Consider the following 72,089-nt stretch of genomic DNA (forward strand, 5'->3'; position numbering starts at 1 on the left):
CACATGTCTCATGTGGTATTTGACCTTTGAGTTCAGGAGTTACTATAGTAACCAGTCTAAGGGAATAGTGACCAATCATAGGGGATATCAAGGCACCAGGATCTGCAGCCTTTATAAGCCATAGGGAAAAAGAACTCAGTGGGACCCTTTCTCCCTCTTCACGTGGAAGTCCATTCTGTGGGACTCTTTCCCTGTCCCCATGTGGGAGTCTGTACTTATTCTTCAGTAAATTTCCACTTTTGCTATACCACTTTCTGTCCGTGGATTCATTCTTCGACTCTGGTGGACAAAGAATCTGGGTTCCAGTCCAAAAATTCTGTTTCAATAGGGCCTTTCATTGCAGTCGCTCACCTGAGGCTTTGGTACAGGGAGAGAGGCTCTGATTTGGGGTGCCTGAAGAGAGGCTGGGGAGGGAAGCAGGGCAGGGAGCCTGGCCAGGGCTCCTGCATTGGGACATTCTTAAGCTTCCAAACCTATGTGGCCATTTCTCACCTAAAGAGCTAGCCCCTCCCAGTAGCGTCAAGGTAGGTAATACAGCCTGCTACACCCTGCCTGCATTTTGAGCTATACCAGCAGTTCTCAACCGGTGGGTCGTGTTATGCCCAGATTTCAAGATCCCCCAAGACAGACCACTAGGGAGCCAAGTCCGATGCAAAAGCATAGAGTCTTTTATTCAAGCCCGGGACTTGGTTCCCCCCCCCCCCGCCTCCATTACTGGATGCAAGAGAGAGCCCCGAATCCCAAGGGAACAAAGAATTTATAGGGCTTGGGGTCGGGGGGGTGGGGGCAGACTCTGACCACTGATTTGGCCAATTCCGGTTGGTTGAGCGAGGGCCGGGGGCTAGTGACGCAAGGGCAGGGTGCAGCTAGGGTCTGGTTACACAAAGACAGGGGTGTGGCTAGCATACTCTTGGCCTTGGGCTAGTTTCCCCCGCTTTCCCATTGGCTGAGATAAGGGCAGGCTGAGTAACTGATACATTCTGCGGCTTTTTCTTGGAAGAAGGGATAAGGACACAGTTATCAGTCCTGTTCTATCCTTTCAGTCGCGACCATCGGAAACATATATAGCATATCAGATATTTACATTATGGTTCATAACAGTAGCAAAATTACAGTTATGAAGTAGCAACAAAAATAATTTCATGGTTGGGGGTCACCACAACATGAACTGTATTAAAGGGTCGCTGCATTAGGAAGGTTGGGAACCACTGTTTCCTTTTAAAGGAAACAAAGGCAGAAGACAAGTTTATGGATATAAGTAGGCCCAAAGAGCCTTGGTGATTGGTTTGGAAGAGGGGCAGGTCCAACCCGCTATTCTGAGAACCAGACTGATAAAAACTCCAGGTTGCAAGCCAATCCCATTGGTCTCCATACAAGGATCTCTGACCAACCAAGGCTAGAATAATATTTTGGGCCACTAGTGGAGGAATAGCTCTGGAAAAGGAAAAAAACACCCATCTTACTTCCTGAAAACAAAACAGCACCAAACCCACTTAAAACCCTGTCAGAAACAGATACTTGAGTGATTAAGACTGACAGCTGGCAGACAGGCAAAGAGGACATATGGGCCCTGCCTGCTTATAGTCAAGGCCTGTGGAGACAGACACAAGCAGAAGAATTGTGGATTGCTTGGAGCTTCAAGCAGGGTGCTAAAACCAAAAGACAACGCTTGACAGTGGCCAGCACCTAAGTACCTAACAGGAAGCACAGAATTAGCAGAAAAACCAGAAGAGTGGGTACTAAAACAGCATCCATGGGCATTAAAATTTGGCTGAAATGAACAACACTTTGCTTTTTTATTTTTATTATTTTAAATTTCTTTTATAATTTTTCATTTTATCTGATTTGTATTTTTACTTTTTTTGCACTTTTTTCTTCCTCACTTCTCTTTCTTTCATCCTGTTTTTCTTCTCCTTTCCCTATTTTAGTTTTTCTATATCTTTTGATTTTTCCCCTTTTTAAAAATGGATCAGTTTTACCTGCTATATTGATGTGTTATGATTCTGGTCTCTAGTGGTTTATTCATATATGTAATTCACTCTTCCCTGCTCCTACCCACTACTCCTTCTCTTTTTTTTCTATTCACTACTCAATATTTTCCTTTTTTCTTCTCCTAATTTTTTAACTTCTTTCACTTCCTAAATGTAGGCTTATCTGCTCTCTCCTCTACTCTCCTTTTCAAAAACAAAACAAAAAAATTATTTTTTTTAATTTTTAAATTATTTTTATTTTTTATTCTTGTCTTATCATTTCTTTTCACCTTACTATATTCTTCCACTATTCATCCAATTCCTCAACCTTATTTTCTCTATTTAATCTCTGCATCTACAGTTTCTGCCCCCCCCCCCACCTTTTTTCTGGGTATTTTTTGCTTGTGCCTTTTGGTTTATTCTTTTTTTTCTTTTCTTTTTTTTATTATTAGTTAAGGTATTACAAATGTGTCCTCATCCTCCCCATTAACCCCCAACCTCCCCGCCCCCCCCCGCCCCGCACACTCATGCTCCCATCTCCCTGTTGTCCATGTCCATTGGTTTGGCTTATATACATGTATACAAGTCCTTCGGTTGATCTCTTCCCCTTACCCCCGCCCTCCCCTACTTTCCTTCCGGGGATTGATAGCCTGATAGCTGTTTCTCAGTCTTTGGGTCTGTCCCTTTTCATCAGTCCGTGTTGTTCTCTATAATCCACAAATGAGTGAGATCATGTGGTATTTATCTTTCTCTGACTGGCTTATTTCACTTAGCATAATGCTCTCCAGTTCCATCCATGATGTTGCAAAAGGCAAGAGTTCTTTTTTTTTTTTTTTTTTTTTTTTACTGCAGCATAGTATTCCATTGTGTATATGTACCACAGTTTTCTAATCCATTCATCTGCTGATGGGCACTTAGGCTGTTTCCAAATCTTAGCTATGGTGAATTGTGCTGCTATGAACATAGGGGTGCATATATCCTTTCTGATTGGCGTTTCTGGTTTCTTGGGATATATTCCTAGTAGTGGGATCACTGGGACAAATGGAAGTTCCATTTTTAGTTTTTTGAGGTAGCTCCATACTGTTCTCCACAGTGGCTGCACCACTCTGCATTCCCACCAGCAGTGCAGAAGGGTTCCTTTTTCTCCACATCCTCTCCAACACTTGTTGTTTGTTGATTTGTTGATGATAGCCATTTTGACAGGTGTGAGATGATAACGCATTGTCGTTTTGATTTGCATCTCTCGTATAATTAGTAACTTTGAGCATGTTTTCATATGTCTTTCGGTCTTCTGTAAGTCCTCTTTCGAAAAGTGTCTATCTAGGTCTGTTGTCCATTTTTTTATTGGATTGTTTATCTTCCTTTTGTTAAGTTTCATGAGATCCCTGTAAATGTTGGAAATTAAACCCTTATCGGTGGTATCATTGGCAAATATGTTCTCCCATGTAGTGGGTCTTCTTGTTGTTTTGTTGATGGTTTCCTTTGCTGTGCAAAAGCTTTTTATTTTGATGTAGTCCCATTTGTTTATTTTCTTTTTAGTTTCCATTGCCCTAGGAGCATTATCAGAGAAGAAATTTCTTCGGCATATGTTTGCGATTTCGCTGCCTGTGGATTCCTCTAGTATTTTTATGGTTTCCCGTCTTACGATTAAGTCTTTTATCCATTTTGAGTTTATTTTTGTGTATGGTGTGAGTTGGTGGTCTAGTTTCATCCTTTTGCATGTATCTGTCCAATTTTCCCAACACCATTTATTGAAGAGACTGTCTTGACTCCATTGTATGCTCTTGCCTCCTTTGTCGAATATTAATTGGGCATAGTGGTTTGGGTCGATTTCTGGGGTCTCTATTCTATTCCATTGATCTATATGTCTGTTCTTGTGCCAGTACCAAGCTGTTTTAAGAACAGTGATTTTGTAATACAGTTTGATATCTGGTATTGAGATCCTACCTACTTTGTTCTTTCTCAGGATTGCTGCAGCTATTCGGGGTCTTTTTTTATTCCAGATGAATTTTTGGAACGTTCGTTCTAGATTTGTGAAATATGCCATTGGTAATTTAATGGGGATTGCATTGAATCTATAAATTGCTTTAGGTAGTATGAACATTTTGATGATGTTGATTCTACCAATCTATGAACACGGTATATTCTTCCATCTGTTTATGTCTTCCTCTATCTCTTTTATCAGCATCCTGTAGTTTTGGGCATATAAGTCTTTTACCTCCTTAGTTAAGTTTATTCCTAGGTATTTTAATTTTTTTGGTGCAATGGTAAATGGGATTGCTTCTGTAGTTTCACTTTCTGTAAGTTCACTATTGGTGTAAAGAAATGCCATGGATTTATTAGCATTAATTTTGTATCCTGCTACATTGCCGAATTCATTTATTAAGTCTAATAATTTTTTGATGGAGTCTTTAGGGTTCTGTATGTACAGTATCATTTCATCTGCAAATAAGGACAGTTTTACTTCTTCTTTTCCAATCTGGATGCCTTTAATTTCTTCTTCTTGTCTGATCGCAACGGCTAGTACTTCCAGTAATATGTTGAACAGGAGTGGTGAGAGGGGGCATCCCTGTCTTGTTCCTGTTTTTAGGGGGAATGGTTTTAGTTTTTTCCCATTGAGTATGATGTTGGCTGTTGGTTTGTCATATATGGTTTTTATTATGTTGAGGTATGATCCTTCAATTCCTATCTTGCTGAGAGTTTTTATCAAGAAAGGTTGTTGGATTTTGTCAAATGCTTTTTTTGCATCAATTGATATGACTATGTGGTTTTTATCTCTCAATTTGTTTATGTGATGTATCACATTTATTGATTTGCGGATATTGTACCATCCTTGCATCCCTGGAATAAATCCTACTTGGTCATGGTGTATGATCTTTTTGATGTACTGCTGGATCCGATTTGCTAGGATTTTGTTGAGTATTTTGGCATCTATGTTCATGAGGGATATTGGCCTATAATTCTCTTTCATTGTATTGTCTTTATCTGGTTTTGGGATTAGGGTGATGTTGGCTTCATAGAATGAGCTGGGAAGTGTTCCTTCCTCTTGGATCTTTTGACATAGTGTGAGGAGGATAGGTTTTAGGTCTTCCTTGAATGTTTGGTAAAACTCCCCTGTGAAGCCATCTGGCCCTGGGCTTTTGTTTGCTGGAAGCTTTTTGATTACTGCTTCAATTTCCTCCATAGTTATTGGCCTATTGAGATTTTTAGATTCTTCCTGGTTAAGTTTTGGAAGGTTGTATTTTTCTAGGAATATGTCCATTTCCTCCAGGTTGTCTAGTGTGTTGGAGTAGAGTTGTTCATAGTATTTTCTAACAATCCTTTGTATTTCTATGGGGTTTGTTGTTATTTCTCCTCTTTCATTTCTGATTTTGTTTATTTGGGTCCTCTCTCTTTGTTTCTTGGTGAGCCTGGCTAGAGGTGTATCAATCTTGTTTATCCTTTCAAAGAACCAGCTCTTGGTTTTGTTGATCTTTTGTATTGTTTTTTTGGTCTCTGTGTCATTTATCTCCGCTCTGATCTTTGTTATTTCCTTCCTTCTGCTTACAGTGGGCTTTTTTTGTTGCTCTCTTTCTAACTCTTCGAGTTGTAGAGTTAGGACATTTATTATCATTGTTTCTTGTTTCTTGCAGTAGGTTTGTAGAGCTATGAACTTCCCTCTCAAGACTGCTTTTGCTGTGTCCCATAGGTTTTGGATTGTTGTGTTTTCATTGTCATTTGTTGCCATGATGTTTTTTATTTCTTCTTTGATCTCACTGGTAACCCAGTCGTTGTTTAATAGCATGCTATTTAGTCTCCATGTGTTTGATTTTTCTGGATTGTTTTTGTTGTAGTTGATTTCCAGTTTTATGCCTTTGTGGTCTGAGAAGATGCTTGATATGTTTTCAATTTTCTTGAATTTGAAGAGACTTTGTGACTCAATATAAGGTCTATCTTTGAAGATGACAAATGTGCATTTGAGGAGAATGTATATTCTGTGGCTTTGGGGTGAAATGTTCTGAAGATGTCAATTAATTCCATCTGATCTTGTGAGTCATTTAGGATTGATGTTTCTTTGCTGAGTTTCTGTTTAGAGGATTTGTCCAGTGGTGATAATGGGGTGTTAAGGTCCCCTACTATGATTTTATTGCTGTCAATCTCTCCCTTGATCTCATTCAGAAGATTTCTTATGTATTTGGGTGCTCTTATATTGGGTGCATATATATTTACCAGAGTTATTTCTTCTTGTTGGACTGCTCCCTTTAATATTATGAAGTGGCCTCCTTTATCTCTTTTTATGTCCTTCACTTTGAGATCTAATTTGTCAGATGTAAGTATTGCTACCCCGGCTTTTTTTTCACTTCCATTGGCCTGAAAAACCTTTTTCCATCCCTTCACCATCAGTCTGTGTCCGTCTTTTTCTCTGAGGTGAGTTTCCTGTAGACACCAGATATATGGGTCATGTTTTCTTATCCACTCATTTACCCTATGCCTTTTGACTGGGGAATTTAATCCATTTACATTTAAAGTTATTATTGATAATAACTTGTTAGTCGCCATTTTTGTTCTTTACCGCTGCGATCCTTCTTTGTTTCCTATTTTTTCTATTTACAGCAGACCCTCTAGCATTTCTTGCATTGCTGGCTTGGTTGTAATAAACTCCCGTAGACCGTTTTTGTCTGTGAAGCTCCTGATTTGACTCTCAATTTTGATTGATAGCCTCGCTGGGTACAGTATTCTTGGATTCAGACCCTTCCTTTGCATGACTTTGTATATTTCATTCCATTCCCTTCTTGCCTGATGTGTTTCTGTTGAGAAATCGGTCGCTAGTCTGATGGGGAATCCTTTGTAGGTAACTTTTTGTCTCTCTCTGGCTGCTTTTAAGATTCTTGCTTTGTTGTTGGTGTTTGCCAATTTAATTATTATGTGCCTTGGCGTCAATCTTTTCGGTTTCATTTTGTTTGGGACTCTGTGAGCTTCTTGGATTTGTGTGAGTTTTTTCTTCCCTATATCAGGGAAATTTTCTGTTACTATTTTTTCAAACAGGTTTTCTATTCCTTGCTCAGTTTCCTCTCCTTCTGGCACCCCTATTATTCGGATGTTGTTTCGTTTAGCATTGTCCCAGAGTTCTCTTAGGCTCTCCTCCTGCTTTTTAATTTTTTTTTCTAGAAGCTGTTCTGTTTGGGTATTTTTTCCTACCTTGTCTTCTAGCTCGCTGATGCAGCCCTCTGCTTTTTCTAGTCTACTGTTGATGCTTTCTATTGAGTTCTTTATATCAGTGATGTCATTTTTCATTTCTTCTTGGTTTCTCTTCATTTCCTCTTGGTTCTTCTTCATTTCCTCTTGGTTCCTACATATATTGTTGAATTTGTCTTCCATTCTTTTCATCCACCTTATGGCCATTTCTCTGAATTCTTTCTCTGACAGGTTGCTTGCCTCCATTGCCTCCATTTTGATTACTTCCTTTTCTGATGATGCCTGTTTTTCTTTCATATGTGGGTTGGTTCTTTGTTTCACCATGATCTCTCTTCTCCAGGTGTTTGGTTATGTAGTTCTCTGCTGACGCACGCAGTCTCACCTTTTCAAAGCCACCAGGCCAGAAATCAGGTCTCAAGCGTGGGCGTTAACCACCCTGGGCGAACCCTCGTGGGCCTCGTGGGCCGTCTTTTGCTAACATTCTTATTCTCCTTTCTCTTTCATAGTTCTCTTATCTATGTTGGTTGCATTTATTGGGGTAGTAGGTGTTTTGTGTACACTTGTGTTCTGTTCCTTCTGTGTCATGTCTTGTCATGTTGTATTTTGTGCTGTTCAGTCAGCACCTCAACAATGGTTGGCACAATGTGGTAGGGAGCAAGCTATATAATCAGACACCGTGAGAAGAGACTCCATCCATAAAAGGGACACTAACACTCATGATCCAACTACATCAGGCAAACCCAAATATCTCAAGTAAGAGGCATCTTTAGAACTCCCATCTGAAGAGACCTGAAAGAATACACCACTATGACCCACAAAACATCTACTACATAAGGCCATCTTGCTGGCAGAGCAGTTTGATCTAATACATAGAAACAATTACAAAGGAACAGCAAAAATGGGGATTCAAAGAAACAACCTCTAAATGAAAGAAAAAAGAAATCACCAGAAAAGGAACTAAATGAAATGAAGACAAGTACTTTTTCAGAGAAAGAATTCAGAGTAATGGTTATAAGAATGCTCAAATATCTGGAGAAAAAATTCACTAACTTGTGTAAGAAACAAGAGGAAATAAAGAATGACAGCATAAAAAAAACACATTGGAAAGAATACACAGCAGATTAGGGGAGGCTTGCTGGAAGCCAATCCACCCTTGCTGCTTGACACAGTCCCTGCAGAGAAGAAACATCTGCACAGCTTATGTTTCAAGGGACCTGGCGTATATGGCATATGTTTGCTCCCCCTCTTAACACTATGTGTTTTAAACAGGACCACCTCCCCAACAAAGGTTGTTTCCCCAGGTGAGGATTTTTCCCTGAAGTTAAGGAGGGAATAAAACCCCTTAACTAAGTGCCAGGTGGGTAATTAATCATTTTAACTATGAACAATCACGCTTAAGCTACATAATCTTTACTCCCTGGAATGGAGATAAGAAATGCTCTAACCCAGCCGTGGGCAAACTATGGCCCGTGGGCCGGATCTGGCCCGTTTGAAATGAATAAAACTAAAAAAAAAAAAAAAAAAAAGACCGTGCCCTTTTATGTAATGATGTTTACTTTGAATTTATATTAGTTCACACAAACACTCCATCCATGCTTTTGTTCTGGCCCTCCAGTCCAGTTTAAGAATCCATTGTGGCCCTCGAGTCAAAAAGTTTGCCCACCCCTGCCTAACCTTTGGAATAGAAATTGATAGGATTAAAATCAACTGGTATAAATACAGATGTGACAAGACAATAAAAGAACCTGGCTGGAGATCCTGTCTAGAACCTGGCTAGAGAACCTGGCTAGGCTGCTGATCAACTGAACACTGTCTCCGTGTCATTCCTCCTTCACCGACTCCGTCCACACCTTTGGGAACCCCTGGACCTGTTGGGGTTGGACCCCAACAGAGGCTGAGGATTGAATCAGTGCATTAGAAGGCAGAGTTGAAAATATCACTCAATCAGAGAACCAAAAAGAAAAAACAATTAAAAAACAGGAGGACATCTTAAGGGAGCTGTGGCATGATGTGAAATGTAACAATATTAGAATAGCAGGTGTGCCAGAATAGGCAGAAGAGGAGAAAGGGATAGAGAAATAATGGCAGAAAACTTCCCTAACCTGATGAAAGGAAAAATCACACAAGATCAAGAGGCACAGAGACCACCAAGCAGAAAGAACCCAAACAAGCCCATGCCCAGAAACATCATAATTAAAATGCCAAAAATTAAAGACAAAGAGAGAATCTTAAAGGCAGCAAGAGGAAAGAAAACCATTACCTACAAAGAAGTTCCCATAAGGCTGACAACTTATTTCTCATCAGAAAATCTACAGGCCAAAAGAGAATGGCATGAAGTACTCAAGGTAATGAAGATCAAGGATCTGAAACGAAGATTATATATCCAGCATGTTATCATTCAAAATAGATGGTCAAATAAAGAGCTCCGCAGACAAAAAAAGAAAAAAAAAGAAAAAGGAGTACATCACCACCAAACCAGCATTACAAGAAGTGCTAAAGGGTCTATTGTAATGATAAGAAGAAACATAGAGAGAAAGCTGGGATACAGAATTAAAATGGCAATAAATAAGTATCCTATCTAATAAAAGAAAACATGGTAACTGGCTTACAACCGCTACCCTTCCCATTGGTTAATCAGGGCGATATGCAAATTAACTGCCAGCCAAGATGGCGGCCGGCAGCCAGGCAGCTTGAAACTAACAAGAGGCTTGCTTGCTTCATTGTCGGAGGACGCCAACGTTCCCCACCTGCTGCTGCAGGCCTCTGAGCTGGCAGCTTGAAACATAGTTACAAAAATAGAAGCTAAACAAAACCCCAGAAACCAGCTTTCAGCTAGCCGGGATCTCAGACCTGGAGTTGATACAGAGTTTCAATTGTAGAACCTGAACAAACCAGATACCTGCTTTCAGGAGCGGAGGCCTAAGAGCTGGAGCCTCAGAGCTAAAGCTGGCTCAGAAAAAAAAAAGAAAGAAAAGAAGGCGCTGTTGGGAGCTTCAGTCCCAGCCTGAAAACAGCCCTCAGCCCCTCACCCAGACTGGCCAGGCACCCCAGTGGGGACCCCCACCCTGAAGGGTGTGTGACCAGCTGCAAACAGCCTTCATCCCCTCATCCAGGCTGGCTAGGCACCCCAGTGGGGATGCCCACCCTGATCCGGGACACCCTTCAGGGAAAACCAGCCAGCCCCCACCCATGCACTAGGCCTCTATCCTATATAGTAAAAGGGTAATCCCAGCACCGGGATCAGTGGAGCTGCAAGGTCTCCCGGCACCGGGATCAGCATGACAGGGGGCAGCGCCCAAATAACCTGATCACCCTGTGGCTCTGTGTGTGACGGGGGGGGGGCACAACCTCCCTATGAGCCCTGCTCTGTTCCTGACAGGAGAAGGCACCCCAACCCCCTGATCGGCCCTGCTCTGTGCCTGATAGGAGGGAGCTCCCCAACCTCCTGATCGCCCTGCAGCTCTGTGTGTGACAGGGTGCGGCGCCCAAACACCCCCACCCCATGGGCCCTGCTTTGTGTGTGACGGGGGAGAGCCATAACCTCCCCATCGGCCCTGCACTGAGTGTGACAGTGGAGGCGCCCCAAACCCCTGATTGGCCCTGCTCTGTGGGTGATAGAGGGCGGCGCCCCAACCCCCCCACCCCACGGGCCCTGCTCTGTGTGTGATGGTATAGAGCCATAACCTCCACATCGGCCCTGCCCTGAGTGTGACAGTGGCGGCACCCCAACCGCCTGATTGGCCCTGCTCTGTGCATGACAGGGGGTGGTGCCACAACCTCCCCATGGACCCTGCCTTGAGTGTGACAAGGGGCGGTGCCCCAACCCCCCAATCGGCCCTACCCTGAGCATGACTGAGGGTGGCATCGCCACCTCCCAATCCGCCCTGCTCTGTGCATGACAGGGGGCAGCGCCCCAATTCCCCAATCGGCCCTGCTGTGTGCCTGAGCAGGGGCTGCCCCTAGGGATTAGGCCTGCTCTCTGCCACCCGGGAGCAGGCCTAAGCCAGCAGGGCGTTATCTCCCGAGGGGTCCCAGACTGCAAGAGGGCACAGGCCGGGCTGAGGGACCCCTCCTCCCCCCCCGAGTGCACAAATTTTTGTGCACCGGGCCTCTAGTCTATGTAATAAAGAGCCAGGGTCATAATGACCATTAAGACTGAAGGCTTACACAGAATTCAGAACACAGAATTGAGAACACAGGGCTTGGAAGACAGGACCAAGAGAGACAGAGCCTAGGCACAGAACCTACACAGAACGTTCTCTAGAGACAGAAGAACTTCGCTGGAGAGAGCATGCCAGAGGATCCTGGAGAGGGACTGGCCTCGGAGCCTAGAGACAGAGCCTAGCGGGAGAACATGGCAAGGGATCCTGGACTGAACCTGACTACAGAGATTGGCAGGAGAACCTGACTGGAACCTGGACACTGAACCTGACTGGAGTACCTGTACAGAACCTGGCTGGAGACCCTGACAAGCGAACCCGGCTATGATGATCAATTGAACGCTATCTCTGTATCGTTCCTTCTTCGCCGACTCCGTCCACACCTTTGGGGACCCCTGGACCCGCTGGGGTTGGACCCCGGCACTTGGGAATGTTACTTTACATCGTTCAGCCTCTGTTATCTCAGCTGTAAAATGGACATGAAGATAATAGCTTCGACCTATGAGTGTGTTATGGCATATTAATTATTTGGATCGTGTTCAATGCAGTCACTTCGTAAGTTTAAGAAATCACTTAAAACAAAAGGGATTCCTAGAAGTGGGATCACTGGGTCAAATGGGAGTTCCGTTTTTAGTTTTTTGAGGAAACTCCATACTGTTCTCCACAGTGGCTGCCCCAGTCTGCATTTCCACCAGCAGTGCATGAGGGTTCCTTTTTTCCCCCATCCTCCCCAGCATTTGTCCTTTGTTGATTTGTTGATGATAGCAATTCTGACAGGTATGAGATGGTACCACATTGTTGTTTTGATTTGCATCTCTCAGATGATTAGTGACTTTGAGCATGTTTTCATATGTCTCTTGGCCTTTCTTCTGTCTTCTTTCGAAAAGTATCTATTTAGGTCTGTTGCCCATTTTTTGATTGGGTTGTTTATCTTCCTTTTGTTAAATTGTATGAGTTCCCTGTAAATTTTGGAGATTAAACCTTTATCGATGATAATATTTGCAAATATGTTCTCCCATGCAGTGGGCTTTCTTGTTGTTTTGTTAATGGTTTCCTTTGCTGTGCAAAAGTTTTTATTTTGATGTAGTCCCATTTTTTTATTTTCTCTTTAGTTTCCATTGCCCTAACAGTGGTTGGCAAAATCATTAGTCAATAGAGCCAAATATCAACAGTACAACGATTGAAATTTCTTTTGAGAGCCAAATTTTTTGAACTTAAACTATATAGGTAGGTACATTGTTATTACCTTAATTAGGGTACTCCTAAGGCTTAGGAAGAGGGGGCCTAAGATCCGCATGTGGCTCGTGAGCCGCAGTTTGCCAGCCATGGCCTAGGAGCAGTATCAGTGAAGAAATTGCTTCGGCATATGTCTGAGATTTTGCTGCCTGTGGATTTCTCTAGTATTTTCATGGTTTCCTATCTTATGTTTAAGTCCTTTATCCATTTTGAGTTTATTTTTGTGTATGGTGTAGTTGGTGGTCTAGTTTCATTTTTTTGCATGTATCTGTCCAATTTCCCAACACCATTTATTGAAGAGACTGTTTTGACTCCATTGTATGTTCATGCCTCCTTTGTCTAATATTAATTGAGCATAGTGGTTTGGGTCAATTTCTGGGTTCTCTATTCTATTCCATTGGTCAATATGTCTGCTCTTGTACCAGTACCAGGCTGTTTTGAAAACAGTGGCTTTGTAATACAGCTTGATATCTGGTATTGAGATCCCACCTACTTTGTTCTTCTTTCTCAGGATAGCTGCAGCTATTCAGGGTCTTTTTTATATCCAGATAAATTTTTGGAGAGTTCGTTCTAGGTCTGTGAAATATGCCGTTGGTATATTAATGGGGAGTGCATTGAATCTATAGATTGCTTTGGGTAGTATGGACATTTTAATGATGTTGAGTCTACCAATCCATGAACATGGTATGTTCTTCCATCTGTTTACGTCTTCCTCTATCTGCTTTTTCAGTGTCCTGTAGTTTTCCGTGTATAGGTCTTTTCCTCCTTAGTCAAGTTTATTCCTAGGTATGTTAATTTTTTTGGTGCGATGGTAAGTGGAACTGCTTTTTTAGTCTCTCTTTCTGTAAATTCATTATTGGTGTATAGAAATGCCATAGATTTCTTGGCATTAATTTTGTATCCTGCTACACTGCCGAATTCATTTATTAAGTCTAATAATTTTTTGACGGAGTCTTTAGAGTTTTCTATGTACAGTATCATGTCAAATATATCCCAAGAAACTAGAAATACCAATTAGAAAGGATATATGCACCCCTATGTTCATAGCAGCACAATTCATCATAGCTAAGATTTGGAAACAGCCTAAGTGCCCATCAGTAGATGAGTGGATTAAAAAACTGTGGTACATCTACACAATGGAATACTATGCTGCAGTAAAAAAGGAGTTCTTACCATTTGCAACAGATATCTATATATATAGAGAGAGATATCTATATATATCTATAACAGATATCTATATCTATATCTATATCATCTATATCTATATCTATATCTATATCTATATCTATATCTATATCTATATCTGTATCTATATCTATATATGGAGAGAGAGAGAGAGAGAGAGAGAGAGAGAGAGAGAGAGAGAGAGAGAGTCAGAGAGAAGGAGGGAGAAAGTGGAATTTGTATAAACAAACAGAGGGAAATTTTGGAGAGATGGGGGAGAGACAAAATATTAATATGATTATCATTTATGCTGTTTATAAGGTACTGTATATTTGGATATAGATTGGGAGTTTGAAAACTACAACCTATGAGCCAAATTCTGCCTGTTATCTGTTTATATAAATAAAGTTTTATTGGAATACAAAAAAAAAAAAAAAAAAAAAAAAAAAAAGAAAAAAAAAAAAAAAAAAGACTGAAGGCTTGACCAGACCAGAAATCAGTGCTGGGGTGCCATGGCTGAAGGTGGGCCATGCTGGGTGGGAGTCAGTCCCGGTCCCAGCCACAGCAGGAAGGAGTCAATCCTGGGCAGGAGTCAGTCTCGGGCGGGAACTAGTCCCAGGTCCCAGCTGCGCCGGGTGGGAGCCAGTCCTGGGTCATGTAAGTGGAAACCATAAGAAATAGAAGAAGAACCAAGATGGCGGCATAGGTTAATGCCGGAGTTTGCTGCTTTGAACAACTACTTCAAAAGTGAAACTAAAAGACGGAAGGGACATCACCCAGAACCACAGGAACACTGGCTGAGTGGAAGTCCTACAACTAGGAGGAAAGAGAAACGCATACGGACACTCAGAGGAGGCGCAGTGCTGAAGTCAAATTCTGAGGTGTGGAGTGTGAGGAGCGGGCTGGCGGCGGAGGGCGCGGTTGTTGTTTTCAATCGGGAGGGAGTCGCAGACTCTGAGCTCCAGATACAGGTGAGTCTTCAGGGACCCAGACTCAAACGGGAGAAGCGGGACTGTCTGGCTTCGGTCAGAGCGAGTGCAGCTTTCTCTCTGAGCTTTGCAGCAGGTGCTGGGACTCAGAGAGGCAGAGCCCCTGGGGACAGGACTGAGAGCCGCCATAACTGCTCTCTCTGGCCCACCCTGTTGATCCTGTGCGACCCGCCCTACCCAAGCCCTGCACAGAGGCATTTGCCAGATAGCCTCAGGCAAAGGCTAGATTAGCACCTCCCTAGAGGACAGAAGTTCTCTCACTGCTGACACAGCTGATTCTCACAGCCACTTGGCCTGGAGGTCAAACCTTCCCTGGTATTAGCTACAACAATCAAGGTTTAACTATAAGACTGCGAACAAAGACCACTAGGGAGTGCACCAAGGAAGCATAACAAAATGCAGAGACAAAGAAACAGGACAAAATTGTCAATGGAAGATATAGAGTTCAGAACCACACTTTTAAGGTCTCTCAAGAACTGTTTAGAAGCCGCCGATAAACTTAATGAGATCTACAAGAAAACTAATGAGACCCTCGATGTTATGTTGGGGAACCAACTAGAAATTAAGCATACACGGACTGAAATAACGAATATTATACAGACGCCCGACAGCAGACCAGAGGAGCGCAAGAATCAAGTCAATGATTTGAAATGCGAGGAAGCAAAAAACATCCAACCGGAAAAGCAAAATGAAAAAAGAATCCAAAAATGCGAGGATAGTGTAAGGAGCCTCTGGGACAGCTTCAAGCGTACCAACATCAGAATTATAGGGGTGCCAGAAGAAGAGAGAGAGCAAGATATTGAAAACCTATTTGAAGAAATAATGACAGAAAACTTCCCCCACCTGGTGAAAGAAATGGACTTACAGGTCCAAGAAGCGCGGAGAACCCCAAACAAAAGGAATCCAAAGAGGACCACACCAAGACACATCATCATTAAAATGCCAAGAGCAAAAGATAAAGAGAGAATCTTAAAAACAGCAAGAGAAAGAAACTCAGTTACCTACAAGGGAATACCCATACAACTGTCAGCTGATTTCTCAACAGAAACTTTGCAGGCCAGAAGGGAATGGCAAGAAATATTCAAAGTGATGAATACCAAGAACCTACAACCAAGATTACTTTATCCAGCAAAGCTATCATTCAGAATTGAAGGTCAGATAAAGAGCTTCACAGATAAGGAAAAGCTAAAGGAGTTCATCACCACCAAACCAGGATTATATGAAATGCTGAAAGGTATCCTTTAAGAAGAGGAAGAGGAAGAAAAAGGTAAAGATACAAATTATGAACAACAAATATGCATCTATCAACAAGTGAATCTAAGAATCAAGTGAATAAATAATCTGATGAACAGAATGAACTGGTGATTATATTAGAATCAGGGACATAGAAAGGGAATGGACTGACTATCCTTGGGGGGGAAAGGGGTGTGGGAGATGTGGGAAGAGACTGGACAAAAATCGTGCACCTATGGATGAGGACAGTGGGTGGGGAGTGAGGGCGGAAGGTGGGGCGGGAACTGGGAGGAGGGGAGTTATGGGGGGGGGGGGAAAGAGGAACAAATGTAATATTCTGAACAATAAAGATTTAATAAAAAAAAATTATGAACAAAAAAAAAAAAGAAGAAATAGAAAGAAGGCGGACCTATCCCTCCACATGGGTAGATATTGGCAGAAGAATAGCAGGGAGCTAGAACTCCCACCATCTCATAACAATAATGAATACCCATCCCCCTCCCCCACCACACACACCTACAAACCTTGGGCCAAGTGAGGAACCTGGACTTCTACTCTCTTCTTGAAATAATCAGGTGGCATCTCACCCTTTCCTTATCAGAGCAATATCAAAGCAAAGCCAGGTAAAACAGGGTTGAAAAAGATCCAGAGTTTCATAATGTTCAAAATTTCTAGGTTTCAATTATCAAATTATTCATACAAAGAAGAAGAAAGATCTAAAACTGAATAAAAAAGATAATATATACTAACACTGAGATAGTAGAGATGACAGTTATTTGATAAGTTTAAAGCAGCCATCAAAAGAATGTTTACATGAGTGATTTTGAACATCCTTAAATTGGAAGAAAAGAAAGTTATGGCAAGTAAATAGAAAGTCTCAGCTAAGAAAATGAAGCTATAAAGAAGAACCAAATGAAAATTATAGTACAGAAGCATATAATAACTGAAATAAATAACTCAGTGAATAGGCTCAAAGCAGAATGGATGGAATAGAGGAAACACTCAGGGAAGTAGAAAATATAACAATAAAAATATCCAATGAGAATAGGAAGAACATGGGTTTGAAAACAACAACAGAAAATGATCAGACCACAGGAACCAGTGGAGTCATAACAAAAACAACAAAAATAAATAAATAAATAAAACTAACATTTGGAGTCCAGGACGAAATTAGAGGAGATGGAGCTGAGAGAGTAGTTGGAGAAATAATGGCGGAAAACTCTTCTAATTGGTCAAAAGACAGAAATCCTCAATTTTAAGAAGGTGAGCAAATACAAAATGAGATAACCCCAAAGATATCAACACCCACATCATAGTCAAACTTCTGAAAAATAAAAATAAAAACAAAGAAAAAAATCTTGAAAGTTCTGAATGACAAATAACACTGTATCTATAAGGAAAAAGTAATTCTCATGACAATAGGTTTTTTATTAGAAACCATAAAGTCTAAAAATAAAAGAACTGTCAACAGAGTCCTATTTCCAATGAAAATATCCTTCAGCAATATGGGGAAAATCAAGGCACCTCAGGAAAGAGAAAACACAAATGTAAACAAGAATTGATAAAGAATAATATCCAAATCTCAAAAAATATATGAAATATATTCAATAGCATCTATCCAGGTAAACTCAAATTTATTCCTCCATTACTTACCAGGATATCTAAAATTAAATAGTTTTATAATATTAATTATTGGCAAATATCTGCAGAATCTGGAACTCTCATTCACTGCAGGTGGCTGTATAACTTAAATAAAAGGATGAAAAAATAAAAGGATATAAAACTAAACACATGCCTACAACGTGAGTCATTAAATTTACTGCTTTTATATATCCAAAAGACATGAGCATATAGGTCCTCAAAATCATATGTGAAAGGATGTTTAGCGTATCTCTATTCATAATATTTTTAAATTAGAAACAACTTACAAATCTGCCTTCAGGAAAATGGAAGAATGGTAGTAAATTCAAATAATAGAAGACTACACACCTACAAAAAAAGAATAAAATCCTGATATGAAGAACAATATGGGTTAATTTCATAGATTTTATGTTGAGCAAAAGAAGTGAGACACGAGGCTTCTCAAGATGACGACTGGCAGGAAGGCAGGGAGGGAGAGAGTGTGAGAGAGTGAGGGAGCGATAGAGGAGTGTGTGGACATGTGTGGTGTGTGTGTGTAGGAGCTAGGGACAGTTAGATTCTGCAGGTCTTCCAAGGGGCTGCCAAACCAGGCAGTCTTAGTCTTCCCACTCCCAGCGCCGACACTTCTGGGCAGCCAGCGTGGGCACAGAGACCACGCCACCTTGTGAAACAGAGCTGCTTGAGACTAGGATCCTGGCCTCAGCACCACCCAGTCTGGTCTCAGACGCAAACCAGGACCCTGCAGCCACTGGGGACAGAGACCTGCGACTGCAGCTACAGTCCCACAGACACCAAGAATCCAGACATCCCCGCAGCAGATTTCTGTGAGTAACAGAGCCCATCCCCCACCCCGCAGGCTCACAAGCAGCGCCATAGTAACAGATAGACTCGCCCCTCCCACAGGCGAAGTGCTGCTACAGGAATTTGAGCCTGGGAGCCCTGAACACTGGGAATTTGTTCCCCACAGCACAATCAGTGACCAAACCCAAAGCCTGCGCAGGGGGGCAGTGCCACCAGAATTTGATTCTGGGCAAGTGCACACTGAAGTCTGCTTTCTGCAGCACAGGAGCAGACCTTCTGCCAACACAGTGCTACTGTGTAACCCAGTCCCTCAAGCTGATTGGGAACCCGATTCTCTGGGCGGGAGGCAGCACTAAGCACCAGTGACTTGACTCGGTTTCTTATCACGTTCGCCTAGGATCCCTAATTGCCAGTGCATTCACACTAAGAGCCAGTGATGCCAATTCTTGGTGCATGCTCACACAGGGACCCTGATTCTCAGCAAGAGGCTGCGCAAAGCAACAGAGACTCTGATACTGGATTCTTGGGGAACTCAGACTCCTGGCACTAAGCTAGGGGCTCTGATCTTCAACGCACGCCAGGGGGGTCTCTGTTTCAGCGGGGTGCAGGCGGGGTCCCTGATTCTAGGTGCGCACAGGAGGCCACACTGAGAGCTGGTAACTCTGACTCTGAGCAAGCCTGGTTCCCACCAACCAACGACAGTCACACATCTTAGTGTCGGAGCTCTTCAGTAACACTAGGGTGGTGCGCAGCTCCCACTGCACATGGCCCAGGCCCATGCAACTCGACGTTTGAACTTTATGGTGATAGTCAAAATGGGGAGACGACACAAGCCCCAGAGGAAAGACAATGAGGAGTGGCCAAGAAAGGAAATTAGTGAAATTGAAGCATGCAACATGACAGAAAAAGAATTCAGAGTAATGGTTGTACAATTCATTCACCGGATGGATGAGAAAATCAACAACCTATGCAAGAATCAGGAAGAAATGAAAAGTGATATAGCTACAATCAAAAACACCGTGGAAGGTTTCAACAGTAGACTAGAAGAAGCAGAGGACCAAATTAGTGAGTTAGAAGATAAGGTTGAGAAACAAGCTCAATCTGAAGAGCAACTGGAGAAAAGAAATTAAAAAACAGAAGGAGAGCCTAAGGGAGACTTGGGACAACATGAAACAAAGTAACATATGCATAATAGGGCTGCCAGAAGGACAAGAAGAGCAGCAAGGATTACAAAATCTATTTGAAGAAATAATGACAGAAAACTTCCCAGATATGGGGAAGAAAAAAGTTACACAAGTACAGAGAGTCCCAAGCAAGATGAATCCCAAAAGACCCACACCAAGACACGTCATAATTACAATGGCAAATCTTCAAGACAAAGAGAGAATCATAAAGGCTGCAAGAGAGAGACAGAGAGTTACCTACAAAGGATCCCCCATCAGATTAACAAATGATTTCTCAACAGAAAAACATCAAGCTAGAAGGGAATAAAAGGAAGTATACAAAGTGTTGCAAAGCAAAGGTCTGAATCCAAGAATTCTCTATCCAGCAAGACTATCAGTCAAAATTGAAGGAGAAATCAAGAGCTTCACAGATTAAAAAAAAAAAAAAAAAAAAAAAGGCTAAGGGAGTTTATCATTACCAAGCCAACAATGCAAGAAATGCTAAAGGGAATGCTGTAAAAAGAAATAAAAAGGTAAGAAAGAAAACAGGCACAAAAATAGAAATGACTACAAACAAGTACCTTTCAATAATAACTTTAAAAATAAATGGACTAAATGCTCCAATCAAAAGACATCGAGTGGTTGAATGGATAAAAAAAAAAAAAAAAAACAAGAGGGAGAACCAAGATGGCGGCATAGGTTAACGCCGGAGTTTGCTGCTTTGAACAACTACTTCAAAAGTGAAACCAAAAAACGGAACGGACATCACCCAGAACCACAGGAACGCTGGCTGAGTGGAAGTCCTACAACTAGGAGGAAAGAGAAACGCATACGGACACTCAGAGGAGGCGCAGTGCTGAAGTCAAATTCTGAGGTGTGGAGTGTGAGGAGCGGGCTGGCGGCGGAGGGCGCGGTTGTTGTTTTCAATCGGGAGGGAGTCGCAGACTCTGAGCACCAGATCCAGGCGAGTCTTTAGGGACCCAGACTCAAACGGGAGAAGCGGGACTGTCTGGCTTCGGTCAGAGTGAGTGCAGCTTTCTCTCCGAGCTTTGCAGCGGGTGCTGGGACTCAGAGAGGCAGAGCCCCTGGGGACAGGACTGAGAGCCGCCATAACTGCTCTCTCTGGCCCACCCTGTTGATCCTGTGCGACCCACCCCGCCCAAGCCCTGCACAGAGGCATTTGCTGGATAGCCTCAGGCAAAGGCTAGATTAGCACCTCCCTAGAGGACAGAAGTTCTCTCACTGCTGACACTCATAGCTGATTCTCATAGCCACTTGGCCTGGAGGTCAAATCCTCCCTGGAATTAGCTACAACAATCAAGATTTATCTATAAGACTGCGAACAAAGACCACTAGGGGGTGCACCAAGGAAGCATAACAAAATGCGGAGACAAAGAAACAGGACAAAATTGTCAATGGAAGAAATAGAGTTCAGAACCACACTTTTAAGGTCTCTCAAGAACTGTTTAGAAGCTGCCGATAAACTTAATGAGATCTACACGAAAACTAATAAGACCCTCGATCTTATATTGGGGAACCAACTAGAAATTAAGCATACACGGACTGAAATAACGAATATTATACAGACGCCCGACAGCAGACCAGAGGAGCGCAAGAATCAAGTCAATGATTTGAAATGCGAGGAAGCAAAAAACATCCAACCGGAAAAGCAAAATGAAAAAAGAATCCAAAAATGCGAGGATAGTGTAAGGAGCCTCTGGGACAGCTTCAAGCGTACCAACATCAGAATTATAGGGGTGCCAGAAGAAGAGAGAGAGCAAGACATTGAAAACCTATTTGAAGAAATAATGACAGAAAACTTCCCCCACCTGGTGAAAGAAATGGACTTACAGGTCCAAGAAGCGCAGAGAACCCCAAACAAAAGGAATCCAAAGAGGACCACACCAAGACACATCATCATTAAAATGCCAAGAGCAAAAGATAAAGAGAGAATCTTAAAAACAGCAAGAGAAAGAAACTCAGTTACCTACAAGGGAATACCCATACGACTGTCAGCTGATTTCTCAACAGAAACTTTGCAGGCCAGAAGGGAGTGGCAAGAAATATTCAAAGTGATGAATACCAAGAACCTACAACCAAGATTACTTTATCCAGCAAAGCTATCATTCAGAACGGAAGGTCAGATAAAGAGCTTCACAGATAAGGAAAAGCTAAAGGAGTTCATCACCACCAAACCAGGATTATATGAAATGCTGAAAGGTATCCTTTAAGAAGAGGAAGAGGAAGAAAAAGGTAAAGATACAAATTATGAACAACAAATATGCATCTATCAACAAGTGAATCTAAGAATCAAGTGAATAAATAATCTGATGAACAGAATGAACTGGTGATTATATTAGAATCAGGGACATAGAAAGGGAATGGACTGACTATCCTTGGGGGGGAAAGGGGTGTGGGAGATGTGGGAAGAGACTGGACAAAAATCGTGCACCTATGGATGAGGACAGTGGGTGGGGAGTGAGGGCGGAGGGTGGGGCGGGAACTGGGAGGAGGGGAGTTATGGGGGGGAAAAAAAAAAGGAACAAATGTAATAATCTGAACAATAAAGATTTAATTAAAAAAAAAAAAAAAAAAACAAGACCTATTCATTTGCTGTGTACAAGAGACCCACCTCAGAAGAAGGGATTCACACAGACTGAAAGTGAAGGAATGGAAAATTATCTCTCAGGCAAATGAAAATGATAAAAAGCTGGGGTAGCAATACTTATATCTGACAAAATAGACCTCAAAATGAAGGCCATAACAAGTGATAAGGAAGGCTACTTCATAGTACTAAAGGGATCTATACAACAAGAGGATATAACCCTGATAAACATATATGCACCCAGTGCAGGAGCACCCAAATACATAACTAAACTCCTGGAAGATATCAAGGGAGAGATCAACAACAATACAATCATAGTAGGGGACTGAAACACACCACTGACATCACTGGATCAAACCTCTAGACAAAAAATCTGCAAAGAAACAGCAATCCTAAATGACTCAATAGATCAGATAGACTTAATTGACATCTTCAGAACATTTCAAAACAAAGACAAGGCATATACGTTCTTCTCAAGTGCACATGGGACATTTTCAAAAATAGACCACATATTGGGTCCCAAACAAAGTCTCCCCAAATTCAAGAAGATTGAAATTATACCAAGCATCTTCTCAGACCACAATAGCATAATATTAGAAATAAACTACAATAAAAACAATCCAAAAAACTCAAACGCTTGGAAGCTGAATAGCATACTACTAAATAATGATTGGGTTACCAATGAGATCAGAGAAGAAATTAAAAACGTCCTGGAAACTAATGACAATAAAAACACAAAATCCAAAATTTATGGGACACAATGAAAGCAATCCTGAGAGGGAAGTTTATAGCTCTACAGGCCTACCTTAAAAAACAAGAAAAAATGATAGTAAATCCTCTAACTCTACAACTTAAAGAATAAGAAAGACAGCAACAAGAAAAGCACAGAGTGAGCAGAAGGAAGGAGATAATAAAGATCAGAGCAAAAATAAATGACATAGAGACCAAAAAAACAATACAAAAGATCAATGAAACCAAGAGCTGGTTCTTTGAAAGGATAAACAAGATTGGTGAACCTCTAACCAGACTCACCAAGAAGCAAAGAGAGAGGACCCAAATAAACAAAATCAGAAATGAAAGAGGTGAAATAACAACAGACCCCACAGAAATTCAAAGGAATGTTAAAAAATACTATGGACAACTCCACTCCTTCAAACTAGACAACCTGGAGGAAATGGACATATTTCTAGAAAAATACAACCTTCCAAAACACAATCAGCAAGATTCTAAAAATCTCAATAGGCCAATAACTATGGAAAAAATTGAAGCAGTCATCAAAAAGCTCCCAGCAAACAAAAGCCCGGGGCAAGATGGCTTCACAAGGGAGTTTTACCAAACATTCAAGGAAGAACTAAAACCTATCCTCCTCAGACTATTCCAAAAAATCCAAGAGGAAGGAACACTTCCAAGCTCATTCTATGAAGCCAGTATTACCCTAATACCAAAACCAGATAAAGACAACACAATGAAGGAGAATTATAGGCCAATATCCCTCATGAACATAGATGCCAAAATACTCAACAAAATTCTAGCAAATCGGATCCAGCAATACATCAGAAATATCATACACTATGACCAAGTAGGACTTATCCTGGGGATGCAAGGATGGCACAATATCCACAAATCATTCAATGTGGTACATCACATAAACAAACTGAGAGATAAAAATCACATAGTTATATCAATTGATGCAGAAAAAACATTTGACAAAATTCAACACTCTTTCTAGATAAAAACTCTCAGCAAAGTGAGAATAGAAGGATCATACCTCAACATAATAAAAGCCATATATGACACACCCACAGCCAACATCATACTCAATGGTCAAAAACTAAAACCATTTCTCCTAAGAACAGGAACAAGACAGGGATGCCCACTCTTACCACTCCTGTTCGACATAGTACTGGAAGTACTAGCCATTGCAATCATACAAGAGGAAGAAATAAAAAGCATCCAAATTGGAAAAGAAGAAGTAAAACTGTCCTTATTTGCAGATGATATGATACTGTACATAGAAAACCATAAAGACTCCATCAGTAAATTATTAGACTGAATAAATGAATTCGGCAATGTACCAGGATACAAAATTAATGCCATGAAATCTATGGCATTTCTTTACACCAATAGTGAACTTATAAAAAGAGAAACTAAAAAAGCCATTCCATTTACCATCGCACTAAAAAAATTAAGATACCTTGGAATAAACTTAACTAAGGAGGTAAAAGACCTATATGCGAAATAAACCCTGAAAAAAGAGATAGAGAAAGACATAAACATATGGATGAACATACCGTGTTCATTGATTGGTAGAATCAATATCATCAAAATGCCCATACTACCCAAAGCAATCTATAGATTCAATGCAATCTCCATTAAAATACCAACTGCATATTTCACAGATCTAGAACAAACGTTCCAAAAATTCATCTGGAATAAAAAAAGATCTCAAAAAACAGGAGAAGATGGCAGCTGGCAGGAAGGAGATGAGGGATAGGAAGTTAGTGAGTGAGGGGATGAATGGAGAGTGTGTGGATGTGTGTGGTGTTTAAGTGAGTGAGGGACAGTTAAATCCAGCAGGAGCAGCAGAGGCTGACAGACCAGGCTCTCTGGGACATGGAGAGACTACCACCACTACAGCACTCCCTGGACTGCAGGACTGGGGCACAGAGCCCATGCCATCTTAAAGGTGAGAGCGGCCTCTTCTAGGAACTCAGCAACACCACCACCCAGACAGGCCTTGGACACTGCCCGTGACCCGGCAGCCACCCTGGCAAAAATCCTGCAGCCACACCCGCAGACTCTGGGGCTCTGAGCCAAAACAGTAACGCGCTGCTGGCAGCAGTAAGTGCAATCTCCCCCTCCCCAGTGGCAGACCTCCGACATTGCCTTCGTGTGCCTTTGCACATCTCCAGGGAGCAGGTCTCCGAGGCACACCACTCCATAGACTCTCCTTAGGAGTCACTGGGAGACTAAGCTGGGTGTGATTTTGTGCAGACACAGGCTCACTGCCACCCAGTAGAAATTCTGAATTCCCTCTGCCTGAATAACTGCCCCCACACACCCAGCTGCGCAACTTAAGCGCCAGGGCCACTCAGTACCAGGGCCCCACAGAGTGCATCAGGGCTGAGTGCAGGGGAACTGCGCCTGCGAACTGCACCACCACAGTTGCTCACTCCCCCTCAGACCATCTACCCACAGGGCACTTGGGGGAAGCCATGGTGAGCCTCTGCTGGGTCCGATCTTGGACTAATAGGGACGCACTCCCCTGGGCAGTAGAAATTCGGAATTCACCCATCCTAGATACCTGCCCAAAGCATGCCAGGGCCCTTCAGAGTGCTTCAGTGCACTTGCGCTAGTAAACTCACTGCGGGTGCTCCTTGTGCCGCTACGGGGAACGCCAACCTATCCAACACAAGTGCATCAGCAAAATCTGAGTTTCCCCACCCCACAGCTGCAGAACTCTGGACACTACAGGTGCATGCTTTTCCAGCGTGCAGGTCTCCCAAGACCACTGCTCCATAGGCAGCCCTGGGGCCCTGCTGCAAGCCCTGCTGGTTGTGCACTTAAACAAACAGGGGTGCACTGCTGGACTGTAGAAACACTGAATTCCCTCTTCTGGGATACCTGCCCACAGACACTGCAATCCAATGGCTTCAGTGCCAGGGCCCTTCAGAGTGTGTTAGTACACCCTGCTGGCAAACACACAACAGGTGCCTCTGTGAGCTGCTGCTGGAATTGCGTATATCCAACCACGGAGGCAGCAGCAAAAGCTGAGTCTACTCACCCAACAATGACAGAACTCTGGACACCACAGTCACACTTTGCCAGAACACAGGCTTTCCGAGCCCCACCACCCCAATAGACGGTTCCTGGGTGCCACTGTGAGTCCCTGCAGGGCAAGCGTGATTTCAACCAAGGGCATAAGACAGCAAAAATTGGAACACCCCTTCCACAGCTGCTGACTTCCAGACACCTCAGTTGCGCCTTTACAGCTTACAGGCCTACATCAGAGGACTCAAATAGCCCAAGTAGGGAGCTACCCTAGACTACCAAAACCAGGAGACCTGAGAGGTCACACCAGTAGCACCACACCCTAAAGAAACTGGGAAGCAAAGCAATCAGAACTACAATTAAAACATTACAGCAAAACATGGGAAGACAAAAAAGCAACCCACAAAGGAAAGAAAAAGAGGAGTCACCAGAAAGGGAGTTAAATGAAATTGAGGCTACTAACTTATCAGAGAAAGAATTCAGAGTAATGGTTATAAGGATGCTCAAATGGCTGGATGACAAATGCACACAACTCAATGAGAATTATAAGGAGCTGAATGAGAATGTCACCAACATGAAAAGGAACCAGGAGGAAATGAAGAATGACATAGCTGCAATAAAGAACACAATGGAAGGCTTAAACAGTAGACTACAAGAGGCTGAGGACTGCATCAGCGAATTAGAAGACATGGTAGGAAAAAACACACAAACACAGAAGCAACTGGAAAAAAAACTTAAAAAACAAGAGGAGAGCCTAAGGGAGCTTTGGGACAATGCAAAACGAAACAACATTAGGGATACCAGAAGGAGAGGAGGAGAAGCACGGAATAGAAAACATGTTTGAAGAAATAATGACAGAAAACTTCCCTGATACTGGCAAGAAAAAAACTACAAAAGTCAAAGAAGCACATAGAGTGCCAAAAAAGATGAACCCCAAAAGACCAACACCAAGACACATCATAATTAAATTGGCAAACACCAACGACAAAGTAAGAATCTTAAAGGCTGCCAGAGAGAGACAGAAAGTTACCTACAAGGGATCTCCTATTAGAATATCAGCTGATTTCTCAACTGAAACACACCAGGCAAGAAGGGAATGGAATGAAATATACAAACTGATGCAAAGCAAGGGAATGAATCCAAGAATACTATACCCAGCAAGGCTATCATTCAAAATTGAAGGTGGAATCAGGAGCTTCACAGACAAAAAAGGCTAAGAGAGTTTATTACCACCAAACCAGCAATGCAAGAAATGCTAAAGGGACTGCTGTAAAAAGAAGAAACAGAAAGACAAGAAGAAACACAAACATTAAGAATAAAAAGGACCACAAACAAGTACTTTTCAATAATAACATTAAATGTAAATGGTATCACAAGACCCGGTATCAAGCTATACCACAATCAAAGGTATCAAGCCAGGTATCAAGCCACTATAATCAAAACAGCCTGGTACTGGCAAAGAAGAGGCATATAGATCAATGGAACAGAACAGAATACCCAGAAATTGAGCTAAGCCATTATGCTCAATTAATCCTTGATAAAGGTGTCAAGAGCATACAATGGAGTCAAGACAGTCTCTTCAATAAATGGTGTTGGGATAATTGAATTGAAACATGTCAAAGAACGAAACTAGAAAAACAAATTATATCATACAAAAGAATAAACTTAAAATGGATAAAAGGTTTAAACGTTAGTTGTGAAACCATAAAAATCCTTGAAGAAAACCTAGGCAACAAAATATCAGACATCTTATTTAGCAAAACTTTCACTGATACAACACCTAGCACAAGAGAAACTAAGGAAAAAATAAATAAATGGGACTACATCAAAATAAAAACACTTCTGCACAGCAAAAGAAATCAGCATCAAAATGAAAAGAGAACTCACTGTTTTGGAAAACTTATTTATCAATTATATATCTGATAAGGTGTTAATAAGGTGTTCAAAAGATATAAAGTACTCATATAAATCAACAAAAGGAAAACAAACAACCCAATAAAAAAATTGGCAGAAGACCTAAATAGACACTTTTCCAAAGTGGACATTCAAATTGCCCAGAGACATGAAAAAATGCTCAATGTCATTAATCATCAGAGAGATGTAAGTTAAAATGACAATGAAGTATCACCACACACTTGTCAGAATGGCTGACATCAAAAAATCAATAAACAGTAAGTGCCAGGAGGATGTGGAGAAAAAGGAACCCTTAAAGCCACTACGGAAATCAGTGTAGAGTTTCCTCAAAAAAATTAAATATGGAACTGCCATTTGACCCTGTAATCCCAATTCTAGGAATATAAGAGGCCTGATACACCAATTAGAAAGAATATATGCACCCCTATAAATAGCAGTGCTATTTATAATAGCTAAGATGTGGAAAGAGCCCAAGTACCCATTAGTAAATGAGTGGCTTAAGCAGCTGTGGTATATCTATACCATGGAATACAATGCAGCAGTAAAAAGAAGCATCTCTTATCCTTTGATAAAGTATGGAAGGACCTGGAGAGTATTAAGCTAAGTGAAATAAGCCAGTCAGAGAAAGATAAGCATCACATGATCTCACTCATATGTGGCATCTAATGAAGAAAATAAACTGATGAACAAAATAGATCCAGAGTCACGGAAGCTTGGAACAGACTGTTGAATCTCAGAGGGAAGGAAGGGGTGAAGGGTGGTTGGGTGGGCAGAGATCAACCAAATGTCTTATGGGCATATATATGCATAACCCATGGGCATAGACAATAGTGTAGTGGAAAGCCTGGGGCAGAGGATAGGGCAGGCTAGAAGGAATCAATGGTGGAAAAGGGGGACATATGTAATATTTTCAACAATAAAGATTAAAAAAATAATTACATACGTCAGCACTGTTTTAGCCATTATGCCGATAGATGTAATTAGAATGTTTTGCTTGAGACTCATGCTATTATGTGAGTTTGCAGCATGGCTCTGCTGTGAGCAATCATCACTGAATGTCTACAATAGGCTTATAATGAGACACTTATATAGTAGCATTTTTTTCTAATTAAAGTCACAGTCTGCTTTTTTCAGATCTAAGGGCTGAAAAATTTTAAACTTACTCAAGCCATTTTGGTTGATTTTATGACACATCCCTATATGTTGATAAAGGCAAATTTTGTAAGCTTTCATAGATAATCAGTGTATATCATGAGTCGATATGAATGGATACCCCTGAAAATTATTTATAAAAAGTAATAAAAGGTGACATGTAGACACACACATGTACATATTATAATTAGATGAGAAAGCAAAGGTGGTGTGTTTTATTGTTTGTTTGTTTTTTAAAATTCTTTATTGTTTAAGTATTACATATAGTATTACATATGTCCCCTTCTTCCCCCATTGACCTCTCCCTGGCCACCCCTACCCCCGAGCGCATGCTTTCACACTCTAGTGCCTGTGTTCATTGGTTAAGCTTATATGCATGCATACAAGTCCTTTGGTTCATCTCTTACAAAATAGATCCAACCCCCCACCCCACATTCCCTCTGAAGTTTGATGGTCTATTTTATGTTTCTCTGTCTCTGGATCTGTTTTTGTTCATCAGTTTATGTTGTTCATTATATTCCACAAATGAGTGAGATCATGTGATATTTATCTTTCTGACTGGCTTATTTAGCTTAGCATAATGCTATCCACGTCCATCCATGCTATTGTGAATGGTAAGAGTTTTTTGTGGGTTTTTTGTTTGTTTGTTTGTTTTGTTTTTTACAGCAGCATAATATTTCATTGTATAGATGTACCACAGTTTTTTAATCCACTCATCTTCTGATGGGCACTTAGGCTGTTTCCAAATCTTAGCTATTGTAAATTGTGCTGCTATGAACATAGGGGTCAATATGTGCTTTCTGATTGGTGTTTCTGATTTCTTTGGTTGTATTCCTAGAAGTGGGATCACTGGGTCAAATGGGAGTTCCATTTTATTTTTTTCAGGAAACTCCATACTGTTCTCCACAGAGGCTGCATCAGTCTGCATTCCCAACAGCAGTGCAAGAGGGTTCCTTTTTCTTCGCATCCTCTCCAGCACTTGTCTTTTGTTGATTTGTTGACGATAGCCATTCTGACAGGTGTGAGATGGTATCTCATTGATATTTTGATTTCTGTCTCTCAGATAATTAGTAACTTTGAGCATTTTTTTATATGTCTCTTGGCCTCCTGTATGTCTACTTTGGAAAAGTGTCTATTTAGGTCCTTTTCCCATTTTTTTATTGGATTGTTTATCTTCCTTTTTAAAAGATGTATAAGTTCCCTATAAATTTTGGAGATTAGGTCCTTATTGAAGATAACATTGGAAAATATGTTCTTCCATACAGTGGGCTTTCTTATTGTTTTGTTGATGGTTTCTTTTGCTGTGCAGAAGCTTTCTATTTTGAAGTTGTCCCCTTAGTTTCCATTGCCCTTGAAGCTGTATTAGTAAACACATTTTTACGACATATGTCTGATATTTTGCTGCCTATGGATTCTTCTAAGATTTTTATGGTTTCCATTCTTGTGTTTAAATTTTTTTATCCATTTTGAGTTTATTTTCGTGTATGGTGTAAGTTGGTGGTCTAGTTTCATTTTTTTGCATGTATTTTTTCCAATATTGCCAACACTATTTATTGAAAAGTTTATCTTGACTCAATTGTATGCTCTTGCCTCCTTTGTCAAATATTAATTGAGCATAGTGGCTTGGGTCTATTTCTGGGTTCTCTGTTCTGTTTCAATGGTCTATATGTCTGTTCTTGTGCCAGTGCCAGGCAGTTTTGAGAACAGTGGCTTTGTAGTATAGCTTGATATCTGGTATTGTGATCCCTCCAACTTTGGTCGTCTTTCTCAAGATTGCTGGGCTATTCGAGGTCTTTTTTTTATTCCAGATGAATTTTTGGAGACTTTGTTCTAGATCTTTGAAATATACCATTGGTATTTTAATAAGTATTGCATTGAATCTATAGATTGCTTTAGGTAGTATGGACATTTTAATGATGTTGATTCTACCAATCCATGAAAATGGTATGTTCTTCCATTTGTTAATGTCTTCCTCTAACTCTTTTTTCAATGTCCTGTAATTTTCCAAGTACAGGTCTTTTACATCCTTGGTAATTTTATTACTAGGTATCTTAATTGTTTTGGTGCAATGGTAAATGGGATTGTTTTTTTCATTTCTCTTTCTGTGAGTTCATTATTGGTGTATAAAAAGGCCATAGATTTCTGGGTGTTAATTTTGTATCCTGCTACATTGCCAAATTCATTTATTAGGTCTAAAAGGGTTTTCTCGGGGGGGTGTTTTCTTTGAATTCTTTATTATTTAAGGTATTAAAAATGTGTCCTCATCCCTCCCATTAAACGCCATCCTTGCCCCCCCTCCCCACTCATGCTCTCATCCTCCTGTTGTCCATGTCCATTGGATTGACTTATATGCATGCATACAAGTCCTTTGGTTGATCTCTTCCCCTTACCCTCTCCCTCCGCTACTTTCCTTCTGGGGATTGATAGTCTCATTGCTGTTTCTCTCTCTTTGGATCTGTCTCTGTTCATCAGTCTATGTTGTTCTCTATAATCCACAAATGAGTGAGATCACGTGGTATTTATTTTTCTCTGACTGGCTTCTTTCACTTAGCATAATGCTCTCCAGTTCCATCCATGCTGTTGAAAAAGGCAAGAGTTGCTTCTTTCTTACTGCAGCATAGTATTCCATTGTGTAGTTGTACCAAAGTTTTTTAATCCACTTATCTGCTCATGGGCACTTAGGCTGTTTCCAAATATTAGCTATGGTGAATTGTGCTGCTATGAACATAGGGATGCATATATCCTTTCTTATTGGTATTTCTAGCTTCTTGGGATATATCCCTAGAAGTGGGATCATTGGGTCAAATGGGAGTTCCATTTTTCAGTATTTTGAGGAAACTCCATACTGTTCTCCACAGAGGCTGCACCAGTCTGCATTCCCACCAGCAGTGCACAAGTGTTCCTTTTTCTCCACATCCTCTCCAGCACTTGTCGTTTGTGGATTTGTTGATGATAGCCAGTCTGACAGGTGTGAGATGGTACCTCATTGTTGTTTTGATTTGCATCTCTCGGATGATTAGTGACTTTGAGCATATTTTCATATGTCTCTTGGCTTTCTGAATGTCCTCTTTTGAAAGGTGTCTATTTAGGTCCTTTTCCCATTTTTTGATTGGATTGTTTATCTTCCTTTTGTTAAGTTGTATGAGTTCCCTATAAATTTTAGATTAGGCCCTTATCAGATGTAACATTGGCAAGTATGTTTTCCCACTTGTTTATTTTCTCCTTAGTTTCCAATGCCCTAGGAGCTGTATCGATGAAGAAATTGCTTCGGCATATGTCTGAGATTTTGTTGCCTTTGGATTCTTTTAGTATTTTTATGGTTTCCCGTCGTACATTTAAGTCCTTTATCCATTTTGAGTTTATGTTTGTGAATGCTGTAAGTTGGTGGTCTAGTTTCATTTTCTTGCATGTATCCTTCCAATTTTCCCAACACCATTTATTGAAGAGACTATCTTGACTTCATTGTACGCTTTTTCCTCCTTTGTCAAATATTACTTGAGCATATTGGTCTGGGCTGATTTCTGGGCTCTCTATTCTATTCAATTAATGTATATGTCTGCTCTTGTGCCAATACCAGGCAGTTTTGAGAACAGTGGCTTTGTAATATAGCTTGATATCTGGTATTGAAATCCCACCTACTTTGTTCTTTCTCAGGATGGCTGCAGCTATTCAGGGTTTTTTTTTATTCAAGATGAATTTTTGGAGACTTCATTCTGTTGGTATTTTAAAGGGAAGTGCATTGAATTTATAGATTGCTTTGGGTAATATGGACATTTTAATGATGTTGATTCTACCAATCATGAACACGGTATGTTCGTTCATCTGTTTATGTCTTCCTCTATCACTTTTTTCAGTGTCCTTTAGTTTTTTGCATATAAGTCTTTTACCTCCTTAGTTAAGTTTATTCCTAGGTATCTTAATTTTTTTGATGCAATGGTAAAAGGGATTGCTTTTTTAGTCTCACTTTCTGTAAGTTCACTATTGGTGTAGAGAAAATGCCATGGATTTCTTGGCATTAATTTTGTATCCTGCTACATTGCCGAATTCATTTATTAAGTCTAATAATTTTTTGATGGAGTCTTTAGGGTTCTCTATGTACAGTATCATGTCATCTGCAAATAAAGACAGTTTTACTTCTTCTTTACCAATTTGAATGCCTTTTATTTATTCTTCTTGTCTGATCGCAATGGCTAGTACTTCCAGTACTATGTAGAACAGGAGTGGTGAGAGGGGGCATCCCTGTCTTGTTCCTGTTCTTAGGGGAAATGGTTTTAGTTTTTTGACCATTGATTATGATGTTGGCAGTGGGTTTTTCATATATGGCTTTTATTATGTTGAGGTATGATCCCTCTATTCCTATCTTGCTGAGAGTTTTTATCAAGTAATGGTTTTGGATTTTGTCAAATGCTTTTTCCCCATCAATTGATATGACTATATGTTTTTTTCTCCCAATTTGTTTATGTGATGAATTACATTTATTGATTTGCGGATATTGTACCATCCTTGCATCCCTGGGATAAATCCTACTTGGTCATGTTGCATGATCTTTCTGATGTACTGCTGGATCGGATTTACTAGGATTTTGTTGAGTATTTTGGCATCTATGTTCATGAGGGATATTGGCCTGTAATTCTCTTTCATTGTGATGTCTTTATCTGGTTTTGGTATTAGGGTGATGCTGGCTTCATTGAATGAGCTGGGAAGAGCTCCTTCCTCTTGAATTTTTTGGAATAGTGTGGGAGGATAGGTTTTAGTTCTTCCTTGAATGTTTGGTAAAACTCCCCTGTGAATCCGTCTGGACCCTGGCTTTTGTTTGTTGGAAGCTTTTTGATGACTCCTTCAATTTCCTCCAAAGTTATTGGCCTATTGAGATTTTTAGATTCTTCCTGATTAAGTTTTGGGATGTTGTATTTTTCTAGGAATATGTCCATTTCCTCCAGGTGGTCTAGTTTGTTGGAGTAGAGTTGTTCATAGTATTTTTTAACAATCCTTTGAATTTCTGTGGGGTCTGTTGTTATTTCTCCTCTTTCATTTCAGATTTTGTTTATTTGGGCCCTCTTTTTTTGTTTCTTGGTGAGCCTGGCTAGAGAGTCATCAATCGTATTTATCCTTCTAAGAACCAGCTCTTGGTTTTGTTGATATTTTGTATTGTTTTTTTTTCTTTTTTTTTTATCTCTATGTCATTTATCTCTGCTCTGATCTTTATTATTTCCTCCCTTCTGCTTCCACTGGGCTTTTCTTGTTTCTCTCTTTCTAACTCTTTGAGTTGTAGGGTTAGATAATTTATTACCATTTTTCCTTGTTTTTTAAGGCAGGCCAGTAGAGCTATGAATTTCCCTCTCAAGACTCCTTTCACTGTGTCTTATAGATTTTGGATTGTTGTGTTCTCATTGTCATTTATTGCCATGATGCTTTTTATTTCTTCTTTGATCTCTCTGGTGATCCAGTCATTGCTAAATAGTGTTCTATTTAGCCTCCAGATGTTTGATTTTTTATTGTTTTTATTGTAGTTGATTTCTAGTTTTATGCCATTGTGATCTGAGATGGTGCTTGATATGATTTCTATCTTCTTCAATTTGAAGAGACTTTGCCTGTGATGAAATATATGGTCTAACTTTGAAAATGACCCATGTGTACTTGAGAAGAATGTATATTCTGTGGCTTTGGGGTGAAGTGTTCTGAAGATATCAATTAATTTCATCTGATCCAGTGAGTCATTTAGGATTGTTGATATTTTTTGTTTAGACGATTTGTCGAATGATAGTAGTGGGGTATTAAAGTCCCCTACTATGACTGTATTGCTATCAATCTTTTCCTTGGTATCCTCCAAAAATTTTTTATGGAGAGGAGCTGCTACCAACTGAGGAGCAGCTGCTACCACAACCGCCTGAGGAGCAACCACAGCCCGAGGAGCCACTGCCACCAAAGGAGCAGCCACTGAACTACTCAACATCTAGATATGGTGCTACAATCAAACATGGGTAGGCAAAGAAACCTCCAAAGAAATGACTAGGAGGACTCGCCAGAAAAGCAGCTAAATGATACAGGGGCATGTAACATGACAGAAAAAGAATTCAGATTAAGAGTCCTAGAGTGCATAAACTGGATGGAGGAAAAAATCAACAAGTTATGCAAGAAGCAAAAAGAAACAGATGAAAAAAATCAATAAATTATGTAAGAACCAAGAAGAAATGAAGAGTGATATAGCTGCAATAAAAAAAACACCATTGAAAGTTTCAACAATAGACTAGAAGAAGCGGAGGACAAAATTAGCAAATTAGAGGACAGGGAAACAAAACAAACCCAAACTGAACAGCAATTGGGGAAAAAAATTAAAAGGCAGGAGGAGAGCCTAAGGGAGCTATGGGACAACATTAAATGAAACAACATACGAATAATAGGGGTGCCAGAACAACAGAAAGAGGAACGAGGGTTAGAAAACCTATTTGAAGAAATAATATCAGACAACTTCGAAGAAGTGGGGGGGAAAAAAAATCACACAAGCACAGAGAGTCCCAAACAAGGTGAAACCGAAAAGACCCACACCAAGACACATCATAATTACCATGGCAAATGTTCAGGACAAAAAGAGAATCTTAAAGACTGAAAGAGAGAGACAGAAAGTTATATACAAGGGAACTCCCATTAGATTATCAAATGATTTCTCAACAGAAACACACCAGGCCAGAAAAGAATGGACAGAAATTTACAAAGTGACACAAAGCAAAGGACTGAATCCAAGAATACTCTATCCAGCAAGGCTATTATTCAAAATTGAAGGGGAAATAAGAAGCTTCACAGACAAAAAAAATGCTAAGGGAGTTTATTACCAACAAGCCAGCAATGCAAGAAATACTAAAGGAAGTTGTGTAAAAATAAGAAATAAAAAGCTCAGAAAGAAAACAGCCACACAAAAAAAGAAATGGCTACAAACAAGTAACTTTCAATAATAACTTTAAATGTAAATGGACTAAATGCTCCAACCAAAAGACATCGAGTGGCTGAATGGATAAAAAAAAACATGACCCATACATCTGCTGTCTACAAGAGACCCACCTCAGAAGAAGTGACTCACACAGACTGAAAGTGAAGGGATGGAAAAATATCTTTCAGGCAAATGGAAATGAAGAAAAAGCTGGGGTAGCATTACTTATATCTAACAAAATAGACCTCAAAGTGAAGGACATAACAAGAGATAAGGAAGGCCACTTCATAATACTAAAGGGATCAATACAACAAGAAAATATAACCCTGATAAACATACATGCACCCAATGCAGGAGCACACAAATACGTAAAAAAACTCCTGGAAGGTATCAAGGGAGAGATTGAGAACAATACAATCATAGTAGGGGACTTTAATACACCACTGACATCAATGGATAAATCCTCTAGACAAACAATCAGCAAAGAAACAGCAATCCTAAATGACTCACTAGATCAGATGGACTTAATTGACATCTTCAGAACACTTCACCCCAAAGCCACGGAATATACATTATTCTCAAGGGCTCATGGGACATATTCAAAAATAGACCACATATTGGGTCACAAAGTCTCCCCAAATTCAAGAAGATTAAAATCATACCAAGCATCATCTCAGACCACGATTGCATAATATTACAAATAAACTACAATAAAAACAACCCAAAATACTCAAACACCTGGAAACTATTAAATATTGATTGGGTTACCAATGAGATCAGAGAAGAAATTAAAAACATCCTGGAAACTAATGACAATGAAAACACAACAATCCAAAACCTATGGGACACAATGCAAGCAATCATGAGGGGGAAGTTTATAGCTCTACAGGCCTACCTCAAAAAACAAGAAAAAATGATAGTAAAACATCTAACTCTACAACTCAAAGAACTACAAAGAGAGCAATAAGAAAAGACCAGAGTGAGCAGAAAGAAGGAGACAATAAAGATCAGAGCAAAAATAATTGACATAGAGACCGAAAATACATTACAAAAGATCAACAAAACCAAGAGCTGGTTCTTTGAAAGGATAAAGAAGATTGATGAACCTCTAGCCAGGCTCACCAAGAAGTAAAGACAGGAGACCCAAATAAACAAAATCAGAAATGATAGAGGCAAAATAACAATGGATCCCACAGAAATTCAAAGGATTGTTAAAAAATACTATGAACAACTCTACTCCAACAAATTAGACAACTTGGAGAAAATGGACTTATTCCCAGAAAAATACAACCTTCCAAAATTCAATCAGGAAGAATCTAAAAATCTCAACAGGCCAATAACTATGGAAGAAATTGAAGCAGTCATCAAAAAGCTTCCAGCAAACAGAAGCCCAGGACCAGAGGGTTCACAGGGTAGTTTTATCAAACATTCAAGGAAGAACTAAAACCTATCCTCCTCAGACTACTACAAAAAATTCAAGAGGAAGGAACACTTCCAAGCTCATTCTATGAATCCAGCATCACCCTAATACCAAAACCAGATAAAGACAACACAATGAAAGAGAATTACAGGCCAATATCCCTCATGAACATAGATGCCAAAATCCTCAACAAAATCTTAGCAAATCGGATCCAGCAGTACATCAGAAAGATCATACACCATGACCAAGTGACAGAGGAAGCCAACGTTCCCGGCCTGCCACTGCCAGCCTCTGAGCTCCACTCTAAGCAACTATGTTGCAATTATAGAAGCTAAGCAAGCTCCTGTGACCTGCTTTCATCTGCTTCGGCCTTAGAGCTTAGAGCTGCTGTGATGGCAACAGAGTTTCAATTATAGAAGCCAAACAGAACCTGCTTTCAGCCCTCAGAGCTGGAGCCAGCTCTCAGCTCCAGTGACAGCTATAGAAGGTAAATAAATCCCAGAATAAAAAAAAAAAACTAAAGGAGAGGCTGGGAGCTTAAATTGCCCTCCAGCCTGAAAATGGCTCTCAGGCCCTCACCCAGACTGGCCAGGCACCCCAGTGGGGACCCCCACCCTGAAGGGGTTGTGGCCAGCTGCAAACAGCCATCAGCCCATCATCCAGGCTGGCCAGGCACCCAAGCGGGACCCCCACCCTGATCCGGGACACTTTCAGGGCAAACCAGCTGGCCCCCACCTGTGCACCAGGCCTCTATCCATTACTATAGGCAGGGCAGTACAGCATGAGCTGCCATCCTGGCCCCATGTGCAGCGCTGGGCAGTGGGGCATAAGCCCCGCCCCAAGCCGGGACCCCTGTGTGCCTCCTGAGCCCCCAACTGGGACCCCCATGCCGCCTAAGCCCCACAGTGTTAAGCCCTGCCCCCAGCTGGGACCCTATGACTATTGGAGAGCAGGAAAGTGCCACTGAACCCTGGGTCACTGTGGTGATCTGGCCATTGGTAAGTAGAAAAGTTTGGCTTTTAGGCAGCCCCCAGCTACTCCTGATCCGGGAGCAGGAAAGCAAGCCCAGCCTGACGGCAGTCCCCAGCTGTACCTTCTCCCTGGTCACCATGGTGATCTGGGAGCAGGAAAACAAGCCTGCCCTGCAGGCAGCCCCAAGCTGGGCCTGAAATGGGAGCAGGAAAGCCCAGCCTGCAGGCAGCTCCAAGCTGGGCCTGCTCCCCAGTTGCTATGGAGACCTGGGAGCAGGAAAACCAGGCTTGCAAGCAGCACCCCCATCCTGGCCATAGCTCAAGGGAGAGTACAACATGCAGTGGAGGCCAGGAGCCTGAGAGATCAACACAGAGGGGCTCCTGCTCCAAGCCTCCATGGTGTGGCTGGGGGCAGGCCCCCAGCAGACACACACACACACACACACACACACACACACACACACACAGTGCTTGCTCTGAGCCTCCAATGTGGCTGGGGGCAGATCCCCAGTGGGGACACACACACACACACACACACACAGACACACACACAGAGGAAGCCTACTCCGAGCCTCTGCTGCCAGACTGTGGCCATCAGTAGGACATCCACTGAGGGCTCCCAGACTGTGAGAGGGGCAGGCTTGGCTGAGGGAACCCCACCCCCAGTGCACAATTTTTGTGCACCAGGCCTCTAGTTTAATTATAATGTGCCTTGGCGTCAGTCTTTTGGGGTTCATTTTGTTTGGGACTCTGTGAGCTTCTTGGATTTGTGTGAGTTTTTTCTTCTCTATATCAGGGAAGTTTTCTGTCATTATTTTTTCAAACATGTTTTCTATTCCTTGCTCAGTTTCCTCTCCTTCTGGAACCCCTCTTATATGGATGTTGTTTCATTTTGTGTTGTCCCAAAGTTCCCTTAGGCTCTCCTTCTGTTTTTTAAGTATTTTTTCTAGATGCTGCTCTGCTTGGGTATTTTTTACTACCTTGTCTTCTAGCTCACTGATGTGGTCCTCTGCTTCTTCTAGTCTAATTTTGATGCTTTCTATTGAGCTCTTTATAGTAGCGATGTCATTTTTCATTTCTTCTTGGTTCTTCATTTCCTCTTGGTTCTCACACATATTGTTGAATTTGTCATCCATTCTTTTCAGCCACCTTATGACCATTTCTCTGAATTCTTTCTCTGACATATTGCTTGCCTTCTTTTCGTTTACTTCCTTTTTTTTTTTGGTGATGCCTCATTTTCTTTCATTTGCGTGCTCTTTCTTTGTCTCCCCCATGATCTCTCTTCTCTGGGTGTCTGCTTATGTAGCTCTCTCCCTCCTGCATTGATTTAAAGGCATAAAATACAGCACAACAAGGCACAACACAACAAGGCATTGAACACAAATGTATTCATAATACTAATAACCCCAAATAAAGGTGACCACCTGAGAAAAGAGAATTAGGGGATGAGAAAAGAAAAAAAAGTGCAAAAATGATATTGATAAAAGGAAAAAATGTATGCAAGAGAAGAAAGAAAATGAAAAAGAAGGGGTGAACTATTTATATGGGGAGAAAACTCCAGTAGAACACCAACTAATCCCCAAAAATGCAAACAACAAACAGCAAGATATTAATGCAAACTACAAACAATGACTAATAACAAGCGAGGTGAGGAAAACCAGCAGCAAAAAATAAAGACAAAACAAACAAACAAACAAACAAAAACAAAAAAAGGGAACGAATCTCACAAACAAGCAAAAAAAATTAATGAACAATCAAGCAAACAAGAACAATAGGATGAGAGAAAGCAAGGCAAAACAAAATAAAACAAAAAAAAGTCCATAAAAAAACAAACCAAAACAAAAAAATAATAACAGAAAATAAAACAAATCAAAAAAACGGAAGAGAGAAAAAATTTTGATAGTGAAGGAGACAAAGAGAGAGGTGTGTATGGACTTGGAGCAGGTGATTGCAAATTAGATTTATAAGTAGGATGAATTTTTAACAGGTGGTAAAAAGAAGGAATAGGAGAAATCTAATGTAGGCATAGGGTAAGAGAACAGGACAATAAAAGGGTAAAAGTGATGGATAGAGTGTTGGTATAAAGATAAAATTGAGATACAGTAGAATGATGCTAAAAGAAAAAAGAAAATAGAATGTAAAACATTAATCCCGAAATAAAATAAAGAGAAAATAAAATTACACTTTTTTAAAAAAAGATTACAATAGTGGTAGTAATAATCCTAATTTTAAAAAATATATAATAATTATAAAGGTAAAATCAAGTGAGGAAAAAAATAAAATAAATATTAGTTTCTTAAGTAAAAGGTGAAAAAATAAAAATGTGCAGTTCTGAAGATCATGTACTTCCTCTACTCTTCTGTTTGGCACGCCTTTTTCCTGTCCGGTAGTCAGGACAGTATTGAAGTTCCCTGTGATACACTTCTCCTCCATGTTGTAAACCACAGTCCTGATTTTAAAGTAGGCGGTATTTCTTTGTTTCCCAGACTGTCTTTATTTGTATTTACAGAAGAGTCAATTTGTAATTTGGCCCCTGGGTGGCAGTGTTTCTGGATTGACATCCGGGGCTATAAGTCCTCTCTAGCCAGTATTTACGTTTTGTTTTCCCTGTCCCACTTAATACTGGTTTGGGAGAATCAACTGCCCCAGAACTGGTTTCCTGATCGTTACTCCCTGCTCTGATCCCCAGGTTCCACAAAAACAACTTTCCCCTGCAGTCTGCAAGAGTGTCCCCAATTGGGTGTTCCTATGTATTGGGTTTAGTAATCAAAATCAAGGATTTAAAGAGAAAAAAAGAGCCAGAGCAAGTGCATAAGCTTGCAACTTTTACCGTCCAGCACTGTGCTCAATTCTCCAAACTTCCCCTGGCACTAAGCAGCCAGAGCACTGGTATAATCCGAGGCTGCCTTTTTGTACCCAGTCCAGCTATGGGCTGATTTTTAGAGTTCCCTTCTGCCAGCTGCCCTGCGGATCCCCTTCCACACTTGTGGATCCCCTTCCACACTTGTGGATCATGCTGGCCCCAACGGCCACGGACTTTGTGGGGTGCAAACTCCCCTGCGTGCATTTCTCTCTCCAACCAGTATTGCAGACCTTACCTTTCCCTAGGTGAAATCTGACCTTTCCATGCAGTGGAGCAGGGCTTGTCTGAGTCCATGTATTTGCAGTCCTTGACATCCGGTGTTCCTGGGTTCGTAGCTGGTCCCTGGGTGCAGTGATTGCAGGGTCCCTGGATGTATACGCTTCTGATAACAGCCACTCTCCCCTTCAAGATGGTGTGGTCTCTGCAGCAGAGCCGGCCACTCCAGGAGAGGTTTCAGCAGCAGTGGAGGCTGCTTGGTTAGGGGAGCCCAGTCTGGCAGTCTCCAACAGTCCCCTGGAGTATAGCTATCGCTCACCCACAAATTTACACTCTCTGTACGTCCACACCCTCTCCTTTCGTTCTCTTACTCACTCACTATCTTACAGGCTGCCTTCCCATTAGCAGCCATCTTCTTCTCCAATTCATATGTCCCCACTTGTTTTTTATTGAAAGTTAGATTCTGCTGGTGTGTGTTCCTTTGCAGGGGGCAGCAGGGATGTTCTCCACCAGCAGAGATGTGATGAGAGACTGAGACAAAAGACCCATCGAGACATGGAGAATGAGTAAACAGGATCAGAGAGCAAGGAACAGGGAGACAGATGCACAGGGAGAGACAGACACAAGACACAGAGTGCTGTGGATGGGGATAGAGCTTCCCAGCCCAGTGAGAGGGCTCATTTGGTGAAGCAGCCACTCCGTGAGTGTGTTCACCCTAGGAGCAGATCCCAGGCCCAGAGTCAGCAAACTGAAAGCCTGGGATAATTAGAGCTAATTACATGTATGTGAACAGCAGCAGTGGAGGCCATGGGCCTGCCAACCCTCCCCTGGCATGCCCCCTGCAATCCCACCCCAGCAAAGGGGCTTTGCTGGCACAGTTGGGGCTGAGCGCTTGGAGGAAGGGCATGCAGGCAGAGAGCCCTTGGGGCCCAGGAATTGGAGTGAGCCCTCTGCTTCCAGAGCACCTCGCCCCCACGATTACACACTCCAGCATGTGCTATGGCCCCAGGATGGCAGGTTGCAACCGGGTTAGGAATTGGACCAGAACTTGGACCAACCTCCCCTGGCCATGTGCTGAGTGGGCCCTAGCTGCATGGGCCTCAGCATTTGGGTCATTAGGTTTCTATTATTTTGGCCTCCTGAGCATTCCCGTCTATGTGAAGATTTGAGATGGGGCTCTGCTTGTATCCTGCCACGGTGAGTGCCTGTCTGGAGCTGAGGCCATGGAATGAGGAAGGGACAAAGTCTGGTGCTTGGCTTTTGGTGATCAATTGTCTGCCTGAATGCACCACAGGACCCCAAAAGAGTGACTTTTCTGAGTTTTCATTTGCGTGCATGCCTCCTCTGAGACGCAGAGTCCAAGGGGAAGGAGAAAGGTGTGAATTCCTCACATGTGAATGAGGCTTTATACTTTGAACTGCTAGCCTGAATCAGTGATCTAATTTTGTGGTTTCAGGAGCCTTTGGTGGGTTGGGTTGGAGTGGTGGTGGGGTAGGGTTTTATATTTCTATAGAGACCCAGTGTATGGGTAGGGGCTGGCTGGCCTGCCCTGATGGGGGCCCCAAATCAGGGTGGGGTCCCTGCTGGGCAGCAGGGCCAGCCAGGGCAAGGGGCTGAAGGCAGTTTGCAGGCCAGCCCCACCCCTGATTGTAGTGGGGGTCCCTGCTGTGAGGGTGGGGCAAGCCTGGGTGAGGGGCCACAGTCATTCTGTCTCTAGTTGTTCTGGTTGTTCCGCCATTTCAATTGCTGGTCTTTTATTATATAAGACTAGAGGCCCAGTTCACGAAAATTCATGCACTCATGGGGGTCCCTCAGCCTGGCCTGTGCCCTGTGTTTGCAAGCCGTGAGCCCAGCTCAGGGCTTCTGGCTGAACAGGGCTCCCCATGTGGGAGCGCACTGACCACCAGGGGCAGCTCCTGCGTTGAGCATCTGACCCCTGATGGTCAGTGCACATCATAGCAACCAACCAGTTCTGATTGTTCTGCCATAGTGGTCACTTAGGCTTTTATTATATAGACTAGAGGCCTGGTGCACGAAAATTCGTGTACTCTGGGGGGTTCCCTCAGCCTGGCCTATGCCCTCTCACAGTCCAGGATCCCTTGGGGGATGTCCACCTGCTAGCTTAGGCCCATTCCCCAGGAGATTGGGTTTAAGCTGGCAGTCAGATATCCCTCTGGCAGCCCGGGAGCCCTCAGGGAGCGGGTCTAAGCCACAGTCGGACATCCTTAGTGCTGCCCTGGAGGCGAGAGAGGCTCCAGCCACCGCAACTGCTCTGGCAGCTGGCAGCCTTGCTTGTGGCTGAGCAGAGCTCCCCCTGTGGAAGCGCACTGACCACTAGGGGGCAGCTCCTGCATTGAGCATTTGCCCCCTTGTGGTCAGTGCATGTCATAGCAACTGGTCGTTCCTGATTGTTTCGCCATTAAGGTCAATTTGCATATTACCCTTTTATTATATAGGATATTATCATGCTCTGTTAACACATTAAATGCCAAGCCTGTTTTGTCTTACTTTCCATTTAGCCCAGAATGTTGTGGAGCGCGAGTGGCAGAATGACCAGAATTCCAGACTGATTAAAATTTAGAGAGCCTTTATTGACTGGCCAGTGTCCACTCCTCCACTCGGGAAGCCCAAGAGAGAAACGGCCATGACCAACTGCAGAGTCCAATATTTAAAAGGGACAACTACATCTGTGTTCAGGTTCCCACAGCAAGCAAAGCCGTTACAAAAGCTAATTGCGTAGTTTTAGCCAAGCTATTCATCATCTTCCTGTTACTCATTTCTGGGTAATTTAAAGGTCAGGACTATTCTTAATTTTGATCTGTTTGTTCTTTGTAGGCCATTGCTCAGGTGTGTGAGCTCAATTCCTAGAAACTTTGCACAGGCTGTCAAGCTGCTGAGGTGCCTAGGTAATTAAGCAGGCCTAAAAATTTTTTCTACTCTGTAACAACGATATCTGATTTTACCGACTTGCTGGCTCCCCCACTGACTGATGAGGTCCGGATGGAAAGTATGGTGTCAGTCACCGGTTACTGACATGGCGTTTAACGTGTTAACCATGATTGTTTTGCTCCATTTAAAGAAAGCACATTCTGATCTGGCTGAGTGCTGTATGCCTTAAGATCTGGGAGCTAACCTCAAAATGCAGTTAATTCTTATCCTAGAACTGCAGCTGATGTTAGAATCTTTTTTTTTTTTAAATCTTTATTGTTCAGATTATTACATTTGTTCCTCTTTTTTTCCCCCCCATAACTCCCCTCCTCCCAGTTCCCGCCCCACCCTCCGCCCTCACTCCCCACCCACTGTCCTCATCCATAGGTGCACGATTTTTGTCCAGTCTCTTCCCACATCTCCCACACCCCTTTCCCCCCCAAGAATAGTCAGTCCATTCCCTTTCTATGTCCCTGATTTATTATAATCAACAGTTCATTCTGTTCATCAGATTATTTATTCACGTGATTCTTAGATTCACTTGTTGATAGATGCATATTTGTTGTTCATAATTTGTGTCTTTACCTTTTTCTTCCTCTTCCTCTTCTTAAAGGATACCTTTCAGCATTTCATATAATCCTGGTTTGGTGGTGATGAACTCCTTTAGCTTTTCCTTATCTGTGAGGCTCTTTATCTGACCTTCAATTCTGAATGATAGCTTTGCTGGATAAAGTAATCTTGGTTGTAGGTTCTTGGTATTCATCACTTTGAATACTTCTTGCCACTCCCTTATGGCCTGCAAAGTTTCTGTTGAGAAATCAGCTGACAGTCGTATGGGTATTCCCTTGTAGGTAACTGAGTTTCTTTCTCTTGCTGTTTTTAAGATTCTCTCTTTATCTTTTGCTCTTGGCATTTTAATTATGATGTGTCTTGGTGTGGTCCTCTTTGGATTCCTTTTATTTGGGGTTCTCCGCGCTTCTTGGACCTGTAAGTCCATTTCTTTCACCAGGTGGGGGAAGTTTTCTGTCATTATTTCTTCAAATAGGTTTTCAATATCTTGCTCTCTCTCATCTTCTGGCACCCCTATAATTCTGATGTTGGTACGCTTGAAGCTGTCCCAGAGGCTCCTTACACTATCCTCGCATTTTTGGATTCTTTTTTCATTTTGCTTTTCCGGTTGGATGTTTTTTGCTTCCTCGCATTTCAAATCATTGACTTGATTCTTGCGCTCCTCTGGTCTGCTGTCGGGCGTCTGTATAATATTCGTTATTTCAGTCCGTGTATGCTTAATTTCTAGTTGGTTCCCCAATATAAGATCGAGGGTCTTATTAGTTTTCGTGTAGATCTCATTAAGTTTATCGGCAGCTTCTAAACAGTTCTTGAGAGACCTTAAAAGTGTGGTTCTGAACTCTATATCTTCCATTGACAATTTTGTCCTGTTTCTTTGTCTCCGCATTTTGTTATGCTTCCTTGGTGCACCCCCTAGTGGTCTTTGTTCGCAGTCTTATAGTTAAATCTTGATTGTTGTAGCTAATTCCAGGGAGGGTTTGACCTCCAGGCCAAGTGGCTATGAGAATCAGCTGTGTCAGCAGTGAGAGAACTTCTGTCCTCTAGGGAGGTGCTAATCTAGCCTTTGCCTGAGGCTATCCAGCAAATGCCTCTGTGCAGGGCTTGGGCGGGGCGGGTCGCACAGGATCAACAGGGTGGGCCAGAGAGAGCAGTTATGGCGGCTCTCAGTCCTGTCCCCAGGGGCTCTGCCTCTCTGAGTCCCAGCACCCGCTGCAAAGCTGGGAGAGAAAGCTGCACTCGCTCTGACCGAAGCCAGACAGTCCCGCTTCTCCCGTTTGAGTCTGGGTCCCTAAAGACTCGCCCGGATCTGGTGCTCAGAGTCTGCGACTCCCTCCCGATTGAAAACAACAACCGCGCCCTCCGCCGCCAGCCCGCTCCGCGCACTCCGCACCTCAGAATTTGATTTCAGCACTGCGCCTCCTCTGAGTGTCCGTGTGCGTTTCTCTTTCCTCCTAGTTGTAGGACTTCCACTCAGCCAGCGTTCCTGTGGTTCTGGGTGATGTCCCTTCCGTTTTTTGGTTTCCCTTTTGAAGTAGTTGTTCAAAGCAGCAAACTCCGGCGTTAACCTATGCCGCCATCTTGGTTCTCCAGAATCTTTTTTTTTTAATTAAATCTTTATTGTTTAGATTATTACAGTTGTTCCTCTTTTTTCCCCCCCATAGCTCCCCTCCACCCAGTTCCCACCCCACCATCTGAACTTATCCCCACGCCCCCCCCCCACACTGTCCTCATCCATAGGTGTACGATTTTTTTCCGTGATGTTAGAATCTTATCTTATGATTAACTGTTAATCATCATAGAAAGATTAACAATCTTGTTGCTAAAACAATGGGGTTTAGGAGGTACCAGCCCTTTGCATCCTTCAGCCCACATTACCTGTAATCTGTAACCATTATACCCATTATTATTCCTTTTGCCTGTTCCCCCATGCAATATTTGTCTTTCTAATTAGGCATCTAGCTTATGGGGAGGAGGGGGAGCAGAGCAGATTTTCATGGATGACCTGCTGTTCTTCCATACTGCCAGCATTATTGGAATATATGCTCATACATGATTCAACATTGTCTCTGCTTAATTGGCTTAAGTAGTGACAGGCTGCCTGGACCCAATTGTTGTCTGGTTTCAGTATGAGTACTTAATATATTTTGAAAGTTAACCCCTTATCAGAAGTATCATTGGCAAATATGATCTCCCATACATTGGGATCCCTTTTCAATTTGATGCTGGTTTATTTTGCTGTGCAGAGATTTTTATTTTTTATGTAGTCCCACTTTTTTTTCCCTTTGTTTCTCTTGTCCTAGGTGATGTATCAGTGAAAATTCTGCTATGTGAGATGTCTGATATTTTGCTGCCTATGTTTTCTTCTAGGATTTTTATGGTTTCATGACTTACATTTAAGTCTTTTATCCATTTTGAGTCTATTCTTGTATATGGTGTAAGTTCGTGGTCTAGTTCCATTTTTTCTTTTTTTGCATGTACCTGTCCAATTATTCCAACACTATTTATTGAAGACAGTTCCACAATGGAATACTATGCAGCTGTAAAAAAGAAGAATCTGCTGAAACCGGTTTGACTCAGTGGATAGAGCGTCGGCCTGTGGACTGAAAGGTCCCAGGTTCGATTCCGGTCAAGGGCATGTACCTGGGTTGCGGGCACTTCCTCAGTGGGGAATGTGCAGGAGGCAGCTGATCGATGTTTCTCTCTCATCGATGTTTCTAACTCTCTATCTCTCTCCCTTCCTCTCTGTAAAAAATCAATAAAATATATTTTTTTAAAAAAAGAAGAAGAATCTCTTACCCCTTGAAATAGAATGGAGGTATCTGTAGAGTATTATGCTAAGTGAAATCAGCCAGTCAGAGAAAGACAAATATCACATGATCTTATTTATATGTGGAATCAAATAAATAAAATAAACTGATGAACAAAAAAGATACAGAAACATTGAAACATGCAACAGATTGATGTATTTCAGAGGAAGGGTGGGGTAAGAAGAGATTGACCAATGAATTTATATGCATATATGCATAGCCCATGGACAGACAATAGTGTGGGGAAGGCTTGGTAATTATTTTATTTTCTGTTTGTCATTTAATTCTGCAACCTATTTTCCATTGTCTATGAACTACCTTAGAAAATTATGATGCCTTGCTGCTTTCACAACATTGTAAAGGTGTGAGCTACACCAAAGTCATAGCTATTTGATCTTTGACCAATTGACAAGCCCTAGTTTGAATAATTAGGCTTGTTAGGTAGGTTTTATTCAAGTAAGTAAGAACCTTCAATTATGTCCACCATGGAAGTTATTGAATATCCAACTTGGTAACATTTCTGCTTATTCTTTAAAGATCCACCTATAAATCAAATTAAGTCATCATTATTAAAGAGTTTTCTATAAACCAATCCTAAGAATAAGAAGGTGTCCCTAAGCAAAATGCAATTGTGGATGTCTTTATCCTGCAAAGGAAGTAGCAAAGTTGCTGGGTGAAGACAAGTTTAAGTGAAATTAGGTGCAGAAGGCAAGAGCCAGTCACTGACAAAGAGGGTTGAACATGATAAGAATTCAGTGGAGATTTAATAGAATGAGGAACATAAACAAAGGAGAGTCCATAACTATCTTCTAAAAGTTAGAGCGTCTAGTTGCTGAATATAATAGTCTATAGGCCTATGTTGATCTATATTTTTTAGTTAAAATTTCTGTAATTAAGGTATCCCAGAGTGGAAGCTTTAGGTAATTTTTTTAGAGATTCTATAGATTGTTTCCCTTCTGGTTCCACGGAATTGGATTGGGTAAATCTGATTTTAATAAAACACAGAGGCTGGATGATTAATGAAAAACTGGAACACAATTGTGACAATATTCAGTAAAACCCAGGAATCCTCTAAGTTGCTTTCTTGTTTTTTTTGGAAGAAGAAAAGATAGGTTACTTCTGAGTCTCTTGGGGTTTAGTAGCTTATCTCTAGATATTAGATAAGCAAAGTATTTTACCTGAGTAAGCAGAATCGGAGCTTGTTCTTAGATATACATGCCTTTGGTAGCTAGCTGTTAGAATAGGTAGATTATATCTTTTGGGGAGTCTAGTAATTTTCTAGAGTATAAAACTAAATCATCCACATATTGTATTAGAGTGGAATAACTAGGAAATTTAAAATTATTTAAATCAGCTTTTTGCCCAACTGGCATAGTTCAGTGATTGAGTATTGACCTATGAACCAGGAGGTCACAGTTTAATTCCAAGTCTGGGCATGTGCCCAGATTGTGGACTCAATCCCCAGTGGGAAACATGCAGGAGGCAGCCAATCAATTATTCTCTCTCATCATTGATGTTTCTATCTTTCTCTCCCTCTTCCTTCTTCTCTAAAATCAATAAAAATATTTTTTAAAAAATAAAAATAAATAAATCAGCTTTTAGTACCTAAGACAATAGGTGAGACTTTTTGTATATCCTGGAGGCATTACTGTCCAAGTAAATTTGTAATCTTCCCAGCTAAAACCAAGGATATTAACTGTTTTTCTACTGGAATGCTGAAAAGGCACTACATAAATTTATTATTGAAAAATATTGGCAGTCCACATGAATGGCTGATAATAAAGTACGTGGTTTTGTAACCACGGGATGTCTGGGAATAGTTAGCTTATTTATAGCTCTGAGGTTATGTACAAATCTCAATTTTTTTCCTTTTTTTTGTTTTTTTTCCTGGAAGGATAGAAGAATTACAGGGGCCTGTATATTAAATTAGAATCCCCCCTTTTATGGTAATTTTAATTTCTTCTAAATTATTAATAAGGAGAAGAGAAGACACTTTCCCATGGTCCTCAGAACAACCCTATGCTTGTTTCTGTTTTTCGTTGTTGTTGTTGTTGTTTTGTTTTTCTTTCTAAATCCCATGTCAGTTTTGTATAATCCTTAAAGTGGACAGACTTCTCTACAGGAGTTTTTTCCAAATCTTATTTATTAATTTTTGCTTTTGCTCCCAGAAATCAGAAGGTATATTAATTGAAATAGGTTAGAATAGCCAGGATTACATGTTCTAACAGTTAAGTTTCTTTGTGAGTCCATCAGGGTACTGGAGAAAATCAGGAATAATTGCTGGTTCCTCTGTGGCTGAGACCAGCTTTGTTTCAAAGAGAGATATTAGAATTTCTATTCTCATTTTTCCTTAAGTCAGTAAGGAGTGGTAATGGAAAAGATTGAATGTGAAGAAAGAATGAAGAGGAAGGAAAAGAAAATCTAGGCAGGAAAACTCAGAGAGCAAAGGATATAGTGGAGGAGCTATAGAAGAGGGAAAGATGTGGTGTAGGCATTTGTTAGCATCATAAGAGGTCAGAGACAGACTTTAAAATTTTTATTAATTTATTTTTTGAAAAAGAATTTATCTGTGTTTCTCCTAGAAGTTTCTAATTTCCAAGTTAAGATATGCTTCCCAAATTCACTCATTCAGTTGAATTTTTTAGCCAAAATTTTTAAAATTTTGCATGCAAAAAAATTAATTTAGGCATCCAAAGACAATGGCATTTTGCCATTTTATGTTGATATTTTCTAGTTAAATATTCTCATTTCTATAAAGTACTTCCTAGTAAAAGGCTTCCTATCAGGAATATAAATGAGGGCTGAAGTCTGGGAATTTTTGGACTTACAGGCACAATTTCCCATGTTAATTTTCATTGTTTTTGTTGTTGTTATTGTTGTTTTTTATATCTGCAGAGTCTGAGTAAATTTTTTATGCATTATATAGTGGGTCAAAGTATGCTGCTTATAGGTTGATTTCCATGAGGCTTCCACTCCTGAGTCACATTCAACTTTCTTATGTGCCTCAGTTTCTCTCCCCTCCTGTCTAATACAGCCATGACTCATAGCACTAGATGACCAGCCTTTACATGCACATCCCAGGATGAACCAATTGTTTAATCACAGTTGAGTTGGAATTTTACATAGTTAGGGATGATCTCTGATACCTCAAACAAGATTCTTTTTTAAAAAATGTTTTTATTGATTTCAGAGAGAGGAAGGGAGAGGGAGAGAGAGAAATATCAATGATGACAGAGAATCATTGATCAGCTGCCTTCTGCATACCCCCTGCTGGGGACTGAGCCTGCAACTCAGGCATGTGCCCTGACCAGGAATCAAACCATGACCTCCTGGTTCATGTGTCAATGCTCAATCACTAAGCCACACCGGCTGGGCTCCACAAAGATTCTAAGAACACCTGAGATTTGGGCTGGAGGGAGGACATGCCCCTTATCTTCAGAATTGAATGGGTTCAGCCCTCATTTATACAGCAAAGGTTTTTGTTCAGACTCTCAAAAAACAATTTAAAATGAAAAGCCAAAGTTAAAAAATAGTCACCCATTTTTTCTCCTGTCTTGCCTTACCTTGAATTCTATCAAACCTTAACCTTAGTTCCACCTCAAGGATTTAAAAATACAATTCAAATAAAACAGACCATCTACCACAGTAAGGGAACAACTCACCCAAGTTCATCCAATGCAGTGAGGAGCTTGCACACTCAGTGGGCCTTTTGCTGGATCCTAGCACTGGGTCTGGGTCTACAGGGTGGTTCAGGCTGCGTTTCTTTTGTTAACATAAAAACACAACAACACACACACACACATATTCAAACCTGTATAGAATTTTGTGAGTTTATTTGAGCCAATCTGTCAACAATTGCCAGGAAGCAGAACCTCAATGAATTGAGATAATGCTCTGGAGAAGGCGGGTTACATCTATATTTATACATTGCAATCAAAGAAGGGATATAGGTGGGTTACATGAAATCCATTGGTGATAGACTAGAGAGGGAGGAGAAAGCAAAGTGGGGAAACCCCTGGGATTGGATAAAAAGTAAAATGATAGACACATAGTTAGGTGGGTGCAGGAACAATTAACATAACAATGAAAGAATTTGTGGTATCTGTCCTGATGCCCAGGCACATTAGGTTGTGCCCCAAGGGATCCAGAAAAAGGGAAATTACAAGTCACCCAGACATTTCAAGGATATGTTATTATAGATGGAAAAAGACAGGCTCAGTTAAGGTAAAGGTTGACCTTGTCAGTGAAGATACTGGCCTAGGATATAACTACCCACCATAACTGCTTTTAGTTAAAGTATAATTTCAGACCATCCTTTGTGGTTACTTTAGGTCTCTGAGTTTGCAAGAGTGCCATGCAGGCCTTCCCTGAGCTTGTCAGGTTAGCATGTGGCCCCTTTTGTCCACACATCCCCTTTTTGGTCATAAATCAATCCAAACGATACATTGATGACCAACCATTTGGTTGGATAATGGAGTCCCATGGTACTAGGAAGGCTCATTCCTAGGATGTCTCAGTGTCAGCATGTCTTGCTGAACAGGTGGACCACTGGGGATGGGGTAAGACCATAACTTTAGATGGCATTTAAGGTTGAATTATTATTATTAAAAAAGAGCAGGTAAATGGGAGGCAGTCAGGTCCTATATGTCCTTGTTAAAAAGTATTCTGGATCATTTCTAATTTTTGAGTCACTATGATCTGAGTCTTTTTTGCTGTTTGTCAAGTTTTGTTTTTCTGCATCTAGTATAACATTTACATACCAGGAACAAAAGTAACAATAATAAACCAGTAACACTGATTAGAAACAGAATATGTCTAATATTAGACAAGAAAGGATCCGAGGGGAACTGTTATGGGGCAACCCGTAAGAGACGACCACCAGAGCCAAAGGGTAGAATTTAGGAGCCTTTATTAGCTGACCAGAGACTGCAGTTACAGCACCCTGCTGTAGCAAGGACCGAACTGCAGCCCCGACCAGATGTAGAAGTAAGCTTTTATTCACAAAAACCACAAAAGCGGTTGGCTAAACACACACAAAGTTCGTCGCTCCATTTCTCAACATAGGTCGCAGGCTCATACCTTAGAAAGGTTAGGCTCTTCACCCCTGGCTAAACCGTGACCAGCTTGTAAAAAATGTTAAGAGGGAGCTGTGGTCTTTGCAACAGAGCCAGTCCTGGTGGTAGAAGCCATTAACTCTTTTTCTCCCATCACTTAAGTCTATCGACCAGGTACAGAGGAATTTCATTTCTAAAACCAGTAAGATCACAATCAATGGGATGTTCACATTACAATCAATAAGGCATTCAATCAAATGGGATGATTTATATAATTCAGAAAATCAAAATAACTTTTCTATTGTTAAGCCAAACAACAGGGTTAGAGTTAAACTATAGTTTCTACTTGGGATGATTGCTACCATGCTTCAGAAACAAGTATCTGCTATTATCCAAGGGTTCTAATTTTTATTCTGGGCAGTTAATTTCATCCATTCCTATATTTAGACAATATTCATCTAAAATACTCATCGAGATTATATCTATATATAATTCTACCATGAAAATTATTAGGGAGGTGTTCTTGGATAGGTTTGTCCAAGGTAAGTCTTTTACAATAGATATAACCTAAATAATGCACCAAAGTTTATATAGATAGTAGAAGACCACCAGTGTGTGGCCAACAAAACATTAACTTCATTATCATAGATGATAATCAGAAAATCATTTTATATACATTCAATCAATAACAATGAGATGATATAAGAGCAAGGTTTGAGCAGCATCAATTTGTGAGTATACAGGCCTTGTTGATGTCTTGGGATGGCTGTGTACCTCCTCCGTAGTCGGCAGCTTCTCATCCTTGAGATGAAGGCAAGTGTCAGAGACAGGGCAAATGTCCATTTGTGGTTATCTACCTGATAAGGCAAGGTCTCTTTAACACTATTGGAGAGAGTCTTTTATTAATGTATTTCCCAATGGACAAAAATCTCCAGGTTGTCGTAGTCTTTGAATCTTTGTCTCCTGGGAGTACTGTGAAATGAATGTTACTAATTTGTTAGTTCCTACAATGCAGAATGTCTGCTTTTTTCTAGTTTTCCTTTATTTGGGAAACAAAAGATTTAAAAATCAACAATATTTTAAACAGTCATAAGAATAATTATTCTCAATTCATTTAGTCCCATAGTTATTTTTGTTTATCCTGATTATTTCCCAGTAGTTTTTTTAATTCAGTTATTCCTAGAAGTATAAATCTTCATCCAGTTCAAACATATGACCTGCTTAGAAGCCTGCAATTTAGAGTAAGTCAGAGTCCTCTTCATGGATTTTTCTAAAGATATAATATACCTACAAATGCATCAGCGTAAAGCAACAGCTGACCATGAATGACAAAATTTAAAAGTGGCATGGTTATAGATTTGTTAAAAAAGCTTTGCTTTTCTATAAAATATAACATTCCAAGACAACAATTTCTTGGTAAATAATAATTCCTGTAAAATGATATAGAGAATAATATAAAATTTGTATACTTTTAGATTCAATATATAATTTCAGCATATAAAGTAGGATTTTAAAATGGGGCATATGGCTTATTGCAAGTGGTGTATTGAGCATTGAAAATAATTCATAAACTCCCACTATGTGAAACACAAATACCCCGAGTATCACTGGCAGAAGCCCCCAGAAGGAATCATCACTCTTGGCTTGCCTGGTGTCCCTGACTGAATACATGTTACTCTGAAAGTTTCCTGTTTGAACTTGGCCTGAATCTTTGCAAATTCTGTTAATGAAAAAAACATTGTAACCTGTAAAGAATTTTTGTGAGTTTATTTGAACCAAACCGTCAACATATACCAGGAAGCAGAACTTCAATGAGTTGAGGTAATACTCCTGAGATTGGCTGGTAACATCTGTATTTATACATTGCAATCAAAGGAAAGGGATGTAGGTGGGTTACATGAAATCCATTGGTGATAGACTAGAGAGGTGGGAGAAAGCAAATAGGGGGGGACCTCTGGGATAGGATAAAAAGTGAAATGATGGACATATGCTTCTTTTACATAGATGGATATAGGATAGTTTAACATAATTAACAGTTGATGGTTAACTTAATAACAATAACAATGAGAAAATGTCCTGGTGCCATTTGTTGTGCCCTGAGGGGTCTGGAAAAAAAGGGAAGTTACAAGTTACCCAGACATTTCACAGATATGTTATCTTAGAGGCAAAAACAGTAATTATCCAGATAGGAGGGGATAAGGAGATTCAGGTTGGTCAGCTGGATCTGCCATCTTCTTGAAGATGATCCGTGGGGCAGGGGGGTGGGGATGGGAGCATCAGGTCAGAGGTCACCTTCCATTCTGGATGCTGATTGTCCAGACCGCGTCTGCTTCAACCTGGGCTGCGAGCTCTATTTCTACCCGGGGTGCTGCCGCCACCGCAGGAGCCAACGTAGGAGCCATTAACTCTTTTTCTCCCATCACTTAAGTCTATGGACCTCAACAAGCCAATTGACAAGCGGATCTATAAGGGCACCCAGCCCACCCGCCATGACTTCAACCAGTTCACTGCTGCCACAGAGACCATCTCCCTGCTGGTGGGGTTCTCAACCGGCCAGGTGCAGTACCTGGACCTCATCAAGAAGGACACAAGCAAGCTATTCAATTAAGAGCGGCTGATTGACAAGACCAAGGTGACATACCTGAAGTGGCTGCCTGAGTCGGAGAGCCTGTTTCTGGCATCACATGCCAGCGGCCACCTGTACCTGTACAATGTCAGCCACCCGTGTGCGTCAGCACCCCCCCAGTAGAGCCTGCTGAAGCAGGGGGAGGGCTTCGCCGTATTCACTGCCAAGAGCAAGGCACCCTGCAACCCACTGGCCAAGTGGGCAGTGGGCGAGGGGCCCCTCAGTGAGTTTGCCTTCTCTCTTGGCGGCCGACACCTGGCCTGTGTCAGCCAAGACAGCTGCCTGAGCGTCTTTCACTTTGACTCCATGCTCCTGCTGGGGCTCATGAAGAGCTACTTTGGGGGCTTACTCTGGGTATGCTGGAGCCCTGATGGGAGCTATGTTGTGACGGGTGGTGGGCTGCTTTCACCCGGGAGTGGTGGATCCAGGTGTTCAGTCCTGCAACTTTGAGAGATGAGGGGGTGGTTAGTACAACTGGATAAGGTCCCTTCCAGGTTGGCTTAAGGGGTTCCTTTTTCCAATCTTTTACCCAAACCTGATCCCCAGGTTTGTGAGGGTGCACAGCTGTTCCTAGAGAGATGGGCAATCCATCATTAACCCTTCTGTGGACTTCAAGGATGGTATTCCCCAATCCTTGTAGCTGTTTCTGAATTTCAAAGTTCCCTATTTCCCCCATATCTCCCTTTGGCTGAATTAAGGGAGGGAGTCTGCCATATAGAATTTCAAATGGAGAGAAGCCTACCCTGGCTCTCGGGGCACAGCGCACCCACAGGAGCACAAGTGGTAAGATATCTGTCCAGGGTAAGTTCGTCTCCTGGCATAGCTTAGCCACAGCCTGACTGAGAGTCCAGTTCATGTGTTCTACTTTCCCTGAACTCTGGAGCCTGTAGGCTGCATATAAGTTCCACTTAATTCTTAAGGCCTTAGCTACCTGCAGTACTACCTCAGCTATAAAGTCTGGGCCATTATCTGACCCTGTGGTTAATGGCATTCCGTACCGCAGAATTATGTCCTTCAGTAACACCTTAGTGACTTCTCTCGCCTTCTCTGTGCAGGTAGGATATGCTTCAACCCAGCCTGAAAATGTGCAGACAAAAACTAAAAGATATTTATTTTCTCTACTAGGCTCTGTTTCTGTAATGTCTACCTATAGACCTTCAAAGGGAGCCTGCCCACAGCACGAAATTCCTATTGGTCGGACAGGACCCTGCCTTGCATTGTTCTGTGCACAGAAGAGGCAGCGCTGAAAGACTGAGGCATATAAGGAGGAGAGATGGGCAATTAGATAGTATCTGCTTAACAAGGCTTCTAGAGCTCTCTTCCCTAAATGGGTAAGTTCATGCTGCTAGAGGACTACTCTGTGAGCTAACTTTTCTGGAACGTAGACCCTATGATCTGGAAATATCCATCAACCTTCCTTCATCCTTTTACCTCCTTCTCATTGGGTCCATTCTTCTTCTTGAGGGGTGTATTTTGGAGGTTCAGGTAATTCAGGAACCAGCATGATCCGCGATGGCACCACCCGCTCCTTAACAGCTGGCCTTGCCACTGCATCTGCACAATGGTTCCCTTCTGACACTGAGTCTTTTCCTTTTTGGTGTCCTCTACAATGGATGACGGCTACTTCCTTGGGCTCCCAGACTGCTTCTAGTAACTTCAATATCTCATTATGATTTTTGATTTCTTTTCCTCTGGCCATCATGAGCCACATTTCCTTGTATATGGCCCATGGATATACAGGGTAGCAAAGGCATAGCTCGAGTCAGTTTAGATGTTGGCGCACTTATACTTACTGAGATTTAAGGGCCCAAAGTTCTGCCCTCTGTGCTGACCATCCTTCAGGCAGGGCCAGTGCCTCTATTATCTCAAAGTTTGATACCACTGCATACCCAGCTCATATTTTTCCTTCATCTAGGAAACTACTGACGTCCATGAACAATACTAAGTCTGGATTCTGTAGAGGCCTATCTGTTATATATGGCCAGCTGGAGTAAACCTCCTCTAGGACTTCTAGACAATCATGCTCAGGGGTTCCCTCTCTGATGGTAGGAAAGCGGCAGGATTAAGAGTTCTTACTGCTTCTAATCTTATTTGTGGATTTTCACATAGGAGGCCTTGGTATTGAGTCATCCAAGCATGAGTCAGCCAATGTTGCCCCTTAGCTTCCATTAGGGTGACAACATCATGAGGCATTTTAACATTTAAGTTCTGTCCCATAGTGAGCTTGTCTGACTCTTTGACTAATAAGGCCATGGCTGCAAGGGCCCTGAGGCATGGGAGCCACCCAAAGGCAACCGGGTCAATCTGTTTCGAGAGGTAGGCTATTGGCCTCTGCCAAGGTCCCAACTCTTGAGCCAGAACTCCCAGGGCTACCCTGTTGTACTTGTGAACGAAAAGGCTAAAGTCCAGTGCTACATCTGGGAGCCCTAAGTCGGGCGCCTCAATGAGCTTTGTCTTTATGATCGTGAAGAATTTTTCCTGTTCAGGACCCCAGTTAATGGGTGCCTTTTCCTCTCCTTCTAAGGCTACATAGAGGGGCTTAGCTAGACCTGAAAATCCTGGGAACCAAATTCAACAGAACCTTGCTGCCCCTAGGAATTCCCAAATCTGTCTCCGGGTGCTGGGGACTGGTATGGCACATCCTGCCTGTTTTCTTTCAGTCCCTAGTCTTCATTTCTCTTGGGTAATTCGGAGACCTAGGTATTTGACTTCCTTCTGACAGATTTGAGCCTTCCTTTTGGACACCCGGTAACCTGTTTCAGTTAAGAGTCTTAGAAGGGCTCATGTTCCTTCCCAACACTGAGTTCACATGGAGCTAGCCAGTAGGAGGTCGTCTGCATATTGGAATAGAATGCACCCAAAATCCTGTTCTGGAAATTTGGACAAATCTGCTGCTAGTGCTCCACTAAAAAGAGTTGGGGAGTTCTTGAACCCTTGTGGCAGTCTGGTCCAGGTGAACTGTTCCTTATTACCTGTGGTTGGTAATAAGGTGTTCCCACTCAAAGGTGTTGTACTAGGCGGTAATCATTGGTTCCAGGCTTCTTGACAGTAAGAGAGGGGTATTCCATGGAGACTGACACTGCTTAAGAAGTCGCCATTGAAGCAGTCATTCTAGGAGGCTCTTGATACTTAAGTGTGTGTTCTTTGGTATTGGATACAGGCTGTGCCCCAGGCTTCAAGTCAATTAGCACTGGGGCATGGTTCTTAGCCAGGCCTGGGAGATTTCCTTCTGTCCAGACCAGCAAGAATTCCTTCTCTAGTTCAGGCTCTAATGGTGAGTCCTTTGACTGGGAGGTATAACGTCTCCATTCTTCCTCCCTAGGCTGAAAGGTCTCTGCCAATTAGAGGGACCGGGCAATCTAGCAAGTACAGGAATTCATGAACCACCTGGTGGCCACCTAACTGACATCATCAGGGGCAACAGAATGGTCTGAGGGTGCTCTGCCCCTGTATCAACCATAAAGTTCACAGTCTGGCCTCCAATTTTCATTTCGACCATGGGCTCTTGGGGGCCGAGTTGGAAAGAGCCCGGTCTGTCCTAGTCAGAGTTGGCTGCCACCAGTCTGATGAGGTCTGCCTCAGGCGGCTCTAGCCGAGAGCAGCTGGGTGGTTTAGATGGCCTTTCCTGCTTCCCTGGCTTGGCAAAGGGGCACTGGGTACCGCTTGAGGCATGTATGGAGGTGGTAGAACTCGCAGGGCTTCCTAAGGGAGTTCCTGCAGGAGACTTATTCTCTTTCTGAGGGGCCTGCCCTGGAACAGGGGGTCCCCAGGGGTGAGGACGATGAGCCTCAACACGCTAGGGCATCTGCATGCACGACTCCGGAGACCAGGTTCAGAGACACAGATCTAAGTTTATTGAGGAAGTACAGCCATATATAAAGGGGTAAGCAGCCAATGCAATAGGGACATGCTTGCTGTGTTATCTAATGGGCGTGAGGGTCGGGGCTAAGAATAGGTGGCTCCTGGTGATTTGTCAGGCGGGCATTGCCACTTATGATGTGCCAAAGAAGTCTGTTTGCTGGAGTGTACTCACAGCATTGCTTTGGCCGCAGCACTGAGATAAATCTCTTGAGCTCTTCCCACACTGCCCTTTTTCCTTATATACAATACACAAAACTGGAAAGTGGCTTAAGCTCTGCTATTTCTAGCCACTGGTCAATATAAGGGAACTTGTTGGGATGACCTGGGTCTCCTGTGATAATTCTGTGAACATTCCTGATCATGCGGACATCCAATGTGCCCTCTGATGGCCATCCTACTCCAAAAGATGGACAATCTATTTCACACATCCTTTTTAACTCCAAGGGGACTAGTTTAACCCATAGTCGCCAATAAACCCCTTTTTATAATTCCTTAACATACATTTTAAAATAGTAGAGTTTGAGGAGGAGCAATTACCCATGTTGCAGGGAGGGAATGGGTTGCCTCCTTTTTAAAAACAAAATAACTGAATAAAAGAAATGATCAAATTAAGGTTTATTTTCTAACTTCATTTGTCCTTGGGTGTGGTCAGAAAATGACACTAATCAGATTTCTGCTATCAGTCTCCCTGAGAACATTGACATTGGTTCTAGAAGATGGCGGCATAGGTTAATGCCGGAGTTTGCTGCTTTGAACAACTACTTCAAAAGTGAAACCAAAAAACGGAAGGGACATCACCCAGAACCACAGGAACGCTGGCTGAGTGAAAGTCCTACAACTAGGAGGAAAGAGAAACGCACACGGACACTCAGAGGAGGCGCAGTGCTGAAGTCAAATTCTGAGGTGCGGAGTGTGCGGAGCGGGCTGGCGGCGGAGGGCGCGGTTGTTGTTTTCAATCGGGAGGGAGTCGCAGACTCTGAGCACCAGATCCGGGCGAGTCTTTAGGGACCCAGACTCAAACGGGAGAAGCGGGACTGTCTGGCTTCGGTCAGAGCGAGTGCAGCTTTCTCTCCCAGCTTTGCAGCGGGTGCTGGGACTCAGAGAGGCAGAGCCCCTGGGGACAGGACTGAGAGCCGCCATAACTGCTCTCTCTGGCCCACCCTGTTGATCCTGTGCGGCCCGCCCCGCCCAAGCCCTAAACACAGGCATTTGCTGGATAGCCTCAGGCAAAGGCTAGATTAGCACCTCCCTAGAGGACAGAAGTTCTCTCACTGCTGACACAGCTGATTCTCATAGCCACTTGGCCTGGAGGTCAAACCCTCCCTGGAATTAGCTACAACAATCAAGATTTAACTATAAGACTGCGAACAAAGACCACTAGGGGGTGCGCCAAGGAAGCATAACAAAATGCGGAGACAAAGAAACAGGACAAAATTGTCAATGGAAGATATAGAGTTCAGAACCACACTTTTAAGGTCTCTCATGAACTGTTTAGAAGCTGCCGATAAACTTAATGAGATCTACATGAAAACTAATAAGACCCTCGATCTTATATTGGGGAACCAACTAGAAATTAAGCATACACGGACTGAAATAACGAATATTATACAGACGCCCGACAGCAGACCAGAGGAGCGCAAGAATCAAGTCAATGATTTGATATGTGAGGAAGCAAAAAACATCCAACCGGAAAAGCAAAATGAAAAAAGAATCCAAAAATGCGAGGATAGTGTAAGGAGCCTCTGGGACAGCTTCAAACGTACCAACATCAGAATTATAGGGGTGCCAGAAGATGAGAGAGAGCAAGATATTGAAAACCTATTTGAAGAAATAATGACAGAGAACTTCCCCTACCTGGTGAAAGAAATGGACTTACAGGTCCAAGAAGCGCAGAGAACCCCAAACAAAAGGAATCCAAAGAGGACCACACCAAGACACATCATCATTAAAATGCCAAGAGCAAAAGATAAAGAGAGAATCTTAAAAACAGCAAGAGAAAGAAACTCAGTTACCTACAAGGGAATACCCATACAACTGTCAGCTGATTTCTCAACAGAAACTTTGCAGGCCAGAAGGGAGTGGCAAGAAATATTCAAAGTGATGAATACCAAGAACCTACAACCAAGATTACTTTATCCAGCAAAGCTATCATTCAGAATTGAAGGTCAGATAAAGAGCTTCACAGATAAGGAAAAGCTAAAGGAGTTCATCACCACCAAACCAGGATTATATGAAATGCTGAAAGGTATCCTTTAAGAAGAGGAAGAGGAAGAAAAAGGTAAAGATACAAATTATGAACAACAAATATGCATCTATCAACAAGTGAATCTAAGAATCAAGTGAATAAATAATCTGATGAACAGAATGAACTGTTGATTATAATAGAATCAGGGACATAGAAAGGGAATGGACTGACTATTCTTGGGGGGGGAAAGGGGTGTAGGAGTTGTGGGAAGAGACTGAACAAAAATCGTGCACCTATGGATGAGGACAGTGGGTGGGGAGTGAGGGCGGAGGGTGGGGCGGGAACTGGGAGGAGGGGAGTTATGGGGGGGGGGAAAGAGGAACAAATGTAACAATCTGAACAATAAAGATTTAATTAAAAAAAAAAAAGAACATTGACATAAGCTATTAAACCTCTGTTTAGGGAGGCAAAACACAAATCATTTACTCCCAAGTGTCCTTGGTTTAAGGAAGACAGGATTTAAATAATGGCTCCAATGTCTTTGATTTAGGGAAGACAAGATTTAAGACAGGATTTACAAGATGGCTCCAATGTCCTATTTAACCTTCTCAGTTTCCCTAACCTACTTGTCCTGGCTTACCTATCATTTATTCAACTTTCAACATTTCTCTTTACCTTCCTCCATTACACCAAAGCCATACTTTCTTTCCAATTAGTTAGAATTCTTAGCCTTAATTTTCAGGGACATGTAAGTAATGAACATTCCTCAGATTAGCAATAAATTTGTATTTTTTTTAAAAGACACAAACAGAAATTTCGCTAGCTAAATAATTTAAACAAACAACAAAGAAACGTCTTTATTTATTTATTTAATTTTATTGTTTAAGGTATTACAAATATTAGTACACTAGAGGCCCGGTGCACAAAAATTTGCACTTGGGGGGGTGAGGGGGTCCCTCAGACCAGCCTGTGCCCTCTTGCAGTCAGGTACCCCAAGGGAGATAACGACCTGCTGGCTTTGGCCTGCTCCCGGGTGGCAGAGGGCAGTCCCAATCCCTAGGTGCAGCCCCTGGTTGGGCTCAGAGCAGGGCCGATTGGGGAGTTGGGGCGCCACCCCCTATCATGCACAGACAAGGGCGGATCGGGAGGTTGCGATTCCACCCCTAGTCACGCTCAGGGTAGGGCCGATTGGGGGTTGGGCCACTGCCCCCTGTCACACACAGAGACACAGGGTGATCAGGGGGTTAGGGAGCTCCCCCCTGTCTTGCACAGAGCAGGGCTGATCAGGGGGTTGAGGAGCTCCCCCTTGTCACGAACAGAGCAGGGCGGATAGGGAGGTTGTGGCCCCGCCACCTGTCACAAACAGAGTTGCAGGGCGATTAGGGGGTTTGGGCGCTGCCCCGTGTCATGCAGATCCCGGTGCTGGGAGGCCTCGCGGCTCCACTGATCCCGGTGCTGGGAGGCATATTACCCTTTTACTATATAGGATAGAAGCCTGGTGCACTGGTGGGGGCTGGCTGGTTTGCCCTGAAGGGTGTCCTGGATCAGGGTGGGTGTCCCGCTTGGGTGCCTGGCCAGCCTGGGTGAGTGGATGATGGCTGTTTGCATCTGGTCACACACCCTTCAGGGTGGGGGTCCCGCTTGGGTGCCTGGCCAGCCTGGGTGAGGGGATGATGGCTGTTTGCATCTGGTCACACACCCTTCAGGGTGGGGGTCCCCACTGGGGTGCCTGGCCAACCTGGGTGAGGGGATGAGGGCCGTTTTCAGGCTGGCGGGTGACTGAAGCTCCCAACCTGTCCTTTTTTCCTTTTTTTAAAAAATTCTGGGCCAGCTTTAGCTCTGAGGCTCGGCTCCAGCTATTAGACCTCCACTGCTGAAAACAGGTTTCTGGCCTTTGTTCACCTTCTGTATTTGAAACAATGTTGCGGTCCTGCTGGCTGAAGCACGGGCTTTTGTTTAGCTTCTATATTTGTTACAATGTTGCTTAGAGTGCTGCTGAGAGGCCGGCAAGGCAGGCGGTGCAGCTTGGCTTCCTCCATCACTGAAGCAAACAAGCCTCCCTGTTTGCATCAGCTGACTGGCTGCCGGTCGCCATCTTGGCTGGCAGTTAATTTGCATATCGCCCTGATTAGCCAATGGGAAGGGTAGCGGCCGTATGCTAATTACCATGTTTCTCTTTTATTAGACAGGATATGTCTCTTTTTTCCCCCCCACTGATCTCCCCCCATCCTCCCCTACCCCTCAGTGTCTTACATCTGTTGGTTGTGCTTATATGCATGCATTCAAGTCCTTTGGTTGATCTCTTATCCCTCCAAACCTCCCCTATCTTCCCACTGTAGTTTGACAGTCTGTTCGATGCTTCTTTGCCTCTGTCTATTTTTGTTCAACAGTTTGTAATGTTCTTTATTATCCATAAATGAGTGAGATCATGTGGTATTTATCTTTCACTGACTGGCTTATTTCACTTAGCATAATGCTCTACAGATCCATTTATGCTTTTGCAAATGGTAAGAATTCCTTCTTTTTTACAGCAGCGTAGTATTCCATTGTGTAGATGTACTACAGTTTTCTAATCCATTCATCTACTGATGGGAATTTAGGCTGTTTACAAATATTAGCTATTATAAATTGTGCTGCTATGAACATAGGGGTGCATATATCCTTTCTGATTGGTGTTTCTGTTTTCTTGGTATATATTCCTAGAAGTGAGATTACTGGGTCAAATGGCAGTTCCATTTTTAAATTTTTGAGGAAATGCCGTACTGTTTTCCACAGTGGCTGCACCAGTCTGCATTCACACCATCAGTGAATGAGTGTTTCTTTTTCTCCACATCCTCTCCAGCACTTGTCATTTGTTGATTTGTTGATTGTACCCATTCTGACAGGTGTGAGATGGTAACGCATTGTTGTTTTGATTTGCATCTCTCAGATGATTAGTGAGTTTGAGCATGTTTTCATATGTCTCTTAGCTTTCTGAATGTCCTCTTTCAAAAAGTGTCTATTTAGGTCCTTTGCTCATTTTTTTATTGGATTGTTTATCTTCCTTTTGTTAAGTTGTATGAGTTCCTTGTAAATGTTGGAGATTAAACCCTTATCAGAGATAACATATGTTCTCCCATGCAGTGGGCTTTCTTGTTGTTTTGTTGATGGTTTCTTTCACTGTGCAGAAGCTTTTTATTTTGATGTGGTCCCATGTGTTTATTTTCCCTTTAGTTTCCATTGTCCTAGGAGCTGTATGGGTAAAGATATTGCTACAACAAATATCTGCTATTTTGTTGCCTATGGCTTCTTCTAACACTTTTATGGTTTCCCATCTTATGTTTCAGACCTTTATCCATTTTGAGTTATTTTTGTGTATGGAGTAAGTTTGTGGTCTAGTTTCATTTTTTTGCAAGTACCTGTCCAGTTCCCCCAACACCATTTATTGAAGAGACTGTTTTATCTTCATTGTATGCTCTTGCCTCCTTTATCAAATATTAATTGACAATACTGGCTTGTCTCAATCTCTGGCTTCTCTGTTCTTTTCCATTGGTCTATGTATCTGTTCTTGTGCCAGTACCAGGCAGTTTCGAGAACAGTGGCTTTGTAGTATAGCTTTATATCTGGTATTGTGATTCCTCCAACTTTGGTCGTCTTTCTCAAGATTGCTGGGCTATTCGAGGTCTTTTTTTATTCCAGATGAATTTTTGGAGCATTTGTTCTAGGTTTTTGAAGTATGCCACTGGTATTTTAATGGGGATTGCATTGAATTTATAGATTGCTTTGGGTAGTATGGACATTTTAATGATGTTGATTTTACCAATCCATGAACATGGTATATTCTTCCATTTGTTAATGTTTTCCTCTATCTTTTTTTAGCGTTCTGAAATTTTATGAGTACAGATCCTGTGTCTCCTTGGTTAAGTTTATTCCTAGGTATCTTAATTTTTTTGTTGCAATGGTAAATGGTATTGCTTTTTAAATTTCTCTTTCTGTGAGTTAATTATTGGTATATACAAAAGATTGGATTTCTGGGTGTTAATTTTGTATACTGCTATGTTGCCAAATTCATTTATTAACTCTAGTAGTTTTTTTATGGAGTCTTTAGTGTTTTCTATATACAATATCATGTCATCTGTGAATAAGGACAATTTTACTTCTTCTTTTCCAATTTGGATGACTCTTATTTCTGCTTCTTGTCTGATCGCAATGGCTAGTACTTCCAATACTATGTCGAACAGGAGGGGTGAGAGTGGGCATCCCTGTCTTGTTCCTGTTCTTAAGGGAAATGTTTTTAGTTTTGCCCATTGAGTATGATGTTGGCAGTGGCTTTGTCATATATCCTTTTATTATGTTGAGGTATGATCCTTCTATTCCAGCCGTGGGCAAACTACGGCCCACGGGCCGAATCCGGCCTATTTGAAATGAATAAAACTAAAAAAAAAAAAAGACTGTACCCTTTTATGTAATGATGTTTACTTTGAATTTATATTAGTTTACACAAACACTTCATCCATGCTTTTGTTCCAGCCCTCCGGTACAGTTTAAGAACACTACTGTGGCCCTCGAGTCAAAAAGTTTGCCCACCCCTGTAATCTATTCCCACCTTGCTGAGAGTTTTTATCAAGAAAGGGTGTGGGATTTTGTCAGCTGCTTTTTCTGTATCAATGGATATGATTATATGGTTTTTATCTCTCAGTTTGTTTATGTGATGTATCACATTTATTGATCTGTGGATGTTATATCATTCTTGCATCCCCGGGATAAATCCCATTTGGTCATGGTGTATGATATTTCAATGTAATGCTGGATTCAATTTGCTAGAATTTTGTTGAGGATTTTGGCGACTATGTTCATTAGGGATATTAGCCTATAATTATCTTTCTTTGTATTGTCTTTATCTGGTTTTGGGATTAGGGTAATGCTTGCTTCATAGAAAGTGCTCCTTCCTCTTGAATTTTTTTTTAATTAAATCTTTATTGTTCAGATTATTACATTTGTTCCTCTTTTTTCCCCCCATAACTCCCCTCCTCCCAGTTCCCAACCCACCCTCCGCCCTCACTCCCCACCCACTGTCCTCATCCATAGTTGCACGATTTTTGCCCAGTCTCTTCCCGCATCTCCCACACCCATTTTCCCCCCAAGAATAGTCAGTCCATTCCCTTTCTGTGTCCCTGATTCTATTATGATCACCAGATTATTTATTCACTTGATTCTTAGATTCACTTGTTGATAGATGCATGTTTGTTGTTCATAATTTGTATCATTACCTTTTTCTTCTTCTTCCTCTTCTTAAAGGATACCTTTCAGCATTTCATATAATCCTGGTTTGGTGGTGATGAACTCCTTTAGCTTTTCCTTATCTGTGAAGCTCTTTATCTGACCTTCAGTTCTGAATGATAGCTTTGCTGGATAAAGTAATCTTGGTTGTAGGTTCTTGGTATTCATCACTTTGAATATTTCTTGCCACTCTCTTCTGGCCTGCAAAGTTTTTGTTGAGAAATCAGCTGACAGTTGTATGCGTATTCCCTTGTAGGTAACTGAGTTTCTTTCTCTTGCTGCTTTTAAGATTCTCTCTTTCTCTTTTGCTCTTGGCATTTTAATGATGATGTGTATTGGTGTGGTCCTCTTTGGATTCCTTTTGTTTGGGGTTCTCTGCACTTCCTAAACCTGTAAGTCTATTTCTTTCACCAGGTGGGGGAAGTTTTCTGTCATTATTTCTTCAAAAAGGTTTTCAATATCTTGCTGTCTCTCATCTTCTGGCACCCCTATAATTCTGATGTTGGTACGCTTGAAGCTGTCCCAGAGGCTCCTTACACTATCTTCGTATTTTCGGATTCTTTTTTCGTTTTGCTTTTCTCGTTGGGTGTTTTTTGCTTCTTTCCATTTCAAATCTTTGCCTTGATTCTTGCGCTCCTCTGGTCTGCTGTTGGGAGTCTGTATAGTATTCGTTATTTCAGTCCGTGTATGCTTAATTTCTAGTTGGTTCTTTATCATAACATTGAGGGTCTCATTAGATTTCTTGAGGATCTCAGTAACTTTATCGGCAGCTTCTACACAGTTCTTAAGAGAACTTAAAAGTGTGGTTCTGAACTCAATATCCTCCATTGACAGTTTTGTCCTGTTTCTTTGTCTCCGAATTTTTTATGCTTTCTTGGTGCACCCCCAAGTGGTCTTTGTGCGCAGTCATGTTGTAGTTAAGCCTTGATTGTTGTTGGCAATACCGGGGGTGATTTGACCTCCAGGCTAACTGGCTATGAAAGTCAGCTGTGTCTGCAGTGGGAGAGCTTCTGTGCTGGATCTCTAGGGTGGTGCTAATCTATCGTTTTCCTGAGGCTATCCTTCAAATGTCTCTGTGCAGGGCTTGGGCGGGGCGGTTCCCCAGGGATCTACAGGGTGGACCGGAGCAAGCAGTTATGGCTGCTCTCAGTCCCGTCCCTAGGGGCTCTGCCTCACAGAGTCCCAGCAACCGCTGCAAACCTCGGAGAGAAAGCTGCCTTCGAGTTCCGACCGAAGCCAGACAGTCCCGCTTCTCCCGTTTGAGTCTGGGTCCCTAGAGACTAGCCCGGATCTGGAGTTCAGAGTCTGAAACTCCCTCCCGATTGAAAACAACAACCTCGCCCTCCGCCGCCAGCCCGCTCAGCGCTCGCACTCCGCACCTGAGTATTTCACTTCAGCACTGCGCCCCCTCTGAGCCTGGGTATGATATTCTCTTTCCTCCTAGTTGTAGAATTTCCACTCAGCCAGCCTTCCTGTGGTTCTGGATGATGTCCGTTCCGTCTTTTAGTTGTTTTTTGAAGTGGTTGTTTGAGGCAGCAATCTCCAGCGTTAACCTATGCCGCCATCTTGGTTTCCTCCCTTCCTCTTGAATTTTTTTGAATAGTCTGAGGAAGATAGGTTTTATTTCTACTTTGAATGTTTGAAAAAACTCCCCTGTCAAGCCATCTGGTCCAGGACTTTTGTTTGTTGCATTTTTTTTCCCCCTGCTTCAATTTGCTCTATAGTTATCACCCTATTCAGATTTTTTTATTCCTCCTGGTTGAGTTTTGGAAGATCATATTTTTTAGGAATATTTCCATTTCTTCTAAGTTGACCAGTTTGTTGGAGTAGAGTTGCTCATAGTATTTTTTTTTTTTTTTTTTTTTTTTTTTTTTTTACAATTCTTCGTATTTCTGTGGGGTCTGTTGTTATTTCACCTTTTTTGTTTCTGATTTTTTTTATTTGGGTCCTCTCTCTTTGCTTCTTGGTGAGCCTGGCTAGACGTATTCATCAATCTGTTTATCCTTTCAAAGAACCAGCTCTCGGTTTCATTGATCTTTTGCTCTCTATGTTATTTATTTCCACTGTGATCTTTATTATTTCCTTCCTTATGATCACACTGGGCTTTTCTTGTTGCTCTCTTCCTAACTGTTCAAGTTGAAGAGTTAGATGGTTTATTAGCAGCTTTTCTTGTTTTTTTAGGTAGGCCTATAATGCTATGAACTTCCCTCTCAGCACTGCTTTCACTTTGTCCCAAAAATTTTGGATTGTTGTGTTTTCATTGTCATTTATTTTCAGGATGTGTTTTATTTCTTCTTTGATCTCTTTGGTAACCCACTCATTGTTTAATAGTGTGCTATTCAGCCTCCAAGTGTTTGAATTTTTGTGATTGTTTTTACTGTAGTTGATTTCTAATTTTATGCCATTGTGATCTTAGAAGATGCTTGATATGATTTCAATCCTCTTGAATTTGGAGAGACTTTGCTTGTGGCCCAATATGTGGTCTATCTTTGAAAATGTCCCATGTGCACTTGAGAAGAATGTATATTCTGTAGTTTTGAGATGGAATGTTCTAAAGATATCAATTAAGTCCATCTGATCTAGTGAGTTGTTTAAGATTGATGTTTCTTTGCTAATTTTTTGCCTAGAGGATCTATCCAGTGATGTTAATGGTTTATTAAAGTCTCTTACTATGATTGTGTTGCTGTCAATCTCACCCCTGATATCTTCCAGAAGTTTGTGTGTGTGTGTGTGTGTGTGTTTTAATGTATTTGCATGTTCCTGCATTGGGTGTATAAATGTTTACCAGAGTTATATCCTCCTGTTGTATCGATCCCTTTAGAATTATGAAGTGGACTTTTTTGTCTCTTATAATGGTCTTCACTTTAAGGTCTATTTTGCCTGATATAAGTATTGCTACCCAGCTTTTTTTTTTTTTTCTTTTTCATTTGCCTGATAGATATTTTTCCATCCCTTCACTTTCAGTTTGTGTGAGTCCCTTGTTATGAGGTGGGTCTTCTGTAGACATCACATATATGGGTCATGTTTTCTTATCCATTCATTCACTCAATGTCCTCTGGTTGGAGCATTTAATCCATTTACGTTTAATGTTATTATTGATACGTACTTGTTTGTAGCCATTTCTGTACTTCATGCCTATGTTCCTTCCTCCCTTTCTATTTCTTTTTCTTTCTTTCTTTCTTTCTTTCTTTCTTTCTTTCTTTCTTTCTTTCTTTCTTTCTTTCTTTCTTTCTTTTTTTTTTTTTACAGCATTCCCTTTAGCATTTCTTGCATTGCTGGCTTGGTAGTGGTAAACTCCCTTAGCCTTTTTTTTCTCTGCAAAGTTCCTTATTTTCCCTTCAATTTTGATTGATAGTCTTGTTGGATATAGTATTCTTGGATTCAGTCCTTTGCTTTGTATCACTTTGTATACCTCCTTCCATTCCCTTTTAGCTTGATGTTTTTCTGTTGAGAAATCATTTGATAATCTGATGGGGGATCCTTTGTAGGTAACTATCTGTCTCTCTCTTGCAGACTGTTGATGCTCTCTTTGTCGTTAACATTTGCCATTATAATTATGACATGTCGTGGTGTGGGTCTTTTGGGATTCCTCTTGCTTGGGACTCTCTGTACTTGTGTAACTTTTTTCTTCCCCATATCTGGGAAGTTTTCTGTCATTATTTCTTCAAATAGATTTTCTAATCTTTTCTGCTCTTCTTGTCCTTCTGGAAGCCCTACTATATGTATGTTACTTCATTTTGTGTTTTCCCAAAGCTCCCTTAGGATCTCCTCCTGCTTTTTAATTTTTTCTCCAGTTCCTGTTCAGATTGAGCTTGTTTCTCTACCTTACCTTCCAACTCACTAATTTTGCCCTTTGCTTCTTCTAATCTACTGTTTAAACCTTCCATGTTGTTTTTGATTGTAGCTATATCACTTTTGATTTCTTCCTGATTTTTGCATAGGTTGTTGATTTTCTCATCCATCCAGTGTATGAACTATACGACCATTACTTTAAATTCTTTTTCTGTCATGTTGCATGTTTCCATTTCACTTATTTCTTTCTTGGAGACCCCTCATTTTCTTTCCTCTGGGGATTGTGTTATCTCCCCATTCTGACTATCACCAGAAGGTTCAAATGTCAAGGAGCGTGGGCCTGGGCCATGTGCAGTGGAAGCTGCGCACCACCCGAGTATCACTGAAGAGTTCTGACACCAAGATGTGTGACTTCCATGGGTTGGTGGGAGCCACGCTCACCCAGGATCAGAGTCACTGGTGCTCAGTGTGGCCTTATGCGTGCACCTATAATCAGGGACACCACCTGCGCCATGCTGAAACAGAGACCCTGTGGGTGTGTGCTAAAAATCAGAGTCCCCTAGCATGTGCCAGGAGTCAGAGGTCCCCTGTGCCCTCACCAAGAATCAAGTATCAGAGTCTCTGTTGCTTGGTGTGACCTCACGCCAAAAATCAGGGTCCCTGTGTGTGCATTTGCCAAGAATTGGAGTAACTGGCTCTTAGTATGAATGCACTGGGAATCTGGTATCCCAGGCACATGCAATGAGAAACAGAGTCAAGTCACTGGTGCTTAGTACTGCCTCTCACGATGGAGAATCAGGGTCCCCGGTCTGCTTGGGGGACCAGGCTACACAGTAGCACTGTGTCATCAGGAGGTCTACTCCTGCATTGCAGAAAACAGACTTCCATGTGCGCTTGCCCAGAATCAATGTCAGGTGGCACTGCTGCCCTGTGTGGGCATGGGGTTGCATTGCGGGAAACAGATTCCCAGTGTCTGCATGTTCCCAGGCTCGAATTCCTGTAGCAGCACTGAGGCCCGGGAGAGGCGTGGATCTAGCAGTTCCTATACCACGTCTGCAAGCTTGCAGGGACTGTGTGACTCACAGAAATCTCCTGCAGGGTTGTCTGGATTCTTGGTGTCTGTGGTTCTGCAGCTGTGGTCACAGGTCTGTCCCCAGTGGCTATAGGGTCCCGGTTTGCGTCTGAGACCAGACTGGGTGGTGCTGAGGCCAAGATCCTAGTCTCTAGCAGATCTGTTTTTCAGGATGGCATGGTCCCTGTGCCCGCGCTGGCCGCCCCCAGAGTGTCCACAGTGGCAGTGGGGCTCTGCTGTCTAACACTTCCCGGCTGGGCCCCAAAGAGACATATTTAAGCAATAAAGACAGATAACATTCCCCACTAAAAACTTTGAATCACAAAGAAAACACGGGAAATGTTTAGAAGGGTTTAAAAAAATAAAACCGGGAACAAACAAACATAAAACCCCAACAGTAAACACTTTTACACCAGCGTGCACCACATTTACACCACTGAATACCCTGCATTCACCAAATCAGTTTCAATTGCGCAGAAATACAGAACAAGTTCCTGAACAGAGGCAGTAGAAAACTGCCTGAGAATGCTTTTCTTCTATCTTTTTCAAAGGCAGGCCAGACTTGG

Source organism: Myotis daubentonii, chromosome 2, assembly GCF_963259705.1.
Source record: "Myotis daubentonii chromosome 2, mMyoDau2.1, whole genome shotgun sequence".
Taxonomy (NCBI): Eukaryota; Metazoa; Chordata; class Mammalia; order Chiroptera; family Vespertilionidae; genus Myotis; species Myotis daubentonii.